Here is a 72,089-nt window from a genome sequence, read left to right as displayed (position 1 = left end):
CTGCTTTGAAAAACTTAGTTCGCGTCAATTTTTATCAATATCTTGTGCTCTTTAGGAAAAACAACGATCAATCGATTTAAATTAACTTCTAAGTTTTATGACCTGGTTATGTCCAGGAACTTAGTTTGAAAACTTAGTTCGCGTTAACTTTTATCAATATCTCGTGCTCTCTAAGAAAAACAACGATCAATCGATTTAAATTAACTTCTAAGTTTTATGACCTGGTTATGTCCAGGAACTTAGTTTGAAAACTTAGTTCGCGTTAACTTTTATCAATATCTCGTGCTCTTTAAGAAAAACAACGATCAATCGATTTAAATTAACTTCTAAGTTTTATGACCTGGTTATGTCCAGGAACTTAGTTTGAAAACTTAGTTTGCGTTAACTTTTATCAATATCTCGTGCTCTATAGGAAAAACTACGATCAATCGATTTAAATTAACTTCTAAGTTTTTAAGGCGACCTGGTTATATCCAGGCATCATATGCCCCCCAAGTAACTGGGAAAGGGTCTTTCGTGGTTACTTTTAGATTACACTTGTAAACATGTACAATCATAACCGAAAAGTTAATTCTCATTGCTTAATACATAAAAAATGGCCTTTAGGCCTTACAAGAGTGTCATTGATAATATCTCTTCAAATGGATGGCGTTCCAAGCTCGTGGGACTGCCCCTCCGTTGAGCCGAGCTAACTTGTAAGTTCCTTCTTTAATGACCTCGATGATTTGATATGGCCCTTCCCAGTTCGGTCCCAATACTCCATCTTTGGGATCCTTACCGGCTAAGAAAACCCTCCTGAGGACCAGGTCGCCAATGCTAAAGGCGCGCTTTTTGACTTTTGAGTTGAAATAACGAGTGATTTTTTGTTGGTAATGTGTGAGCTGAAGTTGCGAATCTTCTCGTCTTTCATCAACCAAGTCAAGGGAAGCACAAAGTAGCTCGTGGTTGCGGTCCTGGTCATATGCCTGGACTCTATGCGAAGGTACCTTAATCTCCACAGGGAGGACTGCCTCACTCCCAAAAGCCAGGGAGAAAGGAGTATGACCCGTAGGAGTCCGATGCGAGGTCCGGTATGCCCACAGAACCTGGGGGAGCTGTTCCAGCAAGACCCCCTTGGCTTCGTCTAGTCTCTTCTTGAGGCTCGCCTTTAGGGTCTTATTGACGACCTCGACCTGGCCATTTACCTGATGATAGGCCACGGACGAGAAGCTTTTCACGATCCCGTACCTTTCGCAAAACTTGGTGAATAGGTCGTTGTCGAACTGAGTCCCATTGTCGGAAACGATTTTCTTGGGCAGCCCGAATCGGCAGATAATGCTCTTAACCACGAAGTCGATGACTTTTTTGGAAGTTATTGTTGCCAAAGGTTCTGCCTCAGCCCACTTCGTGAAGTAGTTGATGGCCACCATAGCATATCGGACCCCGCCCTTTCCAGTAGGGAGGGCGCCAACCAAGTCGATTCCCCAGACCGCAAATGGCCACGGGGAAGAGATCATCTTTAGCTCGACTGGGTGAGCTCGGGCAACTGTGGTGAACCGCTGGCACTTGTCACATTTCTTGACATACGAGATGGAGTCCTTGGACATAGTGGGCCAGTAATACCCTTGCCTTAAAACCTATAGGGCCAAGCTTTGCCCCCCAGTGTGATCCCCGCAAAAGCCCTCTTGCACTTCCTGCAGGATGGCCTTTGCTTCGCCTGGAAGAACACATCGTAGGAGAGGTAGGGAGTGCCCACGCCGGTATAGCACCCCGTCTACCACCATATACCTTGGGGCCTGGTACAGTACCCGCCGCGCATCATTATGCCCTTCAGGTAGCTTCCCCTCGGCGAGATATTCAAGAATGGGGGTCATCCAAGTCGGCCTGGCGTCGATCATCTCGCCCTCCGCCCTGACTTCTTCTATACTTGGTTTCTACAAGAATTCTACCAGCACTAACCCCAAAGCCTCCGTCCCCCCGGAGGTGGCGAGCTTGGCAAGAGCGTCTGCGTTGGCGTTCTGCTCCCGAGGTATCTGCTCGATTGAGCCTCGCCCAAACGCGGACAGCTCGACTTTTACCTTTGCCAGGTAGGCAGCCATCTTAGGTCCTCGTGCTTGATATTCGCCCAGCACCTCGTTTACCACGAGCTGGGAGTCACTGAAGCACTGAACGGAGCTCGCCTTCAGCTTCTGGGCAATTCTTAGCCCGGCCAGCAAAGCTTCGTATTCGGCCTCGTTGTTGGAGGCCTTGAATCTGAATCTCAGCGCCGAGTGGAATCTATGTCCCTCGGGGGATATCAAAATGATTCCAGCCCCGGAGCCGTTCTCATTGGATGAGCCATCTACGAAGATCTTCCATGACACCTAGGCCGAGGAGAACTGGGGTAAGTCTTCTACAGGATCCTCCCGGAATCCTGTGCACTCTGCTACAAAATCGGCTAGGGCCTGACTTTTTATAGCAGTTCGTGGGGTGTACAAAATCTCGAACTGGCTGAGTTCGATAGCCCACTTTAGTAGGCGTCCTGATGCTTCAGGTTTTTGCAAAACCTGCCTTAAAGGTTGATCGGTTATGACGTGTTTTGAGTGGGACTGGAACTACGGTCTGAGCTTTCGGGAGGCCGTGATAAGGCAGAACGCCAATTTTTCCATCAATGGGTATCGGGATTTAGCCCCGAGAAGTCTCTTGCTGATGTAGTAGACCGGTTTCTGAACCCAGTCTTCTTCTCAGACCAATACGGCACTAGCTGCATCCTCTGTGACAGCTAGGTAGAAAAAAATGGGCTCTCTTGCCTTTGGTTTGGATAATACGGGTGGCTCGGCCAGATGTGCCTTCAGGTCGAGGAAAGCACCTTCGCACTCTTCTGTCCATTCGAACTTCTTATTTCCTCGGAGCAGGTTGTAGAATGGCAGGCACTTATCAGTGGATTTTGAAATAAACCGATTGAGGGCTGCCACCCTTCCTGTCAGGCCTTGGACGTCTTTGCGCGACCTGGGTGAGGGAAGCTCAAGTAATGACCTGATCTTGTCAGGGTTTGCCTCGATTCCTCGAGTATTGACGATGAAACCCAGGAACTTTCCAGATGCGACTCCAAAGGTGCACTTCTGAGGGTTAAGCGTCATGTCGTATTCTCTTAGTATCTTAAAGCATTCTTCCAGGTCGGAAATGTGGTTATCGGCAGTCTTTGACTTGACCAGCATGTCGTCAACATACACTTCCATGTTCTTCCCGATCTGGTTGGCGAACATTCTATTTACTAACCTCTGGTACGTAGCACATGCGTTCTTCAGCCCGAAAGGCATGACCTTGTAACAATAGACGTTAGTCGGGGTCATGAAGCTGGTGTGCTCCTGGTCCGCCGGAGTCATGGTGATCTGATTGTAGCCTGAGTACGCGTCCATAAAGGACATGAGCTCGTATCCCGCTGTAGCTTCCACCAATTGGTCAATCCTTGGCAAGGGAAAACAATCTTTGGGGAGGGCTTTATTCAGGTCGGAGAAGTCGATGCAGGTCCGCCAATTCCCGTTGGGCTTCGGGACAAGCACGGGGTTGGCGACCCAAATCGAAAACTTGGCTTCACAGATAAAGCCGCATTTCTTGAGCCGGGCTACTTCTTCCTCTAAGGCCTCACTCCGGGTTGTTCCCAGGCGCCTCTACTTCTGGGACTTCGCAGGAACGCTCTTGTCCAGATGAAGGGTGTGCATGATGACATTTGGACTGATTCCCACCATGTCCTCATGTGACCATGCAAACACATCCAGGTTATCCTGTAGAAACTTAATCAGCTTCGCTTTCCTCTTGTTACAGAGGCTTTTCCCGAGCTTAACCATCCGTGAAGGGTTTTGTGGATAGATGTTTATTTCCTCGAGCTCCTCAATAGCCTGGAGCTCGAACTTATCCTCGCCTATTCGGGGGTCAATATCCTCACTGAAGACGATATTTTCCCCTTCGGCACTCTGAGGTTTTTCAATCTCAGGGCTAGTTGAAGGCTCCTGAGATTCCTCTCGTCCACCTTGGATGGCCATTGCTAGCTGCCCGGGTTTCGATTTTCCCTTCACGGAAATGTTGTAGCATTCCCTGGCAGCGAGCTGATCACCATGGATCGTGCATATCCCCATGGAAGAAGGGAATTTCAGCGCGAGGTGGAGAACGAAGGTGATGGCCTCAAAAGCTATAAGTGTAGGTCGGCTCAAAATGGCATTGTATGCCGCGGGGCAGTCGATGACCACGAAATCGAGGAGTTTGGAGACTGTCCGAGGTCCTTCTCCTAGGGTGATCACCAGCTCGATCGTCCCTATGGCCGCTGATCCTTCTCCCGAAAAACCATACAGCATTATGGAGGTTGCCTTCAGCTCGGCGACAGTTAAACCCATCTTCTCCAGCGTGGACCGGAATAGAAGGTTTACCGAGCTCCCATTATCGATCAGCACCCTCCTAACCCTCTGATTAGCGAGCTGCACTGCTATGACTAGAGGGTCGTTATGAGGGAACTGGACATGGCCCGCATCTTCTGTAAAAATGATTGGTTGCTTCTCCAATCGATGTTGTTTTGGCATACGCTGCTCTGGGATGAACTCTACCCCGTTATGCGCCTTGAGTTCATTTACGTACCTCTTTTGGACACCCCTGCTCGTGAAGGATAAATGCGGTCCTCCCGAGATTGTGGATATCTCTCCTCCTATCACTGGAGGAGGGACGTCTTGATCCACCCGAGACCCAGGCTGGCTGATCGGGGATTCCGGAGCAGGTCGGCATGCAGGAACCCTATTTTGCGCGTACTGAGCCAAGGGGCCGGCTCTGATGAGAGTTTCGATCTCATCCTTCAAATGCCTACAATCATCAGTGTTGTGGCCAACGTCGTTGTGAAAACGGCAAAACTTGGAGGTGTCTTTCTTCCCCTTCTGGTGCTTTAACGGCTCCTGCTTCTTCCAGGGGAGGCGAGCAGAGTTCGCTAGGAAGATGTTCTCCCTAGAGTGGGTGAGCTCTGTATAAGTCGAGTAGACCGGCTTAACTTTGTCTACGGACTTATTCTTCTTTGGGTCGTGCTGGTTGCCCTCGCCGTTCCCTTTTCTCTTGCCTCCACCGAACTGGTTATTCTGTGTAACGTTCTAGGCTGCTATCGCGACCTTCGTTCCTACTCCAGCGGGCTGCTCAGGGACCTGGCTAGTTCCTTCAGCTGAGGCTTGGGCCTCCTCCAAGTTGATCCATTCCTGGGCCCTATTTAGGAACTCCTTCACTGAGCTAACTCCCTTCATTTGTATTTCTTTCCAGAGTCCCCCTCCGACGAGGATTCCAGTCCTCAAGGCCATGAGCTTGGAACTGTCATCTGCGTCTCTGGCTCAAGCAGCGACGTTCGCGAACCTGCTCAGGTAAGCCTTCAAAGGCTCGTCGGGCTGCTGCCTCACGTTAGCCAGAGAGTCGGCCTTGACGCGGGCAGCCTAGGAGGCTCAGAATGCCCTTTTGAAGTCAGCAGAGAAAGTTTTCCAGGAGCTAATTGATTGTTTCTTGCATTGTTTGAACCACTGCCTGGCTGGTCCAGTCAGTGTGCAGGGAAATATCAGACACCTCAGCTCAGGGCCAATGTTGTGGGCCATCATCAGGGTGTTGAACATCCCCAGATGATCCGACGGGTCTCCCTCTCCATTAAATTTGGACAGGTGCGGCATACGAAAACCGGGTGGGTAAGCCGTTGCTGTTATGCTGGGGGCGAAGAGTTCAAGCTCGTCCCCCGAATCATACCATCTTTCTCTTTCTCCGACAGGAGCTTCCTCATTAGCTCCTCCATCTGAGCCAGGCGCTCAAGGGTTTTGTCCTGATTTCCTTGGTTTTTCCGGGGCTGCTCGGCAGCTCCGGATCCATTGTATACGTTTGGTGGGTTATTTCCCCTCCTATCTTGAGATAGGTTATTTGGGGCGTTCCCACCGTTACGCACCTCGAACAGGTCTCCCCCTGAGCGAGCATGGCTGCCACCTCCTACTGGTTCCCCCCTATGAGAGTTTAGGCGATCTCGCAGGTCGCCCCCCTGGGTGGTTTGAGGACTTTGTGCCGAGCATAAACGTTGACGTAGGTCTCCACCAGAAAGGTCGCTTCGGCGACTGCCGGCCCAGTAGCTCCCGTTAGAAAAGCTCGGAGTCCGCCTTTGGGGGTGAGGATCCGGGCTCTCTCTCGGCTCCCTGCTACGTCGGGAAGGTCCTGCAGACGGCGGGTTTCTCCTGCTGTCTCCATAGGCTGGAATATCTTGGATGGGCCGAGGAGGATACGAATATCTTATTGGAGACGGAGGATGCCTGATCGGAGATGCAATCCTGGTTCCGTCAGGGCGGATCAAGTTAGGTGGGGGCCTTCAGCCCTACCAACCTGCGGGTCCTGCGCCTGGCGATCTGGACGAGGCGCAGGACGGCTGGTGGGGACGGGCTGGTGCTGTGAGCCCTCCCCGGATCTCCTTCTGGAATTCCCTTGAGCCCTCCTGGGCGCGCTCGAGGCTGTCTGTGAACTGGGAGTTGAAGTTCGGACCGAGCGGCTATACTGTTGCTCGGCTCTAGGCATTCCTTCGAGTTTGCCTCTCGACGATGCGATGAGGGAACAGACTTGGATGCCAGCGGTCTGTCCGAGCGGCTAGGCCTAGACCGATTTCCCCGGCGGGACTTATGAGTCTCGCCTTGCCTGTAACGCCCCAACTCCAGGGACCGCTACAGTGCACATTTCAAATAGTGCTAAACTCGCTAATCGAGTCGTTTGGCCATAAATGTGTAACTAAGCATGATTAGCGGTTTAGGGGTTAAAAGCTTTGGTTAAGATATAACGTTTCACTAGAACGTTTACTGTGTACATTGGGATCCCAAAAGTATAATTTCAGAGTTTATTACAAGAAAGTGTTTACAACAGGTTGTTCTAGGCGGCAAAACAGGGTTCAGCCCTAGTTCCACTTTCAACTCAAGAATATAATTGGTCGAGCAGCTGCATATGTACACGTCATCACCTAAGCTCTCCAACTCAAGAATGGTCCAGCTTTCTTTTGCCTTTACCTGCACCACAAAGCACCCGTGAGCCGAAGCCCAGCAAGAAAACTCATATGCTCATAAACAGTCATATCATGATACCAAATCATATCTGGCATGCTTAGCATTCATAGCTCTATTCAGCATGCAAATGAATTCAAATAGATGCTGGGGTATCTAGGATAAGAAATCCTGGCCTTCTGATTGGAGGACTATCAAGTCAATCCTAATCAGATGAGTGTCGCAACACTTGAGGTTCTGATAAACCATGCTGAGTGACCGACAAGCGAGTCACTAATTCAAGTGGAAGGGTGTTTGTTGGGTAAGCCTCTAACCTTCAACAGGTTATGGTAAACCATACTGAGTGACTGACAAGTAAGTCACTAATTCAAATGGAAGGCTGGCTGTTGGGTAAGCCTCTAACCTTCAACAGGTTCTGGTAAACCATGCTGAGTGACCAACAAGCAAGTCACTGGGGCCTCAGTGCCCAAAGCCATGCATATGATGATCAAAATGATCATACAGAGCTCATAGCTCTGATCAGATGAGTGAATATCACTTTGAGGTCTTGGTAAACCATACTGAGTGACTGACAACCAAGTCACTAGGGGCCCAGTGCCCATAGCCGTGTAACAACACCGTTACCTAGGCTTTCTTGTAATGACTCTAAATGACTAGCCTTTGGCTAGATAAATGCTTGTTTATATTCATCGAACTTGAGGTCGGTCCTGCATTAATGCTCTTTGAGTCATTCAATGCAGAAGGTCGATTAGGTCTAATCGACATAGCTTGCACTAAACACACTAGGGTTGTCATGACTAGTGAGTTAGCACAATGTGACCAGTGCCCAGTACCACTGCCGAACCTGACTAGTGAGTCACAGCTTCACAGTTGATACTAACACCTTTGCCAAATCTGACTAATTAGTCAGTGCCATGCACAAGTAAGCAATGCTATCAATGTATATCAATTTGTATCATATGTCACACATCCAAAGATGAGGCATTCAACATGCTTACTTAACAATTGCGAGCATAATAATGATCACGCACAAACACAGAGACTCAAGCTCTAACCAATCTCATATTCATCATTCATGGCATGCCCTAATCACATGTGCATCGCATGCATCACACTTAATCATCCAGCATGCCTCAATAATAATCATATGCAAATGGGCAAGATTGCCAAGCATTCATTATGCTATCAATGTTTATATTTAAACATCCAACAAGCATCAATCATAGCCATGCATGTCACATATGGGGTGCAGTTTTCTTACCTTGGGTTCGAGCGAGAATTAATAAAAGATACGACCTTTGAGAACGATCAGTCCTTTGGTCCTTTAACGGTCACCTAGTCATAACCAAAAATATAGGATACCATCAATGAAAATGAAAGCAAAGGTTTCCAAACCAATATCTAGCCTCCGGAACATCAATCCACACTTAACCGGGTAGTAGGATCGACCCCGAGGCCTTAAGCTAGCATCCCCAAGTCAAAAACCTATTTTTGGCCAAATCTGCCCTGATGGGCCACGGCTCACCCTGAGACAGAGGCAAAAACTTGCCCAGAAGCACACTCAGGCCGCGACACGCCATAGCCAGGCCGCGGCACATTACGCAAACCAGCAACAGTCAGATTTTCTTCCCCTGCGTTTCCCTCGAAACCAAACCTTCAAACTAGTCCCAAACCTCAACCTAACACCCAATTCAATCACCAAACATCATCTACAACTCACCCACATCAAAACCCAAGTTAAACATCAATTAAACTTCCATTAATTCCAACTAACCACCAAGAAATCACAAGCTGAAACTTAAAAGAAAACAGAGTATAATCAGACTTTCATGGCTGAGTTTCATTACCTCAAGCTCGGTTTTCAAACCCCTTCAATGGCTGATTCAAGTTCCTAAGCTCAACCCTTGATTTCCTAGCTTATTCCTTCAAATTGGCTTCAAAATTCCAAAGGGGAAAAGAAGGAAAATGGTGTACGGCAAAGAGAGAAAGATGAGGATGATGATGCTCTATTTTGGTTCTGTTTTTCTACAGCCTTAAAGTCCATATAAATCCAATCAAATGACCAAAATACCCCTAGGTCACTTAAGGTTCCTAAAGTCACCCTAAGGGCAAAATTGTCCTTTCCAACCAATACCGTTAATCATAATTAACGCTCTCCAATTCCCGCTAATCTCAATATTCTCAAATGCCAATAAATCATATCCCATTACCCTTTAAGTCCCGGCAATGTTCTAATTACCAAATTACCCCGAGACTCACTCCGAGCCCCGAACTTAATCCCGTTATGACTAGACCGAAAACTTGCATTCCCATGATCGTCTCATGTTGAATGGCTCGAACCAATCAACATATAATGTGGTAAAATTATAATTCACCCATATGCATGAAATTACACAATTACGCCCCCAATGGCCAAATTACCAAAATGCCCTTGCAATTAAAGTATGAACCCATATGCATGCATTCACCATTATATAATAATATAATTCACATAAACATGCATATAATCATTAAATACCTTAATAAATCAATTATGGCCCTCCCGGCCTCCTAATCAAGGTCCTAAACCTTATTAGGAAATTTGGGGCATTACATTGCCTCTTTCCGACGTTAGCGTCGGTTGTAAGAGGGGGTAGTCGGGCCAACACCTCCTTAACCTGCTGACTAGCTTTCGCTAGTTGGCTCCTCAGCTGAACGTTTTCCATTTCTACTGCAGTGTAAAAATCTAGGTTCGGATTAGGTGGCCGGGGCGCCGAACTTCCAGTGTCATCTTGGCCCACCGGCTGATTGCCCGGCTGCTGCTGGACCTCAAGAATTTGGTCATCGGAGATGGCGGCATGATGAGCCTCCTACTCATCATGTTGTTCCGCCTCGTTACCATTTCTTGATCGAGTGGTCACCATAGTTGGATGTTTGCGATAGCACCAATCTAACTAGCTCTCAATGAAAGCACCAAACTGTTGACGCGGCTCCTCGACAACAGGTAATTAAGAAAATAAGAGGAAGGGATTAGTGCTTAACGATGAACCGAAATAGATTAATGATCTTTGTAAATGGACTGGTGACACAATTACGTTTTTTAGGTGGTTCAAAGGTTAAAATCCTTCTACTCCACCAGCCAATATTATTGTTATACGCTTGGTATCCTTTTACAGGGTATTTCCTTACACAATAGAGTCCAACCCTTTGCAACTCCCAGGGTCTCCATATTTATAGGAGAGGGCACCTGGGAGTTGGTAAGAAGGTTATCCCGTGACCTTCTTACCTGTCATGTCACTTCTGTGACATTCATGATTAATTCCTAAAACCTGACACATGAAGTGTGGTCTAATCAATAGGCAAGGGGGATAATGGGCCGCACGGCCCAACCCAGTCGTGGGCGCCTGAATACGCACGTTCATGCTGCGTGTCCGAGAAGTCAGGGATATATCAGACACGTGATGTCTGATATATGCACGTTTACCTTGCGTGGTTGACTTTATAAAAGGTCACAACCTCCAACTTTAGCTCGTACCACGAGCTGGATGATTCCCTCGACCTATGGCCTTCAGAGTTCAGACTCAGTCCTTAAGTAATCTTGGCGAACCTTTGGATACCCCGAGCTAACGAGGTAGGACCTGACGACAACAACTCTGGTCATGGGGGATCCACGTGACTGATATATAATTAGGCCATCTCTCAGCTCGCTAATAGCCCGTTGGAAAATCAGGGCGCACAATCATAAATAATTAGACACTATAATATAAACTAAAAAAGATTAATCGGTATTTTATGATAGAAAAGTTTCAACAAATAAATTTTGGATGTAACCCAAATGTATATGAAATAATATGCTTTAAAAATAAACTTTTTTTTTTTATGAAAAAGTAACCAATTGGTAACTTATCACCATTATAAGTAACCAAAAGTGTATTATTCCACATATTTATAGATAAAACTTTATATGTGATTTTTGTAATTATTTTATGCTTTTTTTTTTGGCCAATCAGATAAGTATATTCAACAATCAAAACTTTACATCTCAGCAGCACCAATTATCATAGGCCTACTACTTTTTTACAATTTCTCAAACCATGCTAAATCATGTTTTGCCACTTTCTTGGGCATAATACTTTTGATTCTACTCTTTACATCATATTTGATTCTTTTTACAATTACATCAATTGTATAAATTTTCATGTTCCAAAGAGCTTCATTTCTACACCACCATATGTGATATATTGTTGCCGCAAGTGTCGTTGAAAAAACTTGGCGCCTGAACCTATTGATTTTTGCTCTAGAAAGCCATTGCAACATACTGGGGACGATAACCGTAGCAGTAGTCCAATGCAGCCACAGTTTAATTTCAGCCAACACATGAAAACTCAAATGACAGTTAAAAAATAAATGCTCTCCGGTCTCCTTGCTCAATCCACAAATCGGACATTCCTCATTTGGACATATATTATATTTGAACAATCTTGATTTGAATCTCAATCTATCTAATACCACAAGCCACAAAATAAATCTATGCTTTAGTATAGACAGTCTATTCCGCACTTTTCCTTGGCAATTAACCGCTGGAAATTCAAGACAAAGGCTAACATATCCATCTTTGATCAAGTATGTACCTGTTGCAACGTTCGGGAAGACATTCAGCCCCATCAATTTGTTCTTCACTCTTACAATCTGCTTCCAATACCAGTTGCTGGTAGGAGGCGCCTCATAGGCCCTCCAATCTTCTTCTCCTATATACACTTCATTCACCCATTTCACCCATAATGTGTCCTGTTTAGACTTAATAGCCCAAACATATTTGCCTATCTCCCAAGCTACCAATATCGGACCGCTTGAATCCACCCCTTTTCAAAGAAAACTTCTACAAACAGAGTTGACTTTTTGTAGAACTTTCAAGGGGAGAATCATTAATTATGACCAATAAGAATGAATAGCAATGAGAACAGAGTTTACCATTGTTGCCCCACCTGCATAAGACAAGTTCCTTGAACTCCACACTTTGATTCTTTGCACCATCTTCTCTATCAAAATGTCACATTCAGCAATAGGTAATTTTTTGGTACATATCGGTATGCCTAAGTAACGAAACGGCAGCTGGCTCCTTCTAAAACCTGAGGCATCCACCACTCTTTGAACTTCACTTTCAGCCATGTTGCAACAATAAATTTCAGATTTGGACTCACTTGGTTGTAGACCCGATTTTTGAGAGAAAAGCTTGAGACCTTGAAGCATACGGTAAATCGATTTAAAATCACCATGACAGAAAAGCAAGACATCATCTGCAAAGCAAAGATGATTCAATTTTAGTTGTTCACGTCGTTCATGGAACTTAAAATCTTCTTTCTCCCCAACCTTCATCATCACTCTTGATAGATATTCCATGCCCAAGACAAAAAGAAGAGGAGACATCGGGTCTCCTTGACGAAGACCCCTCTTTGCTTCAAAGAACCCATGCAAACTCCCATTAAACATAAGGCTGAAACGAGGAGTTCAAACACAAATCATGACTAGATCCACAAACTTTTCCAGAAACTTGAAAGCATTCAGCATCTCTTTAATGAAGTCCCATTCAATTGTATCATATGCTTTCCGTAGATCTAATTTTATCATGCATTTGGGACGCCTACCATTCCTCCCATAATGTCTCACCAAGTCCTGACAAATCATAGTGTTATATGCAATGAATCTACCTTGGACAAACCCACTTTGGTTTTGAGCAATGATATCAGGAAGAATCATTCTCAGTCTATAGCATATGAGTTTGGTTGCAATCTTGTAAATCACATTGCAACAAGCTATGAGTTGAAAGTCCAAGACAGAGTTCGGGCATTTACCTTTTGGGATTAATGTCAAGGTCGTTGAATTGATTTCTTTAAGAAGCTTCCTAGTATGCAACAAGGAAAGAACCGCTTCACCCACATCCTTCCCAATCATCTCTCAGTTGTCTTGGTAAAAGAAGCTGCTAAATCCATCTGGTCCAGGCGACTTATTCCTCGAAATATCAAACACTGCTCTTTTCACATCCTCATGAGAATAGTTAGACAACAATAATCTGGTGTGGTTTGCATTTATAATCGGCCCAAAAGTCACAATTTGTCTACTAACAGCCTTCCTCCCAATGAGAGTACTTCCCAACAAAGTTTTATAAAAGCTTAAAAAAGCCTCTGTCACTTGCTCGGGCTAATGTATCCTGTTACCTTGCTGATCATTAATCGAATAAATTCTATTTAAGGCCCTCCTGGAACGGATGCTAGCATGAAATATGGAAGAATTATCATCTCCATCCTTAAGCCAAAATAACTTGGCTTTTTGCTGAAGGAAGGAGATAAAATTCTAGTGTGCTTCATTGTGTTGGGCCCGGGAAGTTTTTTCTTTAATGATCAATTCCACATTAAGGGGGTCTTTTTGCAATTCTTCTTGGTTGTCCAACAAAATCGGCCTTAGCCGCACCTCATTAACCTGTACATCCCCAAACTCATTTTTATTAAGCTTCCTCAACACTTCCTTAAATGCCTTAAGCTTCTGTACCAGTATGAACATAAGAGCACCTTCAATGCGTATATCCCACACTTGTTGTAGCGGCTGGGAGAAACCTGGAGAATTTTTCCAAAAATGGAAGTACCTAAATGGTTTCTTGCCTTGCTGTCCAATCGGATACACCGAAAGCAAAGCGGGACAGGGATCAAACTCCCCCTTCGCCATAAATTATACCTTAGCAGTTGGGAATTTATCCAACCATTTTTTATTAGCTAAAACCCGATCAATTTTGGAGTAAATTCTTGTTTCAGCATCTTGTTTATTCGACCAAGTAAAGAAACTACATGTGAACTAAACATCCTCCAGCTCGCAAGCCTCTACACACTCCTTGAAATCTTTCGAAACCTGCTGCCTTTTGTTCCCCCCGATCCTTTCTTCTGTTAGGAAAATATATATTGCCTCAATGAATACGGGTAAGAATATTACAGCTCTATGCAATAATATTACAAATAAATATAGTTGATTAAATAAGGTTACAACTCTATAACTAAAAGTACAAATAAACAAAATAGAAGAAGAAGAAGAGAAGAAGAATGGAATAGTGAAAAATACAACTCTAAGCAAAAGATTACAAATAAAGTAAAAGTGTTTGGAACAAAAGAAAATATGATTACAACTCTAAACAAAATTACAAGTAAATAAAACAAGAGGAATGAGAAGAAAAGCAATAGAGGAAATTGTAAGAACAAAACAAAGAAAACTCTCACTTACACAACCTAAGTGAAGAATGTTGGGGATCACCAACTTGAACAAGGTTTAAAACCTTTGTCCAAAAGTTTATTTCCCCTAACTCAAGCACTAAGGGATCTCTCTAAAATATTGGAAATGCTTTATAGAATTATCAAGCCTCGAGGTGTTTCTAGCCAAATGCTCTAATTGATAGAAATGTTGTGTCTTACAAGTGAGCTATAGGCTCCTATTTATAGAGTTTAGAGACACCCTTTGAATTTCAAATTCCACCAATCCCCATGGATGTTACCAATGTTTAATTGGATTAATATGGAATTAAAAAAAAGATTTGGGAGTTATTTGGGTTTTTTTAGTCGTTCAACAAAGATTGAAAAAACTGAAAAATTGGTTAGTTTTTAGCCTGTGGCCGCGGCCACTAGTCTCTGTCCCACAGGCTACGGCCACTGACCAATTTCAGCACAAAAAATGTGTTGTTTTTCCAAAAGGTTCCAAACCCTCCCAAATGATTTTGTAACTCTCAAAACACATTATTGGGGTTAAAATCATATATCTAACAGCCATTTCACATATGGCTTTATGAAATTCATCTCAATATTGTGTAACAAAAAATTTACACAATAAAGGGTAATATTTGGAAGTTACAAATTTGTAACACCAAATATGTTACATTATGTGACACTCTTTGTCACATTTATTTAATCGAAAACATTATATTATAAAATAATATAACATCTTCTACACTCAAAATATCATTAAAGTCACCCAATACCATCCAAGGTGCCTTCAATTCCTTCTCAATCTCTTTCAAATCTTTCCACAAAATTCTCCTACTCTCTTCATCATTAAAAACATAGACAAAGGTTGCCAGGAAGATTTCCATTCCCGCTCTCGATTGCATCTCTAAATGCATTAATTGGCTAGTACATTTCTTAATATTTATAAAAAATATATTAGGGTTCCAACTCATCATTATTCTTCCACCTTTGTGCCATGCGTTATTGGTAGAAAAACACCATCCCGAAAACATATTTACATATACAACACCCAACTTGTGAGCCCGTATTTTGGTTTCAAGGAGACCAACAAGGCCAACTTGCAAAGAGAAAATCAACCTTTTAACCTCCTCCTGTTTTTGGCGCTTATTGATCCCCCTGACATTCCAACATAGTATTCTATCCATTCCCCATGGGAGGCTCCCCCCCTCCCTGTGTACGAACCTCTTCATTATCAATCTTAGAGCATTCCCCTGTATCTATTAATACCCCGAAGTTATTCGACGTATCAATACCTTTCCTTTCCTTCTCTTCCATCCGGGCCACCTCAACTCCATTCTTAACTTGTTGAAAGCCATCATCATCTTGTTCCTAGACTATTTTGCCTTTTAAATCCGTCTCTGCCACTTTCCTTTTCTCCACCCATGCTTGCTTTGTCACCTCTTTCTTCTTACACACTGCTAACTTATGTCCCATACCAAAACAATGATCACAGACAATCGGTAACCACTCGTATTTCACCGATAAACAACATCCCGATTCAGTTCATTAGTGAACGAAACTTCATCAGGAAAGGCTTGGTGTAGTTGCACCTCTATCATCACCCGAGGGAAATTCAGTCTCTCTTTGTTCTTTGTCACCTCATCTATCATTAGAGGAGTCCCTAATTGACCAACAATTTTGAAAAGTGTCTGTTCCCCCCAATACCGAAGGTCCAAACCAGGAATTTGAATCCAGGTAGCTACTGAACGGACATCTTCCCAAGTAAAATCTGTATAGGGATCCCATGCTTTCATTATAATCGGCTTCTTGTCAAAGAACAAATACCCGCCATTAAGAACCTCATCCCTGTGAGTCACATAAGTGAATCTGACAATATGAATTCCTTTAGCTAATAATCCCACCTTATGCAATCATTTTTCCTTCCACATTCTATTAGCAAATCCATCAAAAATACTAAAAGGGAGATTTGCCCCCAGTAATAGCATACTAAGGCAGAATCCAAAAATTCAATTTCCTCTTTAATGTCTTCCATGTCAATTTTAACCCCAGATGAGCATTTCACTTTTGATTCAGACTCTCCAAATCTAGTGCTTAAATTCGGTATAATCTTTCCAGAATGGAGAATCGAGGGTGTAGCATTCTTACCAGATTTAGCCTTTGCCTCACAACGTTTTGTCGCTTCCAGGTACCTTGCGAACTCCGAACGAACCTCCTGCTCCTGTTGAGCTCGTTTCAAAATCATTCGGGGAGTAAGAACCTCCTGCCCCACTTCCGTCGTGATCCCCTCTTCCTCCGTCTCATCGCCAGAAACAGAGAGCGCATCCACTCCTATTATCTCCGCCATCGACTTCGATTTGAGGACCTTATCGGACGATGTCGGTCGTCTCTTCCGCAAGATCTTCGTCACACTTCATCTCGTCCCCTGAACGCCACTCTTCTTCGATCTGTCGCGACCCGCCATAGCAATAGCGAAGCTTAAGGTCGGTGGGAATTCCTTAATTATTATTTTATGTTATATGTATATAATTGTAAAGATCCTTATTATTTGTATAAAATAATATAACAATGATCACATTAAGTGAGATGTGTGAACATATCATAGATTGAATGTACATCTAAGTTACAACTTTGTTATGAGAATTTTATTGCTTGCTTATTTGAGAGATTAGTTAGATAATCCTCTCTTATGACTTTAATTATAATGAAATAAGAAATGTAGTGATGTGGCTGACAAGAAAGAAGATTGAGGATGATATGTGTGGTTGAAAAGACTTAATGACCAACCAAGGAAGAAGGGTTAGAGATATTCTTGCATGAGGGGACCAACACGAGTGGAATGGTCAGAGATACGCAGATATGGTAGTTATTATTGCATGTAAAAGCATGACAATTTAGTAGTCTTTAATAATCAGGAGCAAGCACAAACATCAAAATATGCCTGGGAATTCAAGAAAAGCTGAAGTTTGAGCCCTAATTTTCTTTGACAAAGACATCTCTAACCAACTATTTGACAACCAATAAAGTTCAACTCTTTTGGATCGAGATTGCTATAGCAACTTAACTTTGAAAAAAATATGCCCATTTCATATTATAAAGTATAAACATAACCAAATCTACTTTAGACAATAATTAAATAACTTAATTACCCTTAATCCCAAACCAGCTGTCTATGTAGTTAGTAAAACACTACCATTTAGAGGAAAGGTAGGTCAGCTGCTTTATTCACTACCACTCACAATATTACTAATAAACAAATATTTGTCATTAAAGGAAAATGAATTATTATTCTACAATAATAATGATTGATCAATACTATACTATATGATTAAGGTAGAGACAAAGATAAAGTTTTTAATACTAGTGTGTCCCGATTATCATCATGATTGCTGGTTAATTCGATCGATAAAGTTTTATTTTATACTTGTATATTAGTAACAAAAAGGTACGTAATTTGATTGATAATAGGACATCTTATCATAATTTTCACACGAATAAACATTATAGTAATCGATCGAGTAGTGCTATAGTACCTGACTTTTTTGACTTGTAAGTAACCTAATAGTGATAGTCATTGTAACTTCAATGAAAGCTAGCCAATATGTATTTTAATTATATATATAACTAATTAATAATCTTATGGTTGTGTTCGGCAAAATTTTTGTTTTTGAATTTTTTAAACATTATTTTTATTTTTGTTTTTTTATTTTTAAAAAATAAAAATATGTTTGGTAACTATTTTTTATTTTTGTTTTTAAAAACAAAAAATAATAAATGTGCTTGACAATTTTTATATTTATTTTTTGTTTAATTATAAAATAAGGTGTTGATTTGAAAGAGAGAAGAAAAAAAAAACGAAAAAGTCGAAAACAATTTAAAAAATTTTTGAAAATGAAAAAAAAATTTCTATTTTTAAAATTTAATGAGTTTTAATTAAAAAAATTTAAAACATTATTTTATGTATGATTATCAAATTTTTAATTAATTAAATAAAAAATTATTTTTCTAAATGTTGCCTAACAACACTTATACTTATGTATAATTCAATTTCGTCTTCTACGTATATGACAATAGTATCTTGAAATACGCGTACATGTGTCGGAAAACATACGGACACATGTGAATGTTTCTTTTCTTGGCCATACATATTATATAAATATATATATATATTTATATAATATTCCAAATGAATCGAAGCAAAATTTATGCAATAATCAATTCAAAGCAAATAAACTAAATTGACAACTCATACCATATCTTCTAAATATACGATTTTTTTATTATTTATGTTTTTCTCTCTCCAATTACGTTTTTTTTTTTTTTATCATAGCACATTCCCGATATTGAAGTATTTTCATTCCAATGTTTTTTTTAGGATGATATTCATTGTAATTAAGGGTTTATATATTTTTAGACTTGTGTTTTGATTTATTATCTGTTTAGACTTTGTGTTTTGATAAATTATTTTTTGGAACCTGTATTTTGTAAAATTGTTCAAATAGGCCCCTAAACCTAATTTTGATAAACAAAAAATTGAATATAACAACACAGTTATTAGGCAGAATAACTGTATTTTTGTTTTGAGTTATTAGTTTAATGAATTATTTGTGATTTTAGTTAAAAAATTTTTTAATCAAAATCGGGTTTAGAGGTCTATTTGAACTATTTTATAAAATACAAGGTCCAAACAAGTAATAAGACAAAACACAGGTCTAAAAAGACATAAACCCTATAATTAAAGCCAACCTATGATAAGTTTTTAAGAAATTTCAAATAATTTACAACGCAAAAAATAGAATTTAAACAATTGTTACACACGTATTTATTTTATTTTTATACGTGTGTAAAATAAATTATTTAAATTTTGTATTTAATACTGTAAATTATTCAAAATTTCTCAAAAATTTACAAAAAAACTTGTTTAACTACAATAAACACCGTTATAAAAAAAACTATAATAAAATTGCTTCTACATACCCATAAAAAGAGTGTCATAATCGTAGGATAAAAAGTACCCTATCATAAGAGCACTCCCAATAACTCCTTCAAAATATAGGTATTTTAAAAAAAAAAATTAAAGAATCAAGACATAAAACTTCTTCCAACAAATGATAGAGCACTCTCAATGGGTGTTCTACTCTATATTACAAAATAGATCACCAAAACAATTTTTTTTATAATTTACCTCAAACTTTTACATTATATCATACATCATTTTCTTTTTATTTTTTCTCTACATCATTTAAATATTATATTTTTTAAAAAATATTTTATTCATTTTAAGAAATTGAAGGTGATTTACTACCTAAGTATTGAGCTTATTGAATTAGCATGACAATATTTAAAGAAATCATAAAGAACACGTAAAAGAATCACACCAAGCAATTTTTACAAGATCCACCACTACACACAGTAATGGTTAATCCTTGGGACCTAGTCTAGAAAAAGAAATCCACTAAGATAGAAAATGCAAGTTCTAAAAAGTATCTCTAATTTTACATCAACAACAAGAAAATCTTCTATACTTGTCTCTCTTGCAAAATTTCTTAGATTGATCTATTTGAGTATTTACACTTGAACTTTTGGAGATCTAACATTCTTCCAATACTTCACATGAAGAACACCACTATCTGCCATAAATGAACATCCTTCAAAGAATAGAGTTCGTATACCTGTCAAACAACAAAAAAGAAAAACCCACACAGATTTCTAAAACCTAGCAGAGCTAAGTTTCTCAAGAATACAGATCTGAGTTCCAACAACTCAACCAATCTAGACTCACTAAAAACAAAAATTCGTTAGAAAAAATTAGCACAGCACACAAAACCCAAAAAACCAAAATACCTGTCAATTAACCATAACAGACATTTTAAACCATGCCACGTAAGCAACAGTAAGACATTATGACAACACCAAATTTCTAGATGCAACTGTCAAAATAACAGATAAGTCGAAATATTGTCAAATTACAAAATACAGTTGCAACTGAAAAAGTAACAGATGAATCATAAAATTGCCAAAATACAAAAAATACGACACCTACAGAAATAAAATAATTAAATATAATAGTATCACACTCATATATATACAAAAATCTATAAAAAATAATAAAATATTTATAGCTTTATAAATAGTATTTCACTACATATAAAAAAAATATTATTTATTTACATAAAAAATATATATAAATTTACAATCACCTTTTGTGAGTGGGCTAAATAGATATCTATTTTAGATAATCTTCATTTTTATTTGTATATGTAGAGAGTGATATAAAACTCCTTTAAGTACATTTGTTATTATTTTATGGGAATATACTTATTTGGTACCCTGTGTTTTTGCAAAGTATCATTTTGGTACCTTCTGTTTTCAATAATACTCATATGATATCCTGTATTTTAAAATCATACATATTTGGTACCCTAAACTCAGATTTGATAGATAAAATTTTGTCAATTTAATCAAACTGCTGTCAATTATGTAAGTTACAAATTTAAATTTAATTACATAATTACATATAATTGATGACAATTTGATCATATTGACAAAATTTTATCTATCAAATATGAGTTTATGGTACTAAATATGTACGATTTTAAAATACAGGGTATCATATGAACATTATTGAAAACAGAAGTAATAAAATGATACTTTGCAAAAATACAGGATACCAAATAAGTATATTCTTTTTTTTTTCTCTTTCTAATTACTTATTTTTTATTATTTATGTTTTTTTTCTTTTATTATTTTAATAAAAAGATTTAAAAATATTATATTTAAATAATATAAAAATATCTCTAAAACTTACCCGTGATAATACATGGGCACGAAGGATATGATATGATTGAGAGCCATATATATCTTCTTTCTTTAATGGTGACCACTGATTTTTGATGATTTGGTGTGAAAACTATTTGAGTTATAACTTTTTTTCTCAGTCGATTTCTCTATGTAAATATAAAATATCGATGATGCTAGCAGAAAAAAACAATTTTTTTTTATTTTATCGAGGATCATTTATATGCCAAAAGTATTATTTTTGCAGTAATTTTTGCCAGTATGATGGATTTCATGTCAGAAGCTTCGGGTGCTCTAACCAATGAACTTGTAATAACACATTAATTTTTCATTTAAAAAAAATTATTAATTTTAGAAGATTCTAGGCATCTCCAATGATAGCAATAGTTGTAAAAGTACACCATTATAAAAAAAATATATTAATTTTTTAAAAAATAAATTAAATGGCAGTGTTGTCACTGTCTCTCTACCAATCTTTTTATAAAAAATTATGTTGGGACCCACTTGAACGTGTGTTGAACTTTACCTAATATAGCTTTTTTTTTTTTTTTTATATTATTTAGAATATATAATATTACTTATTAAATTATATTAGGTGGTAATCTAATTTTAAATCATTAGAGAAATTATAAGAATATTAAACGGGGTATTTTTTTTAATTTATATAGATTATATTTATATATATAAAAACATATAAATGTATAAGTGGAGTCAACATCAATTTATAAAATAATATTTTTAAAAAATAAAAAAGAAAAATTAGAAGATGTATTACATGAATATAAAGTTGTATGCTGATGTGTTTGTTTCTTGTTTTTATTTTAACAAAGCGTCTATGGAGACGGATTTCAAAGCCTATAATATAGAACCACCGTCAACTATGTAAAACCAAACTTTAATTACTTTAGTTTTCAGTACTAATGGACCCACAAATCACCTAAAAAAGTTATAAGTAATGCTATTTTGCATTTTAAAGATGTCAAACACCACAGTTTCATCATGTCTTATATAATGTGTCCAATTAATTTAATTTTAACATCTCATATTATTAAATGAGAAAATATTTTTTTAACGAAAGGAAAATTAAATGAATAGTCATTATTATAGTGATTATACATAGTATGGGATACGATAATATAATGGGAGATCTTGATTCCCATTGTCATAAATGATTAATAATATTTTATAAAATTTATTTGCATTACATCTAAGCACTAGTACAGCATAACAATTCTCAAAAGTTATCTTGATTACACACAAAACAAAACGACATAATTTCACTTACCTCTTGGAGTGTATGAAAATAAAGAAGTAATTGGACCTATGCTACCGACATAGCTCTGCATTTGGTACTATAAAAAAGCACCACTTAATAAGCATAACTCATCACAAGTAACACAAAATGTCTTGGTCTCAGTTTCTAGTACTTCTACTCCTCGGAGTGGCACTTTTTGCCACTCAATCAACTCTGGCTGATTACTCTTCTCCTCCCATCTACGAGCCTCACCCTCCTCCGGTGGCTGAGAAGCCTAAGCCACCACCAACCCCAGTTTACGTGAAGCCTCCGCCGGAAGTAAAGCCTAAGCCACCACCTGTTTACGTGAAGCCTCCACCGGAAGTAAAGCCTAAGCCACCACCTGTTTACGTAAAGCCTCCACCGGAAGTAAAGCCTAAGCCACCACCTGTTTACGTGAAGCCTCCACCGGAAGTAAAGCCCCCACCGGAAGTAAAGCCTAAGCCACCACCTGTTTACGTAAAGCCTCCACCGGAAGTAAAGCCCCCACCAGAAGTAAAGCCTAAGCCACCACCTGTTTACGTAAAGCCTCCACCGGAAGTAAAGCCCCCACCAGAAGTAAAGCCTAAGCCACCACCTGTTTACGTAAAGCCTCCACCGGAAGTAAAGCCTAAGCCACCACCTGTTTACGTGAAGCCTCCACCGGAAGTAAAGCCCCCACCGGAAGTAAAGCCTAAGCCACCACCTGTTTACGTAAAGCCTCCACCGGAAGTAAAGCCTAAGCCACCACCTGTTTACGTAAAGCCTCCACCAGAAGTAAAGCCCCCACCGGAAGTAAAGCCTAAGCCACCACCTGTTTACGTAAAGCCTCCACCGGAAGTAAAGCCTAAGCCACCACCTGTTTACGTGAAGCCTCCACCAGAAGTAAAGCCTAAGCCACCACCTGTTTACGTAAAGCCTCCACCAGAAGTAAAGCCCCCACCGGAAGTAAAGCCTAAGCCACCACCTGTTTACGTAAAGCCTCCACCGGAAGTAAAGCCTAAGCCACCACCTGTTTACGTAAAGCCTCCACCGGAAGTAAAGCCCCCACCGGAAGTAAAGCCTAAGCCACCACCTGTTTACGTAAAGCCTCCACCGGAAGTAAAGCCTAAGCCACCACCTGTTTACGTGAAGCCTCCACCGGAAGTAAAGCCCCCACCGGAAGTAAAGCCTAAGCCACCACCTGTATACGTAAAGCCTCCACCGGAAGTAAAGCCCCCACCGGAAGTAAAGCCTAAGCCACCACCTGTTTACGTAAAGCCTCCACCGGAAGTAAAGCCTAAGCCACCACCTGTTTACGTGAAGCCTCCACCGGAAGTAAAGCCCCCACCGGAAGTAAAGCCTAAGCCACCACCTGTTTACGTAAAGCCTCCACCGGAAGTAAAGCCTAAGCCACCACCTGTTTACGTGAAGCCTCCACCGGAAGTAAAGCCCCCACCGGAAGTAAAGCCTAAACCACCACCTGTTTACGTAAAGCCTCCACCGGAAGTAAAGCCCCCACCGGAAGTAAAGCCTAAGCCACCACCTGTTTACGTGAAGCCTCCACCGGAAGTAAAGCCCCCACCGGAAGTAAAGCCTAAGCCACCACCTGTTTACGTAAAGCCTCCACCGGAAGTAAAGCCCCCACCGGAAGTAAAGCCTAAGCCACCACCTGTTTACGTAAAGCCTCCACCGGAAGTAAAGCCCCCACCAGAAGTAAAGCCTAAGCCACCACCTGTTTACGTAAAGCCTCCACCGGAAGTAAAGCCTAGGCCACCACCTGTTTACGTGAAGCCTCCACCGGAAGTAAAGCCTAAGCCACCACCTGTTTACGTAAAGCCTCCACCGGAAGTAAAGCCCCCACCGGAAGTAAAGCCTAAGCCACCACCTGTTTACGTAAAGCCTCCACCGGAAGTAAAGCCTAAGCCACCACCTGTTTACGTGAAGCCTCCACCAGAAGTAAAGCCTAAGCCACCACCTGTTTACGTAAAGCCCCCACCGGAAGTAAAGCCTAAGCCACCACCTGTTTACGTAAAGCCTCCGCCGGAAGTAAAGCCTAAGCCACCACCTGTTTACGTGAAGCCTCCACCGGAAGTAAAGCCTAAGCCACCACCTGTTTACGTGAAGCCTCCACCGGAAGTAAAGCCTAAGCCACCACCTGTTTACGTAAAGCCACCGGTGGAGAAGCCTAAGCCACCACCAACCCCAGTGTACGTGAAGCCACCACCGGTGGAGAAGCCTAAGCCACCACCTACCCCAGTTTACGTAAAGCCTCCACCAGAGGTCAAGCCTAAGCCACCACCAACCCCAGTGTATGTGAAGCCACCCCACGTTGAGAAGCCTAAGCCACCACCGACCCCGGTTTACGTGAAGCCTCCTCACATGGAGAAGCCCAAGCCACCACCGAGTTACGGTCACCACCCCCGACACCCTCCGGTTTACGTGAAGCCTCCTCATATGGAGAAGCCCAAGCCACCACCGAGTTACGGTCACCACCCCCGACACCCTCCGGTTTACGTGAAGCCTCCTCCTATGGAGAAGCCCAAGCCACCACCGAGTTACGGTCACCACCCCGGATACCCTCCGGCGCCCCCGAGTCCTAGCCATTATTGAGAAGTGAGGATGGTTCGTGTGATGAGTTGATCATGGCGTGAAATTGAGATAATAATAATACTAAGGGTTGATTTTCTGGAAAATAAGAGTTTTTATACGACTCATGGCGGTGCATTTCTGGAGTTCAATTACGTATAGTTAGTCGTCTTCAATTTTTATATGCTCTTGAATTAATGTACTTTGATCGTCAATGTATGCTCTTCTCAGTTTAAGCTGATGAGATTATATCTATAAATATATAGTTTTGTATGCACACCAGGCCAATATCTATTTTGACTTAAATTGATCATGAAATCTCTAGCTAGCTTAATACATATATATATTTATAAACCTAGCTGGCAAAGTCAAACTGGATGATAATAATTACAACAACAAAACGACAACCTGAATATATGAGGCAATAATTTTTATAATAATAAGCTAAAATTTGTAAGCACTAGAATTTCTGTAATGGTTTAGTTATAAAAATAAATCTTTTATTTGCCAAATTAGTCTTGTAAATCTTTGTTACAAATATGCTAATTTCACAAATTAGTTTTGAAAATATTAGTTATAATTTTTTTTGATTATATACGTTAATTTTTGTTACAAAAATATATAATTTTTAGTATGAATTAGTGTGTAATTGTAATAATATGGGAGCTTATACACCTTCATAGTTTTTCTACTCTATCTTTCAAAATATATCATCAAAATCTCACATTTTTTGTATTTTGCATAAGAATTTTACATTACATATTATTCATCAGATTCTTTATATTTTTATTTACCTTATTTAAATATTATACCTTTAAAAAAATATTAATTAAAATAAGAAAATAAAAGAGAAATATAAATGATAAAAAATAATTAATTAGAGAGAAAGAAAGAAAAATGAATAAAATAATAAAAAAATGTTTAACGGAGATTTATCATTTCTCTACATATAGAGATAAAAATAAAGAAAATAGAGAACTAGCACTACAAATAAAGGTAACTTTTAGTGACAATTTTTTAGTCACAACATATATTTTGTGTGACTAAATACCACTTTTAGTAACAACAAAAAATTATTTGTGACTAAAAAGTCATACTTAATCACAAGTTGTCACTAATGTAGCTTTAGTCACAACCTATTATTTTTAGTGATAAAATTTGTTGTGACTAAAAATACATTCAGTGACAACAAATTGTGATCTTTGTGACTAATACTTTTAACCACAGACTTTTTAGTGATGACATAAGTATAATGATTTTTCCTTAGTCACGAATTTTTTGTTTTTAGTCACAAAATTTGTTGTGACTAAAACTAAGATTTTTTGTAGTGTAGTTTACATCACCGGTTGGAAATTGCATACTTTATGCCTTATTTCTTCAATCTTTTTTTTAAAGAATACTCTATTTTGAATGAGTTATTACAGGAGTGCTCTTATTAATACTTTTAACAAAGTCTCATGAGAGAGCTTTGCTTGATATCTGAATTGAACAGAATACACACAGCAAAGGAACAAGAAAAATAATGACAAAAAAAGAGTAAATAGAAACAAAATTACACCAATATACTTGGTTCAGTGATTCCAATTAGGAACTCCTACATCCAAGGCAAGGAACTTATCTTCCCTAGTTGAATCCACTATGAAGAAGAGAGATTTACAGCACTAGAATTCACCAGCTACAGGTCTTTACAAGCCATTCACCAGGCCAAAACCCCAAAGCTCACAGTCACTCTTGTTTTCTTTCTCCACAAGAACAGAGTAGACAAAACAGAACCTTTTAGCACACTAAACTCTCTTATTCTTTTTTCACCTCTCTCCTAAACTAATCTATGCCTTTTATAGATATAAGGCTTACAAACAAAGACCTATAGATAACCTAACTAACAGATCTTGACTTAACAGAATAAAACAACTACTTGGTCTGCAGCCCAAGAAAATGGTTTTAACTAACAACCAAGAAATGCAAGTCACACATTAACAAACTCCACCTTGACTGACATTTCTATAGGAATTAGAAGGAATCGACAAAGGGAACCCTGCTCCAGCTGTAGTAACTAAGTAGGACTGACATTTAACAAGTCCAAAGCTTCCTTGAACTTGTTTGTTGGTATTCTCTTGGTTAACATATCAGCTGGATTAATTAAAGTAGATATCTTTTCTACTTTTATCTCTCCTTGTGCCACTACATCTCTTATGAAGTGCAGCCTAACATCAATGTGTTTGGTCCTTTCATGGTAAGCACTATTCTTGGACAAGTGTATGGCACTCTGTTAGTCACAATACACCTTAGTATCTGCTGAATTCAGTTCTAGCTCTTTGGTTATACCTTGCTGCCATATTGCCTCCTTTATTGCTTCTGTAAGAGCCACATATTCGACTTCAGTGGTAGACAAAGCCACAATGTGTTGCAAGTTTGATTTCCAGCTAATGACATTTCCACCAAATGTAAAAACAAAATCAGTTAAAGACCTTCTTTTGTCTAGATCAGCAGCATAATCTGAGTCACAGTAGCCTATAACTTGTTTTTCTCCTCTTTTGTATTCTAATCCTAGTTCTGAACTTCCCTTCAAATATCTCAGCAGCCACTTAACAACTTGCCAGTGAGATCGGGCAGGTTTGCTCATAAATCTGCTAATAAGGCTAACTCCATAAGCAATGTCAGGCCTTGTTCCTATCATTGCATACATAATACTTCCCACAGCACTAGAATAGGGAAGATTATCCATATATGTAGCCTCTTCATTTGATAACTCACCTTTGACAGCTTCTAATCTGACATTTGCAGCAGTAGGAGTGCAAACAGTTTTAGCATCTTTTTTACCAAAGATTTCTATAATCCTTTTGATATAACCTGATTGAGATAGTTTTAACAATCCCTTTCTTCTATCTCTCTTGATTTCTATGCCAAGTATTCTTCTAGTAGGCCCTAGGTCTTTCATGTCAAATTCTGCCTTGAGAACCTCTTTCAACTTTCAAATTTCCTCCTTATCTTGGCATGCTAGAAGCATGTCATCAACATACAGTAGTAAGTAAATCATCACACCTTCTCTTATTTTTCTCAAATAAACACAGTGATCATAGTGACTTATACTATATCCCTTAGTTAGAATAAAATCATCAAACCTCTTGTACCACATTCTTGGTGACTGCTTTAATCCGTACAGAGATCTTTGAAGCAAACAAACTTTCCCTTCTGTCCCTTTCATGACAAAACCTTCCGGCTGAGACATGTATATATTCTCTTCAAGGTTGCCATGTAAGAAAGCAGTCTTCACATCAAGTTGCTCTAATTCAAAATTATGCATTGCTACAATAGCAAGCACGAGCCTTATAGATGATAGTTTCACCACTGGAGAGAAAGCTTCATGATAGTCAACCCCCTCGATTTGAGAGAATCCTTTTGCCACAACTCTAGCCTTAAACCTCTTATTTTCAACACCAGGAATAACAGGCTTGATCTTATAAATCCACTTACATCCAATTATCTTCTTATTTTCTGGCCTGTCAACAAGCTTCCAAGTTTGGTTTTTCCAATGGGACTTCATTTCTTCTTGCATAGCAGCTGTCCATTCCCTTCTATATTTGTTCTTGCTTACTTCAGCAAAAAAGGTTGGCTCTCCAAGCTCTATTGAGTCCCCAATATTCAAAGCATCTCGGATTGTGCAAATTAGGTTGAATATCTATCAGGTTTCCTTATTTCTCTCCTTGTTCTATCTCTGGCCAGCAATTAGTCTCTTAGATCTTCATTGGTATCAGCTTGCTCCACCTCAATTTCTGTTTCAGTAGGCTCTTCCCTTGGATTTTCTTCACTATGCTCCACCTTAATTGTGTCATTGTTACCTGAAAAATCAAAGTTTATATATGTCTGATATTGTAGACCAGCATCAGATTTATTTTCCACCTCAAACTGTGAATTTTCAGTAATATTTTGTCCCTTCAAGTTAGTTTTGTAGCAAGAATTTTCATAAAAAATAACATGCTTACTAATGACACATTTTTTTCATTTATTAACCATAGTTTATAACATTTAACACCACTAGGATACCCAATGAAAACAGCTTTTAGAGCTCTTGGCTCTAATTTTCCTTGATTCTTATGCACATAAGCAATACAACCAGATGTTTTTAAATGAGACAAGTTTGGACTTTTACCAGTTCATACTTCCATAGGAGTTTTAAATCCTATAGCTGAAGAAGGTGACCTATTTATTAAGTAGCAAGTAGTAGAAGTAGCTTCAACCCAAAAACACTTAGGCAAACCCGATTCGGATAGCATACATCTAAATTTATTTAGGATAGTCCTATTCATTCTTTCGGCTAATCCATTATGTTGAGGAGTGTCAGGGCATTTTTTATGTCTTATAATTCCATTCTCAGCACAAAATTTGTTAAACTCACCACTACAAAATTCTAAACCATTATTTGTTCTTAGTTTTTTAAGTTTCTTTCCACATTGATTTTTAGTTGTGATTTTCCATTCCTTAAATTTAATAACTTATGTTTTAAGAAATAAACCCAAACTCTCCTAACAAAATCATCAATTATGGACAGAAAATAATGAGAACCAGATAAGGAATTTGGTACCTGAGGTGATCCCCACCAGTCTGAGTGTACATACTCTAAGACTTCTTTTGTTGTAGAGTCCAAGAACTTTACTTAGCTAAGTTAGATAGTAGTATAATAGTAATAATAGTATTATCTTTATGACTGTGGATTTTTGGTTCAGACCGGGATTTATTTGGACACTCATAGTAATACTTGTAGATTTTATAAGTTTAACCTATAGATTTAGAATATTAATTTTAACCTAAGGTTTGATTAATATGACTGATATTGAGGGTAATATTTATTATATTATAAGGTTTAGATAAGACCCAATAAGATTATAGCACATGTCATGTGTATGTTTAATAATGATTAAGTATTTTGAGGAATAAATTTATTAAGGTTAAAATTTGAATATCCTAGGGTCAGTCAGCAGCTTTGAAAACGTTAGAGGGCTTAGTCAAGGTTGTTTACTCAATTCAAATTAAGCTAAAAATGTGTAATTTCGTGTTTAAATATTCAACGTATGTCGATATATCGCAGCTATAGGGGGCGATATATCGCAGCACGGAAAAAAAAAAAAAAACATCGCACGATTGCCTCGGGCATACTGGCCCAGGCGATATATCGCCTCCTTTAGGGCATTTTGAAACATTTTGAAAATGTTCTCCATTCAAATCTTCAACCTCTTGATAAGTCCAGCATCTTTCTGAACGAGTCTTCAGCCTCTGCTGAACGATAATTCAAATATTTTTCACTTAAAAAGCCATTATTTTTATTCAAGTTAAATGAAGATCTTTTCATTCCTAAACTCTATAAATAGGACCTAGTACCCAGCCATTTATTCATCTATTAAGCTAAGTTCAGAGGCTGCAAGTTGTTAGGTTAGTGTGAGAGTGTAAACACTTGGGTTGGGAATTATAAGCTTGATCATTATAAGCTTACCAAACACTTGGGAAGTAAGGTTTCATAGCATTTCAGTTCAAGGTTTAGATTGGCTATAGAAGCATTCAAGGTATTCCACACTCTAGTTCATTTGATATTATTTTCTTTATGTTCTTGTAGTCTTCTACTCAGTATTCTAACCTTATTCCTTATTCTTGGTTAGGAAATCTAAGAACTTGCACATAAGTTTTTGGTAAGTATATTCTTAATGGTATAAGTTCTTCCATTCTTTTCATCTCATTCTCTTTAGTATACTCACTCTCCCATTTATGGTTTTTAGGAGTGTTCCAAAGTCCCAAAATCTATTCTATTCTCATATCCCGGTAATTTGGTAAGGAAAATAGGATAGGATTTATGTGTTATATGATATCTTATGATTATGTGTTATGTAATATGATATGTTAAGTATGTTTGTAGACTTGGGCATATGACCCGTACAACTAACAAGCCCCAAATAGATTATGGGCATATGACTTGCTTAGCTAGCAAGCCCCACTAATCTAATGAGCATATGACTTGTTTAGTTTATGGGACCCCAAGTAATAATGGCCATTATAGTATGTATGTGACATAAGTGTTATGATATGTTTTATGTTTCTTTATGAAATTTATGTATATGGTTTATGTGTTAGATTTTCCTTGCTAGGCATTAGGCTCACTCCATTTTGTTTATACGTGCAGGAAAATAACTTTAGTGGCGGGAAAGGTTCTTGGTAGTTTTGGGCATGTGTATTGAGGCGAAATGGATTCAAAGAGCCGAGAGTTTCGATTCGAGGATGAAGTCTTTACTTATGTTTTTATGTGTATTTTTCCGCACTTATTTATGTAATCTCTTTTAATTACAATTATGTTATGTTTTGATTTTAAAACAATGGGATCCCATATCCTAACTTTAATTTTATGTAACTTTAACATTTGTTTTTACAAGTTTTAATAAAGTTATGATCTTTTCACTTGTAAGTTTTATTAGGGTCTATGTGTAGTTTTCATTAATGGTCCAAAGTCTAGAATAGTTGGGTCATTACAGTTGGTATCAGAGCAACGGTTCCTTCGCATGAAGTTCTTGTTAGAGAATATATATTATAATTGCTCAATGGAAATATGGAAAAACCAAATACAACTCTATGCAAAAATACAATGGACAATATAATATTGATTAAATAAATATTACAACTCAATTGCTCAAAATACAAGTAAATAGAAAGATGTAGAAGAAGAAGCTTACAAACTCAATACTATAATAATACAAGTAAATAAGAAGAACAAAAGAATGAAAACACAAACAAACTCTCACACTCAACCAAAGTGTAGAGTAGTGGGGATCACCAACTTGAACAAGGTTCAAGACCTTTGTCCAAATGCTTATTTCCCCATATTCTCTAAGCACTAAGGGATCTCTCTAGGAAATAACTCTCTGGAATTATCAAGCCTCAAGGTGTATTTTTCAGCCAAGTGCTTTGTGGATGAAAAATGGTGTGTCATACAAGTGAGCATTAGGCTCCTATTTATAGAGTTTGAGATACCCCTTTGAATTTCAAATTCCACCAACCCCCATGGCTGTTACTAATGTTTAATTGGATGTTTATGGAATTAAAATGGAGATTTGGGATGTTAGAACCGTTCAATTTGGAAAAAACTGAAAATTCACATAGGCTGTCAGCCTCACTGGCCGCGGCCACAACTTTTCAGTGGTCGCGGCCACAGGCCATTTTCAGCACAAAAAAGTCATTTTTCCAAAACGTTCCAAAACGTCCCAAATCCTTTCCCACATGATTTTGTAACCTCCAAACACCTATTGGGAGTTAAAAACATGTCTCCAACAGTCATATATCATCATGACTTTGTGAAATCCAATCTCAAATGTGTAATATATAATATACACATTATTGGGTAATATTTGGGAGTTACAAATTTGTAACTGATTTTGTAACTCCAAAATATGTCACATTTGGGCACACATATGTGTCTAATTTTTGTGACTCTCAATAATATGTTACAAGGTGTGACAAATCACATTTGTATGACAAATCACATTTTGTCACATTATTTAATCTAATATTATATTATATGAAATAATATAACATTCCCCCCACTAGATTAAATAATCACTTTTTGTAACACTTATTTAATCAATCAAACATTATATTCAAATATAATAGTTCACCTCGATACACACACTCAAAAGCTCCGAATCTGACCGCCAAGTAAGTATTTAAGTTATAGTTACTTTACTTATGTGTATAGCTAACGATTTTTAGTATTTATGTTTTCAGTTTAAGTATGAACGGAGCATTAACTTATGAGGATATCCGAGCCATTAAGGCTTTAAAGAGAATAAGAGAACCAAGAAACACCATAGGAACACGAGAAAGAATCACTTGGAGATTGCTTTTGTTCCACCGAGAGATAGGTCACCTTCAAGAGTCTGAGCAAATCATGATGAGAGCAACGAAGCAGTATGTTTTAATAATTAGACTATTTAGAGATTTCCATCCCGTAATTGAAGCCTTAGAGGAAATATGGGAAACAATGGATGAAGAGGATGAACTACCAGCAACAATGCGATATTACTTTCTTCTAATTAGGTTCACTTCAAAATCTGAATTTCAGTTTACCAATGAGCAAAAACATAGGATTTTCACAAACCTTCCTAGAGGACATTTTGATGCACATGACAATGAGGATTATGAAGAACTGGATGATGATATGTTAGATGAAGGGTCGGATGTAGAAGATCCTGATTTTTAGAATAGTAGTTTTTCATTGTTTGTTTTATTTATTTCTTTGTTTTATGGTTGTAATAAGTGAATTTTTTTTTCCCAAATGAATATCATGTTATTTCATTATCATGTATGAGTTTGATTTTTTTTATTTTTGCAATCATAATAAATAATAAGTAAAATAAATAATGACTAAGTTCGGTGAGGGTGGATACAAATCAATGAACCAAGTTTCTATATTGAGAGTTAGGGGGCCATAGTAGTGGGAACGATTTTACTGATCCCAGCCCTCCCTCAATATGGTTAACTTTGGAACAAAGATGAGTTTCGAGCCTGAGAATTAAGTCATATAGGATAATTAGAAACAAACTTAGAAAATAAAGATGACTTGTTTTTCTAAGTATAGAAACCCACTCTAAATAATAAATAAAGACTTATATAATTTTTCATAAGAATTTATAATAAATAGGTCTGAGATATGCTTGTTTTAGAATAAGTTTTTGCCTTAGAGCCTATTAGGTAAAGTTCTAACATGCTTCTTTCAACTGTTAGAACTCTGCTACGATGTCGCTCCGAAGATCTGCACGCACCAACGAAAACGCCTCCAACGCTGTTCCAGCGAACAATGACGCCCCTCTAGTTCGAAGAAGGGGAGTGCGTGCTACTGCTAGCCGCAACGCGCCAGTACCGCCAGCTAACAACACTGCGGAGATCGCCAGACTGCGACAACAAGTTGAGGAACTTTTACAGCAACAACGCCAACAGGCTCAGACTCAGACACAGCCTCAGCCTCCACCGTAGCCGCAGCCACAAAAAATGGCCTCAGCACCCCAACAAGTTGGTCCATATGGGGGATGGCCAATGGTGAATTATGCGCCGTATCCAGTACAGCACATGGAACCAGTGTATGAGAGGTTCCGCAAACATCACGCTCCAAACTTCGAAGGGACTACAGACCCCTTTGAGGCAGAAGAGTGGCTAAGGAATGTGGAGCCAATTCTGACGCACATGAATCTCAGTAATGCGGACCGCATATCCTGTGTCTCATCATTACTCAAGAAGGATTCCAGGATATGGTGGGACTTGGTCCAGCAATCGCATGAAGTTGCCACCATGACATGGACTCGATTTGTGGAGCTGTTCCACAAAAAGTACTACAATTCGGCTGTACTCGCTTCAAGAGTTGAGGAGTTTGCCAACTTGAAGCAAGGAAATTTATCGGTGGCAGAGTATGCTCGCCAGTTCGATTGCTTAGCTAAGTTCGCATCTGAGATGGTTCCAACCGATTTTCTGAGGGTGAACAAATTTGTTAGAGGACTTCGACCAAAGATCGAGATGGGGGTTAAGTTAGCAAACCCGGGAAATACTACGTATGCCGACGTTCTTGAAACGGCAATAGAAGTAGAAAGGTTGCAGGCCAATGTAAGTAAAGAGGAAGCCAGTAAGCCTGAACCTAGACAGCAGAATCATCCTCAGATCAGTCAGAACAACAAACATAATGGCAACAATCAGTCCGGCAACAACGGTAACAGTCAGAAAAAACTGCATCTGGATAACAAGAAATTCGACAGCGATAAGAGGGCACAGACGAATAATGGGGGAAATAGGCCGGGTTACGTGGAATACCCGCCATGTGCTAAGTGTCAGAAGAAACATCCTGGAGAATGCCGCGCAAACACCAAGGAATGTTTTAACTGTGGTCAGGAAGGACACCGGAAAAGAGATTGTCCCCAGCGAAAGCCAGAAGGGAAGAATGACGACAAGATGGTTCCTGCTAGGGTTTTTTCCTTAACCCAAGGAGAGGCTGATGCCAGCAATAAGGTGGTCACAGGTCAGGTTTCTATCCTCAATAACTTATGCTCTGTATTATTTGATTCGGCAGCCACTCATTCGTATATCTCGTTAGGAATGATAGAAAAACTAGACAAACCTTGTGAAAGATTTAGAAATAGGTTTGTAACCGAGTTGCCTTCGGGCAAAGTAGTTCTATCATCATGGATAGTACGAGGCATATCGATAAAGATTGAGGACATAGAACTAGAAGGAGACCTGATAGAACTAGTAATCAGGACTTCGACGTAATACTAGGCATGGACTGGCTAACACGGCATGGCGCAACCATCGACTGTAAACGCAAGAAGGTGATGTTCGAGACTCCTGACGGCCAGAAACTATGCTTCATGGGACAAGCTTTAGGATTATGCACCCCGTTAGTATCATCTCTCAAAGCTCAGAGAATGATGGAGAAAGGATGTCAAGCGTTCTTAGCCAGCATCACAAATGTGGAAAATGAGACACCACTTAAGGTTGGAGACGTCCGCATTATACGAGAATTTCCAGAGATATTTCCCGATGACTTGCCAGGATTTCCGCCACCTCGGGAAATAGGCTTCACGATATAATTAGTACCAAGCACCGAGCCTATCTCTAAGGCACCATACCAAATGGCACCTGCGGAACTCAAGGAGTTAAAGACGCAGCTACAAGAACTCCTAGACTTGGGTTTTATTAGGCCAAGCCATTCGCCATGGGGAGCTCCGGTACTATTCGTGAAGAAGAAGGACGGAAGTATGCGGATGTGTATAGACTATCGCGAGCTGAACAAGGTAACGATTAAGAACAAATACCCGCTACCTCGGATCGATGACTTGTTTGATCAACTCCGAGGCGCGACTGTATTTTCAAAGATCGATTTTCTGTCTGGGTATCATCAGCTCAAGGTAAAGGGAGAAGATATTCCTAAGACAGCCTTTAGGACTCGTTATGGACATTACGAGTTCTTGGTTATGTCTTTTGGTCTTACTAACGCACCATCCGCGTTTATAGACTTAATGAATAGGGTCTTCAAGGATTACTTAGATAAATTCGTTGTTGTGTTCATCGACGATATCTTAGTATACTCTAAGGATGAAGTAAAGCACGAGGGACATTTGAGGTTGATTTTGACACAATTGAAGGAGCATCAACTCTATGCAAAGTTCAAGAAATGCAAATTTTGGCTTTTGCAAGTGGCGTTCCTCGGGCACATTATATCAAAAGACGGAATTGCAGTAGACCCATCAAAGGTAGAGGTCGTAAAGGATTGGCCCAGACCAAAGAATGCATCTGAAGTAAGAAGCTTTCTAGGGTTAGCAGGTTATTATAGGAAGTTTGTAGAGGGCTATTCAAAGATAGCCACTTCGCTCACCAACCTGACCCGAAAACAACAAAGCTTCCAGTTGCTTAAGGATAAGCTTTGCTCAGCACCAGTACTCAGTGTACCGACACCCAACGATAAGTTCGTAGTCTACTACGATGCATCAAAGCAAGGATTGGGTAGCGTGCTGATACAAAATGACAAGGTGATAGCCTACGCCTCACGACAATTGAAGGAGTACGAGCAACGCTATCCAACTCACGATATGGAATTGGCAGCGGTGGTCTTTGCATTAAAAATCTGGCGCCATTATCTTTGTGGAGAACGGTGCGAGATTTATACGGACCACAAGAGTTTAAAGTACTTCTTTACTCAGAAGGAGCTCAACATGAGGCAGCGCAGGTGGTTGGAGTTAGTAAAGGATTACGACTGCAAAATCTTATACCACCCGGGGAAGGAAAACGTAGTTGCCGATGCACTTAGTAGGAAAAGTTATGGAAATTTAGCCGCTTTAGTCGGAATAGAAAAGCCGCTACAGCAGGAGCTGATCAGTGCCGAAATAGAAGTAGTTGTAGGCAAGCTTGCTAACTTGTCTATCCAATTGAATCTGTTAGAGGATATACGAATTGGTCAGGGACATGATGACACACTAGCAGAACATATGGATGCAGTCAGAGAAGGAAAGGCTACAGATTTCTCAATATCTAGCCAAGGTTTATTGAGATATAAGGATCGGGTATGCGTGCCAAATGATCAAAGTATTAAGAAGACGATTCTGGAAGAAACACACAGTACCCCATACTCAGTTCACCTAGGATCATCCAAGAAGACTCATGATGTTAAGGCAGTATATTGGTGGCCAGGGATGAAGAAGGACATAGCAGAGTTTGTATCTAAGTGTCTTATATGCCAGCAAGTGAAAGCAGAGCATCAGCGGCCTGCAAGTTTATTGCAACCGCTTAGCGTACCAGAATGGAAGTGGGACGATATAGCTATGGACTTCGTGACAAGTTTGCCAAGGAAGAATAAGCAGCATGATTCCGCTTGGATAGTAATAGATAGACTAACCAAGTCGGCTCATTTCCTGCCTGTTAAGACTTCATACACGGCAGACCAATATGCAGACATCTATATCCAAGAGATAGTTCGGTTGCATGGAATTCCCAAGACAATAGTGTCAGATAGAGGATCGGTGTTTACATCAAGATTTTGGGGAAGTTTACAGCAAGCTATGGGTACTAAGTTAAGTCTTAGTACAGCTTTTCATCCTCAGACAGACGAGCAGTCCGAGCGTACGATTCAGATTTTAGAGGATATGCTACGCGCGTGTGTACTTGATTTCGGAGGATCATGGAATAAGTACTTGCCGTTGATAGAGTTCTCCTACAACAACAGCTACCAGTCAACGATCGGCATGGCACCTTATGAGTTGCTATAGGGAAGAAGGTTTCGACCACCGTTGCACTGGGACGAGGTAGGAGAAAGGCAACTTCTAGGTCCCGAAGTTGTTAGACAAGCTCAAGAAGCAATAGCGCTTATTAGACAACGTATGTTTGCTGCTCAAAGCCGTCAGAAAAGCTATGCGGATGCCAAGCGACGCGATGTGGAATTCCAAGTTGGAGATCAAGTCTTCCTGAAGATATCTCCTATGAAAGGTGTAAATCGGTTTAGGAAGAAAGGCAAGCTTAGTCCCCGATTCATAGGTCCTTTTGAGATATTGGACAAAGTGAGAGCAGTTGCGTATAGACTAGCCCTACCGCCAGCACTAGCAGATAGTCACAACGTGTTCCACATCTCGATGCTACACAAATATGTGCCGGACTCATCTCACGTCCTCAGGTACGATACGATAGCACTCTAGAAAGACTTAAGTTACGAGGAACGACCGATTAGCATCCTGGATAGGGGGTGAAGCAGTTACAGTCCAAGAGCTTTCCTATAGTCAAAGTCCTATGGAGTAATAGTTCTGAACAAGAGGCAACGTGGGAGTTGGAGGAGGACATGCAAGGCCGGTATCCGGAGTTATTTGGTAAGTAAATTTCGAGGACGAAATTCTTTTTAGTAGGGGAGAATTGTAGAGTCCAAGAACTTTACTTAGCTAAGTTAGATAGTAGTATAATAGTAATATTAGTATCATCTTTATGACTGTGGATTTTTTGTTCAGACCGGGATTTATTTGGACACTCATAGTAATACTTGTAGATTTTCTAAGTTTAACCTATAGTTTAAGAATATTAATTTTAACCTAAGGTTTGATTAATATGACTGATATTGAGGGTAATATTTATTATATTATAAGGTTTAGATAAGACCCAATAAGATTATAGCACATGTCATGTGTATGTTTGATAATGATTAAGTATTTTGAGGAATAAATTTATTAAGGTTAAAATTTGAATATCCTAGGGCCAGTCATCAGCTTTGAAAACGTTAGAGGGCTTAGTCAAGGATGTTTACTCAATTCAAATTAAGCTAAAAATGTGTAATTTCGTGTTTAAATATTCAGCATATGTCGATATATCACAGCTATAGGGGGCGATATATCGTAGCACGGAAAAAAAAAAACGTCGCACGATTGCCTCGGGCATCCTGGCCCAGGCGATATATCGCCTAAAGGGGGCGATATATCGCCTCCTTCAGGGCATTTTGAAACATTTTGAAAATGTTCTCCATTCAAATCTTCAACCTCTTGATAAGTCCAGCATCTTTCTGAACGAGTCTTCAGCCTCTGCTGAACGATAATTCAAATATTTTTCACTTAAAAAGCCATTATTTTTATTCAAGTTAAATGAAGATCTTTTCATTCCTAAACTCTATAAATAGGACCTAGTACCCAACCATTTATTCATCTATTAAGCTAAGTTCAGAGGCTACAAGTTGTTAGGTTAGTGTGAGAGTGTAAACACTTGGGTTGTGAATTATAAGCTTGATCATTATAAGCTTACCAAACACTTGGGAAGTAAGGTTTTATAGCATTTCGGTTCAAGGTTTAGATCGGCTATAGAAGCATTTAAGGTATTCCACACTCTAGTTCATTTGGTATTATTTTTTTTATGTTCTTGTAGTCTTCTACTAAGTATTCTAACCTTATTCCTTATTCTTGGTTAGGAAATCTAAGAACTTGCACATAAGTTTTTGGTAAGTATATTCTTAATGGTATAAGTTCTTCCATTCTTTTCATCTCATTCTCTTTAGTATACTCACTCTCCCATTTATGGTTTTTAGGAGTGTTCCAAAGTCCCAAAATCTGTTCTCATATCCCGGTAATTTGGTAAGGAAAATAGGATAGGATTTATGTGTTATATGATATCTTATGATTATGTGTTATGTAATATGCTATGTTAAGTATGTTTGTAGACTTGGGCATATGACCCGTACAACTAACAAGCCCCAAATAGATTATGGGCATATGACTTGCTTAGCTAGCAAGCCCCACTAATCTAATGGGCATATGACTTGTTTAGTTTATGGGACCCCATGTAATAATGGCCATTATAGTATGTATGTGACATAAGTGTTATGATATGTTTTATGTTTCTTTATGAAATTCATGTATATGGTTTATGTGTTAGATTTTCCTTGCTAGGCATTAGGCTCACTCCTTTTTGTTTATTTGTGCAGGAAATTAGCTTTAGTGGCGGGAAAGGTTCTTGGTAGTTTTGGGTATGTGTATTGAGGTGGAATGGATTCAAAGAGTCAAGAGTTTCGATTCGAGGATGAAGTCTTTACTTATGTTTTTATGTGTATTTTTCCGCACTTATTTATGCAATCTCTTTTAATTACAATTATGTTATGTTTTGATTTTAAAACAATGGGATCCCATATCCTAACTTAAATTTTATGTAAGTTTAACATTTGTTTTTACAAGTTTTAATAAAGTTATGAACTTTTCACTTGTAAGTTCTATTAAGGATTAGGGTCTATGTGTAGTTTTCATTAATGGTCCAAAGTCTAGAATAGTTGGGTCATTACTGTAGTGTGTACAGATCTTGCAAAACTCAGTTTGTGAGACTTCCCTAGAGCACAAGTTTCACAAAAATCCATTGAACCAATCTGTTTTGATTCCAAGATCCCTTGTTTGCTTAGTTCTTGTAGTCCCTTTAAGCTCATGTGTCTGAGCCTCTTGTGCCACAAGTAAGTTTGAGTTGGTGCTGAATTTACAACTGCAACTTCACCATTTACAGCTTCACCTTGTAATATATATATATATATATAGCCCTTGTTGATAGCATCCTTTTAGAACCACCATAACACTCTTCATGACCTTGAGTAACCCATTTTCTCCTTTGTATGTACAACTAGATTTATCTAACATTCCTAGAGAGATTAAATTTCTTCTTAGTTTTGGAACCAGCCTAACTTCCTTTAATATTCTGTAAGAACCATCCCAAAGTTTCAGTCGAACACTTCCAATTCCAATGAATTCACATGAGTTGTCATTCCCCATGATTACGTTTCCACAACTCACAGGTTGGAAATTGAAGAGTAGCTCTCTTCTATATGTCATATGGAACGTGCAACCAGAGTCCATGACCCATTCATGTTGTATCTTTGCTAAAGAGATTGATAAAACTTCTGCACTATCATATCCTTCAGACAAATTTGCACTGTCATGACCTTCAACAGATTTTGAATTATCAGCTTTGTTTCCATTCGATTTATTTGTACCATTGTCGTTTGAATTCTTCCTTTTTGGACAGAATTTCTTTATGCGTCCCTCCTTTCTACACAGCCAGCATATCCTCTTAGTTTGTCCACCATTCCTAGATTGAGATCTTGAATGGCTTTTCCCTCTAGAAGTATTCCTCTTGAGTGATCTGCCCCTTGCATTTAAGCCTTCTGCAGTACCCTTCTTTTCAAACTTTAGATCCAAATCTTTTGATCTAAGTCCACCTAAAACATCATCCAAAGACAAAGTATCTCTACCATACATGATGGTAGTCTTTAGATCTTGATAATTTCCAGGCAAAGAATTTAAAACAATAACAGCTTGATTTTCTTCTGATATTTTTTCATCAACATTAGCAAGACTCACTGTTATTTTTTTAAATTCATCCAAATTATCTTCTAAGGATTTAGTTGAATCCATCTTAAAACCAAACAATTGTTCCTTAAGATAAATTTTATTTGAAAGTGACTTAGTCATATACAAAGATTCAAGTTTTAACCAGATTTTTGCAGCTGTATCTTCATCATCAATTTGTCTTAAGACATTATCAGCAAGGTTCAGAATTAACAAATTAAAAGCAAATTCCATTACCTCAGTTTTATGGGCAGCTGATAGTGTGTCGGGTAGAGACTTCTCTCCCAAAAGAGCTTGTGCACACTTTTGATGAACCAGCACAGCCCTCATCTTTTTTCTCCACATGTTGAAATCCCCTTTTCCATCAAACTTCTCTATCTCTATGCATGGCCCCATTGCTGAGTTCTTGATCTTGATGATTTCTTGATTGAGATCTTGATATCAAAGCTGTAACGCCCTGGTTACCCCAGAACAGTTACGATGAACCAGAAATTTGACCCGCTACCCGAGTCCTTTGGTTAAAAACGTGCATCTAAGTGTTATTAACAGGCTAAGGTAGAAAACCAATCAAAAGGAAATGACATATTTTATTTAAAACATAAAACTGTTCATAGGCCCATAAAAAAACATTTACAATTTATTTACAACTCAAAATGGTCATTACTGTTTCAAATTTACAAACCCGCCATCCTAAGCGGCAAAAATAGGGTAAACCCCCTAATTCCTCTGAGAACTCCTTGGTCGTGGTAGTCAAGCAGCCGCATATGTACACATCACCACCCAAGCTCTCCACTCAAGGTTGGGTGAGCTTTTCTTTCCCTTTACCTGCACCACATAGCACCCATGAGCCAAGGCCCAGTAAGAAAACACAATATAGCATGATATAATATCAACAATGATCATAATAACCATTCAGGACTTTCAGTCCAAGACAGGTAAGTGACAGTTGCAAAAGTCGCTAAGATGGGTACAGGTTCCTTTAGCCATGTGACGATAGGGTCACCGGGGCTTAACAGATAAGTGAACCTTTCACTAGCTTAAACAGGATAGGTGCATGATGACTAGTCACCAACATAACCTTCCTCATGACTTTAGAGTCATAACTATGGAACACTGTTCCCTAGCCATGTGACAAGCAGTCACCTAGGCCTTTGGCCCTGACTCTGAGTAACTAGTCTTAGACTAGCCAAGCGCTTATAAGATTCATCGACCTTAGGGTCGGTCCAACGTTAATGCCTTAGAGTCATTCAACGCTGATATCGATTAGATCTAATCTTCATTCGGCCCTGCGTTCAGGACGCTTATGCCGTTTCTGACTCTTAGGTCAGTGCCCCTGACTAGTCATTGCCATATACAAGTAAACAATATTCGCTAGCATTTAATATGCAATCAATGTCCACATTTACCAACCAACATACCTCAACAACAATCATGCATGTCATATACACAGGGTGCAGTTTTCTTTCCTCAGGTTCGAGCGAGAAATAATATAAGAACGACCCTTGAGAACGATCAACATTTAGATTCCTTAGCGGTCACCTAGTCATAACCAATTATAACCCATTAATAAAGTAAATCAATGAATGGTTCACAATCTAAACCACATTCCCAGGATCAATCCCTCACTCTCGGGACTCTCAATCTACTCAAAAGGGGTAAAGGAACCAACCCCTGAGCCTTAAAAACCATCCCGAGCCCTAAAAATAACATCCCCTGAAATTGACCTAGCGCCTAGGCGCTGCCAACTAGCGCTGGGGCGCTGCCCCAGAAACAGAGAAGGCTGTTCTCTGCCCTGCATAGCGCTGGGGTGCCAGCTTCAGACCAGCAACACCTCTGATTTTCCCTCCTTGCGATTCCCCTTGAAACCAACCTTCCAAACCAATCCCAAACCTTACCAAAACATCCAATTCAACCCCTAAACTTCATCTACATCACACCATCATCAAAACCCAATCAATCTTACACAAAAACTCCCATTAATTCCTACTATCCACATCAAAATCTATAGGCTGAAAACTAAAAGAAAAACAGAGTATAACTTAAAATTCATGGATGATTTCTTACCTCAAGCTGGTTTTGAATCCTCCTCAATGGATGAACTAAGTCTATAACCTCCAAGCTTTGATTTCCTAGCTTGATTCTTCAATTTGGGACCAAAAATTCCAAAGGAAGATAGAGGGAAGATGATGTACGTGAAGAAGAAACATTGCTCTGTTTTGTTCTGAATGTTTCTACAGCCAACTAAGTCATACATATCACAAACCAAATGACCTTAATGCCCCTAGGTCAAATAAAAGCTTCCAAAGTTTCCCAAGGGTAAAACTGTCATCTTTCACCTATTTCGTTAATCATAAATAACACCCTCCAATTCTCGCTATTCTCAATATTCCCAAATACCAATAATTCATATCCTGATACTCTTTTATTCCTAGCAACGCTCTAATCATTAAAACATCCCGAGACTCACCCCGGGTCTCGAAATTAATCCTGTTATGACTAAACCGCTACTTAATATTCAAAGATCATCTCATGCTGAATAGCTCGAACAGATCCACATTATAATGTGGCCTCAACAATATATCACAAACATACATAAAAATTTACAATTACGCCCTGTCATGAAATGTGGACCCACATGCATGTATTTAACATCATATTATAATATAATTCACATAAACATGCACATATTCATTTAATAGCATAATTAAACAGTTATGGCCCTCCCGGCCTACTAATCCAGCCATTAAACCGCATTAGGGATTTCGGGGCATTACAAAAGCAGCCACAGAACCATGCCACTTGAGAGAGCTTTGCTTGATATCTGAATTGAACACAATACACACAACAAAGGAACAAGAAAAATAATGACAGAAAGAGAGTAAACAGAAACAAAATTACACCAATATACTTGGTTCAGAGATTCCAATTAGGAACTCCTACATCCAAGGCAGGGAACTTATCTTCCCTAGTCGAATCCACTATGAAGAAGAGAGATTTACAGCACTAGAATTCACCAGATATTGGTCTTTACAAGCCATTCACCAGGCCAAAACCCCAAAGCTCACCGTCACTCTTGTTTTCTTTCTCCACAAGAACATAGTAGACAAAACAGAACCTTTTAGCACACTAAACTCTCTTATTCTCTTTTCACCTCTCTCCTAAACTAATCTATGCCTTTTATAGATATAAGGCTTACAAACAAAGACCTATAGATAACCTAACTAACTGATCTTGACTTAACAGAATAAAACAACTACTTGGTCTGCAGCCCAAGAAAACGGTTTTAGCTAACAGCCAAGAAATGCAAGTCACACATTAACATCTCCTAATATGAAGTTATTACAATCACCTCGATTCACCAAATGAGTGTTATTATTTGACATCTTAAGATGTCCCACACCACATGAGATGGTACTCCATGATTGGTTAGTGATACCCAATTATATTTATTAAATTAAAATAAGTGAGACTCGATATTAAATTGCACCAATAACAATATGTCTCACCTCCTTGTGCTGCTCTTGGCAATTCTCTAACCAAATTGACAAGAGACTTACAATGACATCAATATATTGGAAAAATTCTTTGCAGGATCTTTATTTATTTTCATGCAATTTACATATTATCAAACAAACTTGCAAATTTCTAGAACATGCTCCTATAAAATTGATACAAATACAGAGTAAAGTAAAAACTTACATTACACAGCGGAACTGGAACAACTCCATCCTTCAATCTCTCTAACCCTTAATTCCTTTCTGTAGCAGAGTATTATCAAGAGATTGAACAAGATCAACAACACAGTCTTCCTCACCAAGCCTTTGATCAACCTAGAACTAGTGTGGGCTAGTTCTCAACACATGAGATAGAGATCTTGAAGAGAAGAAGAAGAGAGAGTGGCCAAGAAAGGTTAGACTGTCTAGTTTTTCACTTACCAATCAACTGAAACTCACTTGCTAATGAAAACCCTAGATATCATATTCCTTATATAGGCAACTTAATGGGATTTATTTAAATTTAAATTAATTAAAAATAATAAACAAAAATAAAAGCCTTGGGCTGCCATAAATGGACTTGTGACCAATCTCTTTGTTTTGAATTTAAATCCCAACTGGGCCTAAATTCAAAACCTTTTACTTTTTTTTAATTAATTAATTAAATCCTTATTCAAATTAACTAATTATAATTTGAAACTTGATTTAATATTATTTACTTATATTGATACCAATTTATCAATATTAATAAATTTACCCAAAGATTCTATTTTATTCTCTAAATCTCATATCTCTGTAAATTTTCCAAAATTGACCTAGTCAACTTTAAAAATCCTAATTGATAATTAAATCAATTAATTGAGACATTCTAGATGATTTACTCAAAGGTGACGTGGGGACCATGGATCCATGAAATCAAGCTTGAACAAGTTACCATGAATTTATTTGCGAATAATTTCATTACCTTATTAATTCCTTGTGACTTCACTATAGACTCAAAATTGAATTCTTGAATTCATAGAACGCATTTTCAAAACCATAAATACGTTATCCATTGTTATAACCATTACAATCAGTCAATCCTCTATCGATGACTTACTAACGACCTGGGTGCAAATTACCGTTTTACCCCTCATCAGTATTTTATCCTTAACTGCCACTAAGTTCCTTATAAATGATATTTCCGTGAACTTAATCACAGAAATGAGATCTCAATCATTTAACCTTTTGAACAAAGCAATTAAGGAAATCATCTTTTCACTTCTCATACAGAAGTTATAGATTTCGTATCTATGAATAATACTCTCACTCAATTACACTAATAAATCTCCAAGATGTAAGTATGGGCTAGACCGTAGGGTAAGCTGGTAACGAACAATTCAAAAGATTTAAATAATATAATTAGCTGAATATTATCACTCAGAATTAAGATCGTCTTAATATATGGTCAACGTTGTGACATTGATTAGATTTGATAACAACGATACTTATTTATCAATCAATAATCAATATCGGTCCTAGTCCGATGTAACTAAATACATCTGATCTTATCTATTTGGTTGAAGCCTTGGACAAGACATCACACTCTGAATGTGTAAGTAGATCATATCGTAGATTGCCTAATCAGTGAAAATCCAATGCACTGATCTAATCTTATGACTCGTTCTTTTGAACATATAATTACAACTATAATCCACTGTGACCTAGTTACTATAATTGTAACTATCCATATGTTCGGGATTTTATAAATGTTTGTATTATTTCAATAATCATGTAATAAAACAAGCAAGCAACATAGTTGTCAAACTAAATGATTTCTACCACTTTTATTGATAATATGAAATCGTCCTGCATGTCGACATGGTTTTATAAAGGCATAAAACCCAACACAATATAGTGCACAAAGTCCACTATTCCACAAAGTGACCGTTTGGGAGGGATTTTCAACAAGCTAGAATCACTTTCTTAAAAGGTTAATGGCCAAAAAAGTATTTGGTAATATAAAAAAGTAGGCTTATTAAATAATTTGTGCTCCAGCGGCATCTATAAGCCAAAGTTGATTGAACCAGCTATCCCTTTTTATGTTTTAATGATTTTTTCACTGACCAAATTACCCTCACCAAAATTATTAAATTCCAATTTTACCAAAAGGTCTCTATTACTGAATTTTTTTTATGTAATGACCATGAAAGTTCTTTTTATTTTTTTAGGATTCCATGTGTGGTCTCTCTTATAATCAATGCATTTGTAAAAAGTTATATTTTAATGTTGTTACTTTAATAAAAAAACGTTGTGGGGTAATAAATATTTATTTGAACTTTAACGATTTTAAACATAATTCAATTTTGTTACGAGAAATTTGTGAAAATGATAGCTTTTTTAAAAGTGATTTTGTCTTTTGGCCTACTTTTGATAATTTGTTGCAAAATAACATCTGTCTAAAATTCGACTAGTTGCCTAAATTTTTCGGCCAATTGTCTAAAATTTTCGACCAACTGTTTGAATTTTTTGACCACCTGTCTAAATTTTCAACTAGCTGTCTAAATTATGAGAGGTCATTTTGCAAAAAATTATTAAAACTAGAGTAGAGTACAAAATGACTTTAAAAAATAGGTTATTTTGCCAAAGTATCATTTACCATTTGTTTGTTAGAGAAGAAAAATAGAATGAAGGAAAATTTTAGAGATAAAAGTGGAGAAAAGAAAACAAAATTTAGTTTGGTAAGAGGGAAGACAGAGTGGAAAAGAAAAGTGGAAAGAAAAAAAAAGTGGGACCATGTCAAATATTTTCTCTCCAATTTGGAGAGAAAGTGGAGGAGAAAAAATATGACTAAATATTTGATAAGTACATGACTATAATTTCTTTATAAGTTGAATGAATATAAAAACATTTTTAAGGATAAAAATGTCTTTTTCTCAATTTTAATTAACATAATAAATGAAAAAAATATAATGATTTTTTTTTTTTCATTTTCTTTCCTCTCTTTATACCAAACATAAAGAGTAGAAATATATTTATTTTCTTTCTTTTACTTTTTCTTTCTTTTCTAATTTTTCTTTCCTTCTTAATTTATATGGGAAATTTTATGTTATATGCATAAAAACTTAGTGAAATTTTTTAATATGCCAACATAAGTTACTATCCCAAATATATAACAATTTCAATTTTTTAGACAAAAATATCCTTAACATTCAAACACCCATTTTCTCTCTCAATCCAAACTTTCTCTCTCTAACATCTCTTATTCTCTCACTCTCTCACTCTCTCTAACATTCTAATTTTGTAGATCTCGAAAAAATACCAAAATTAAAAAAAAAATCATCTGAAACCAACATTTGAGTGGAAAAATATGAATTTCCAAAGTTTTCGTCAAATTTTAGTGCAGAGCATCGAAATTACATCGAAAAAACATCGTTATGGACAAAAATCAAGTTTTCATGATTGCATCAAAACAAGATCGATGCATCATCGATTTTGCATCGAAATACCATCAATTTGGCATCAAAATACCATCGATTTTGTATCGAAAAGTCATCGTTTTGGCCAAAAACAAGTTTTATGATTGTATCACAAGAGCATCAAAACACCATCGATTTTGCATCGAAATTGCATTGAAACACCATCAAAAAAGCATCTAAATTGCATCAAAACAATGCATTTTCGATGCTCTTGCAATGCAATCATGAACTTATTTTTGGCAAAAACAATGCTTTTTCGATGGAATTTCGGTGCCAAATCGATGGTGTTTTGATGCAAAATCGATGGTGCATCGATGCTGTTACGATGCAATCATGAAAACTTGATTTTTGGCCAAAATGATACTTTTTCGATGCTCTTTCGATTCAATCATAAAAACTTTTTTTTTTTTGCCAAAACGATGTTTTTTCGATGCAAAATCAATGGTACATTGATGATGTTTCGATGCAAAATCGATTGTATTTCGATGTTGTTGCGATGCAATCATGAAAACTTGATTTTTGGCCAAATCGATGCTCTGTACTGAAATTTGACGAAAACTTTGGAAGTTTATATTTTTTTCACTCAAATGTCTGTTTTAGATTGTTTTTTTAAAAAATTTTAGTATTTTTTCAAGATCTACAAGATTAGAATGAAAGAGAGAGTGAGAAAGTGAGAGAATGAGATATGTTAGAGAGAGAGAGTTTGGATTGATAAAGAAAATAAGTGTTTGAATGCTAGAGATATTTTTATCTAAAAAATTGAAAGTATTATATATTTGGGATAATAACTTATGTTGGTATATTAAAAAATTTCACTAAATTATCACGCATAAAACATAAATTTCCTATTTATTCCCATTTATATCCCCTGTAGCAAACATAGGCTTGGAGTCTTCTTGTTACTTCTAACAATATTTACGCTGAACACCACACTTTAAAATCTCATATATTTTTTTATTTGGGTTAAAACCACAAAATCTATAATATGTGAAATCAAAGCTTGTTTAGAAACCTACACACTTGAGCGAGCTATAGCCCATTCAGACCACTTTTAGGCACAGTTTGAAGCACTTTGGAGGCCCATAAAATTTGTTGGATACAACAATCCAAACTTCTTCTAGTGATTTGGTTATATTGTTAGCAAACTTAAACATTTATTAAATGAAAATCCATATATAAACGCTTGGATTTGTCAGATTAAGTGGGGACAGAAAAAGGGATCAGATATATGCATGCATGGAAAGTTTTTGCATGAAAAAATATATATAAATGTGATCAATTTGTCTTTTAATAATTAGGAGAACGCACCCATCAAAATATGCCTCACAATTCAAGAAACGCGGAAGATTGAGCCATAATTTTCTTCGATAAAGACACCTAAAGTCCAACCTTTTTTTTGTATAGATATAAAATTAAATCAACTTAATTTTGAAAAATAAAATGTGCCCATTTCATCTTATATAATATAAACAGAACCAAATCTATACTATGGGCTATGGCCAAACCATGACTACGTGGAAAGTAGTCCTATACTTTGATGATAATTAGCTAGTAATTAATAATTAGCTTAATTACCCCAAATTAATCCCAAACCAGCGGTAGGTGTGTATCAATCTATGTACTTAGTAAAAGAATGTCATTTTGTGAAGAACGGTAGGTCAGCTACTTTAATTATCATATGTGAAAGAGAGAGAGAGAAACATTAATTTCACTACCCACTCACACAATTGTTATACAAATGTTTTTTAATTAAACGAAAATGAATTATTGTACTTCAATACCGATGTACAAATGTCGATAATTTTTTTTTAATATTGGTGTTGATAAAATTTGGTTTTGGCATGTAGGTAGTTATAAATTTTAATTTTTTATTATGATAGTGTATATTGTAGTAATTTAGAATATTTTGTAAAATTTCAAAAAAATTTAAATAATTTACGGTCCTTAAAAACAAAATTGTATAAGTACACTCAAAATAAGCAGGCATAGAAAATTTGACTGTTTAAACTTATTTTTTGTATAATAAATTATTTGAAAATTTTTGAAATTTTGTAACAAAGAAAAACAAATAATTTAACAAAAGGGACTAGGTTATTAGATTGGTAATATGAAATCTCATATTTTTCTCACGAATAAAAATGATAAAGATTGTTCGAGTACTATAGTGGCTGATTTTTTTGACCTGTGAATAGCACCAATAGTGATAGTCAATCAATTTGTATTTTAATTTACATTATTTTAAATATTTATATTTATATATTGGGTTAATACTTTTTAGGATTTTGTATTTTTTTTAATTATTTGTTTGGATTTTGTGTTTTAAAAAATTCATTTTTGGTTTATATTTTGTAAAACAGTTCAAATAGACCCTTATAAACTTAATTTTGATAAAGAAAAAATTAAATATAACAACACAATTTTTAAGCATAATGATTTTATTTTTGTTCTAAATTGTTAGTTTAGGAAATTATTTGTGATTCCAATTGAAAAAATTTGACCAAAATCGGGTTTAAGATTCTATTTGAACCATTTTACAAAACATATAATCTAAAAATTAATTTATCAAAATACAAAATTTAAATAATTGGCCAAAAAAAATATACACTCTTATATATTTTTTAAATAATTCAATTCGTCTTCTAGGTATATTACAATCCTATCTTGAAATACGTGCACATGTAATGGAAAATCATGACATTTCTAATGTTTCTTAACCATATACGTATATTATATATATATATATATTTATATAAAGATATTCTAAATGGATCTGAGCATAATTTATTCAATCAATTCAAAGCAAATCGACTATATTGACCATTCGTATGATATCTTTAATAAACGGGGAACAGCATTCCCAACAAATTTTTTAATTAATATCGATTCTTACTTATTTTAATTCCATAAATAATATTAAAAATTATTAATTATTCCTATAAGGTATAAGTGTTATTATTTGATATCTTAAAATATCAACACTATATAACATGTCATTCTATAATTAGTTAGCGATACTCGATAATATTTATTAAATTAATATATGTGAGACCCAATATTATATTAGACCAATAGCAATATGTCACATTCTTGTAGTGTTGAACAACAGGTGCCCCTAGTATTTTTCTATAAAGTATCACTTTATGTGGTGTGTTTGACATCTTAAGGTGTCAAATAACAACATTATTTTATATACAGTTATGAAAAAATCAAACCTCTTTTTACTTAGAATGGGGCTCGGTTTAGCATATTGCCCCTCTTGTTCAAAGATCTTGAAACTTTATCAATATCCATTTCTCAATATATGTATCTATCAATAGAAAGATATATAATATATCTCTATCTAGATCTATCACCATAACTAAGCTAAGGCGCTCCAACTTCACAAGTATATGGCATATCGTTATTAGTGCATGTATTTAAATACTGGGTCCTACAAATTTTAATTTAATAAGTATTATAAAGTATCGTTAACCGACTATAGTGTGTCACCTCATATAAGATATTTTAAAGTACTAAATAGCAAGATCGAAGGTGCATTCGATAAGTGGTATTAGACATCATTAGTACTCGATAAAATATTCAAGGTCGGAGGTAAGGCCACTGAGGTCACCAGCCAAATGGACTTAATACATACATTAAGGCTACTTAAGATTGGCACATGTGGGTTTAACAATAAGTGAGATCTCATATTTTAATAAAACAAATCACAGGACATGAATAATTAATTAATAATTTTTTTCTTTTTTTCATGGCCAAGAGCCATCATATTTTTGTCTCAAGCGATTTCTCTAGCACCACCGTCAACTAAAACCAAACTTTGCAATAAATTTCCACCCTAATATGGGGCCCAAAATCTCACCTAAAAATGTTATCTCTTTCACAACCAAACAAAACAACACATTTGACTTGTCGATCGATAAGAACTAGTAAAGGAAAATAAGACTTGGTTCGATCTATATACTGCCGACACAGCCCTGGATTTAGTACTATAAAAAGCACCACTTAGTAGACCAAAATATCACTCACAACACAACACAACTAAACACTATGTCTTCAACTCAGTTCCTAGTGTTGCTCCTCGGAGTGGCACTTTTCGCCACTCAATCAACTCTCGCCGATTACTCTAAGCCTCCGGTGGTCGAGAAGCCTAAGCCACCACCAACCCCAGTCTACGTTAAGCCACCTCCGGTGGAGAAGCCTAAGCCACCACCAACCCCTGTTTACGTTAAGCCACCTCCGGTGGACAAGCCTAAGCCACCACCGACCCCGGTTTACGTGAAGCCTAAGCCACCACCGACCCCGGTCTACGTTAAGCCTAAGCCACCACCGACCCCGGTGTATGTTAAGCCCAAGCCACCACCGACCCCCGTCTACGTGAAACCTAAGCCACCACCGACCCCAGTTTACGTGAAACCTAAGCCACCACCGACCCCGGTCTACGTTAAGCCCAAGCCACCACCGACCCCGGTGTATGTGAAGCCTAAGCCACCACCGAGTTATGGGAAGCCCCCGAGCCCTGGCCATTACTGAGGAGTGAGTTAATCGTGGCATGATGAGATATTGAGAGAATAATACTTGTATAAGGTTTTATTTTCTGGAAAATAAGAGTTGTTATGGGACTCGTGGCTGTGCATTTCTGGAGTTCAATTATGTATTAATCGTCTTCACTTTCTAAATGCCTTTAAATGAATGTATTTGAATCATCAATATACGTTTGCTCTTCTCTTCGGTTTTAGCTGATGAGATTATCCATATATATATACATATATTTACGTATACCATGGCCAGGTCAATATCTCTTAGCTTTGTTTGATCATTAAATTTTTCGCTAGCAAAGTCAAATTGTATAATAATAATAATAATAATAAAATTACCAAGGGACAAGTACCACCACAAGTAGGTGGCATACTGCTATTAATGCAATTTAATATTGAGTCATGTTTATTTAAATTTAATAAGTATTATAATGTATCGCTAACCAATTATGATGTGTCACCTCATGAGGTGTTAGACATATCAAATAGGAATCAAGATACCATGTTAAAATTATTGTCTCATACTGTGTCAAACCAATATAATTGTGTCACTTCATATTTAATATTTCATTTATAAAAAAAACTGCTACTACTCTTTCACAATGAGTTAAGTTTTAATATGAGGTATCACAATTAAATTAGTTTCATAAAGTATGAGATACACTAATTTGACAGAAAATCTTGAATCGTGAAGTAGCACCACTCTAATAATAATAATAATAATAATAATAATAACTTTAATATATATATGTATGGCCCTACAATTTCATATAATGAGCTAAATATTTTGGAAGAACTAGAAGTGTGTGGATTCGTTGATCACACAAAAAAAAAAAAAAAAAAAAAAGTGGCTAGCTCGTCATAAACATTTTGCTGTATTTATATGATTAATGTTTATAATAAAAATCACAATATTAATATGTTAAATCAAATTTTAAGCGCATGTATCTATATAAAATTATATCCAAAATAAATGTAAACACTACAAAAAAAATTTAATATTAGGGCGGTGTAATAAGAGGCGGACTGAGTCCGTCTGTAGTGTACATGTTATTAGCAGTAGACTAGGGGTCCGCCGCCAATAAATGTAAACAATTTAAATTGTATTGATCTTTTTTCTTCATGGGGAAGATCCATCATATTTGTAGTGTAATTTGATATCGAATCTTATGTATTTTAATTTAAATTTGAATATGTGGAAGTAGATATTAGATTATACTAATGGCTATTTGCAGTTTTATTTGATGTTGAACACCTTAAAATATCATATAGCAACAATTCACAAATAAACAATAATAGGGTTAGGGGGAATATGTTGCAACACTTTACATATTCTATTTTAAATTTGAATATGTTGAAAGGCGTATAAAATCTCAAAATTAACAAGATAATATTAGGATGCAATATTATTATTGAGTTGAAATCTTTATTGTTACACTTAATTATCAATTGTAAGAATAAATATTCAGTAGAGATGCTTATTCTTACAACTACTTTAGATCCTAGAGATCGATGGATTTAAATTGTCCAAGATTGATGATATTTGCAAACTCGTAGAGAAGTTCTATCTTAAAAATTTCGCAGGACATGAAGTACTTTAATATTGAGCTTGACAATCCAAATCACCCTAAACTTTAGAAATTAATTAGTATTCATGAATTGTGTTGTGAAAACAAGGAAATCAACTATATACATCCTCTTATAACATGTTACTTAGATTTGTTCTTACTCTTCCAGTATCAACATCAACAACGATTATTAAAATCAATTTAACTTATTTTCTATTTTAAAATCTATTATTTATTATTCATTTTTATTCAATAATTGAAAAACATGAGAGAATTTTGGTCATATTGAAAAATAATTTGAATGTATTTTGCAAAATACAGGGTCCAATTACGTAATCGGAAAACACAGGGGTCAAACTGGCATATTTTCCTTTAATCTTTGTTACAAACGTGTTAATCAAATTCACAAATTAACTTTGTAAATATTAGTTATAAAAATGTACTTTTATAATTATGAAATCAATTCTGTAATTAAATTTAAAAACATGTATTTTTTATTTGCGAATTAGTCTGTTGTTTACAAAAATAACATTCTGTAACTGATTTTTTTATAAATGGTGTTTACAAAAAAAAAACTGCTGAAACAAAAAATATGAAATTTTTTATGCTTTTACCACTATATTTTGCCACGCTGTATTTTTTTTTTAAATTAAGTATTTTTAAAAATCAATTACTCAATTTTGTAATGGAAAGAATATATATCATATTTTTCAAAAATTTAATGTAATTTTGTTAATTTTCAAAAACAAAAAATATATATTGTATCATATCTGGACTATATTAAATTATAAGTCTCTTTGTAACTTTGGGCCAAAGCCCAACTCATTGTAAGAAAAAGGCCGTTTTTTTAATGGTGAGAAACTTGCATGACTGCATCAAAATTGGATATATATATATATATATACATATATATATAAATATATATATAACTGGGTTATGAGAAAAATTACACACAACATCGTAAATTTTAAAATAATTTAAAAAATACATAATTTTACAAAAATACAAAGAACATTTTGTAATAGTTTTTTATTTAGTTTGTAAACATTGTTTATAACATCTAACAATTTATTACAATTTTGTAAGCTTTCGTTACAAACTTGTAAATTCTCTTTATTTCATTTGGGCTTGTGATGAATGTGAGCTTTGGGCTCTAATTTTAGGCTTGCTTAATCTTTTGAGAAATTTACATAAATACCTTAAAAATATAAACTAATTCCAAAAATATCTTAAACACAACATATTTACACATATACCATGCTATGTCACCACGGTATACCGAAATTTGAAAAGAAAAAAAAAAGGAAAATCCAGCTTCATGATTTTTTTTTTGTTTTTCTGGGTTGTAAAAAGTTACATTTTGATTGCTTACAATACCGAAGATACCAATTGGTTACTTTTTTTTTATAAGAAGTTATAATTTTTTATATCATATTATTTTAGATATATTTTGGTTACCTTCAAAACTTATTTGTAGACATCTTAATATACCAATTAGTTATTTTTTAAGTTATATTATGATATCTTATTATTTAAGATACATTTTGGTAAACTTTAAGCTTATTTCAAAAACTAATGAATTGCCATATAGTATAATAAGTTACCATATAGATTATTAATAAAAATTAATTTAGTATACTACACAGTATCTTTTAAATGAAAACTTTAAATAAACTTTTTAGTCATCCATGTAATTTACCATGAATAGCTTATTAGAAAATGACACTATTTAATATACTCCATGCAGCGTTACTTTTAAAAGCTACATTTTTGTTGTTTTTAAAATCATTTAAGATATCAATTGGTTATCTTTTGATATATGACTAAATTTTTGAGCATGACACAAATTTAAAGCAACCAACTCACTTAGTGAGTTACCAATAAGAGACTTTTTGTGTTCTATTTAAAAGTTACCAAACAGTATCCTAAAGAATCTATTTTAAAAAAGTTACTTGAAATGTTTCTAAAATTGCATTAAAGTTGTTTAAAATATCATATGGTATCTTTTAAATGTAAAATAAGAATACACTTTTTGGTAACTTTTCAAGCACATAAAAAAAGGACTCATCCCACAACCATCTTCTCCAGCAATGACAAGAAACTCATGCTTGCCAAATATCAAAATAATCCCCTTGATAAGTAAGTCGCGATGATACCACCCTTGAGCACAAACAGCCAGCGATGTCACCGGAAAAAGCTTTTAAAGCAAAAAAGATACCAATTAACCAAATTCCAAAAATAATCTCACAAGCAAAAACAAAAAAAACTTACAAGTTACTTTAAAATCAATGTACATTTTAGGAACTCTTTGATTTAACTTTTACTTAAATAAATTAAAAAAGTGACTACAAAGTTAGTCTTCATACATAAGAGAAACCAAACAACCAAATTCCAAAAATAATCTTGGAGTTAATTAACTAAAAGATTTTTTTTTGTAGAATGGTAACTAATTAGTATTTGATTGGTACTGATAATACATATATATATATATATGAAGATGGATGTTATGCAAAAAATATGTACATATGACGTGGCATCACACTGTGGACACATGGCATCCAACAGTCGGTACAGGCTGGTCGGATTACACTTGACAAATGAATAACAGTCACTACTCGGTACGCTTGCCAGGAGAGTAGCTGGTCGCTATGACAAAACGACATATCTGCACGAACGAAGACAGTTACACTAGCTCTGCGCCTAACAGCCCTAAAAGCTCGGTCAAAGCTCCTAAAGAATATGACAACAACCACTTGCGAGAATGTAGGGATATTTCCCCATCAGTTATGCTCAAGCGCAACACTTGGGCGAGAAGGGCAGTATAAATACAAACTCTCCACTACAGTAGAGGGGGTTCACGAAAATAGCCTACGTACCAGTACTAGAAACATACTGAGTAGCCTAGCTTGATACTTAACAACAATTCTGCAATTTTGTATTGTCTTTTACACCTAGAAGTCTACCTATATTCACTGGCTACCTTGTGTAAACTCTTAAGATCAATACAAATCTAAGAGGAAGTAAGTCATTACTATTTATTGGGGCCGAACCTCAATAAATCTGATGTTGTTTGTCATTTATTCTCATAGTTATTAGGTTTTTTGTTTATTTATGGTTTATTAATTATCTAATTGAAAGCTCCTTAATTAATTAATTAATTTAACTCCACGTTGACCAAAAATTCAGTCAACAATGGAGATTGGATAGGTTTTTCAATTTGATTGAGTTATTAGATTAGTTTTTTTCTATCTTCTCTAATTTTTAACAAAATACTTGATCATTACACACACATATATATATATATATGAACAACTTATATAGAATTTTTTTTTTGATGGAAAACAGTTTATATAGAGTTAATTTGGTTATTAAAAGTAAATGTTTGTACGAAATTTAAACCCTAGTTTTTAACTGAGCCAGGTGTGGGGTAAGATATATATAAGTGTCATACATAGTGTTTTCATTTCTTGAGTGTTATGAGTACTAACAACATATTAAAATTATATATATTTATGTGTCATAATTAAAAGTAAATATGTCTCTATCAAATGTTGCATTTCTTCTCTCTCTCTCTCTCTCTCTCTCTCTATATATATATATAGATGTTACACTTTACGTACAAATTAAAATTATAAACATCATTAAGTCTTATTAAGCCATAATTAATAGTTTTTTATTCCTTATGTCAGCTTCTATGTATACAACAATATAATAAACGATTTTTTTTTTGTTTTGTTTAACTTTTCTGATGTCAGCTTCTATGTATTTTTGGTGCATTTTAATTATTTAGAGCATCCTACAAACTTTGATGAAATTATGAATAATTTATAATACCAAAAAATAAAGTTAAAATAGTTTGTTGTACGTCTAACTACTTTTTTTTTACGCGCGAAAAATAACTTATTTAAACATTGTTTTCGGTATTGTAAATTATTCAGAATTTTCTAAAAATTTACAATATGCTCTAAATAATTATAAGATTCACGGCCATAAAAAAAATTTACACCAAAATTACTTCCCGAGCAAAAAATTAGAAAGACAGTGCACTGATATTTCTTTTTTTTAGAATTCACATGAGAAATACTCATATATATATATATAATATTAAAACAATAAAAAAGTCAAGTTTAATTATATACATTTAACTGGCATGGTTATCCAAAGGTGACCAAATTCAGTTAATGCATCTGCTAATGAAATCATTTACTAATTAATTAAAAGTAATTAATCATAGTTAATCCTTCATTCCACCTGGCATTTAATGAAGCTTGCTCTAATAGGAAGACAATCCAACTAAATTAGATCACTTTGTTTTATTTTTCATTTTTAAAATGACAAATCCAATTTGAACTTAAATGGACTCTGACCACCACCATGCATTGATTATGACCCTATAATAAGTTTTTTTTTTTTTTTTTTTTTTTTGATACAGAACAAAAATATCACGTGACAAAATTTAATGCTTGGTTCTTATGACTATTCTTTAATTAATAAGTAAGTAACCATTCAACCACCAACTTCATAATATTATTATTATTTTTTGCAAGAAAAACAATATTATAATAAATATGATAAAAACCAACATTAGTTAATTTCACCCACGAAAAAGATTGAAAAAAAACTAACCACATATATAATATGTCATATATATATATATATAAATTCTTAGAACGTTCTCGTAGTACTTCTCTAAATTACATGCACGTGTTGACATTTTCGTAATTATTAAATTTTTTTCGAAAGAATTGAAAGAACAAAACCAACGGCCATGCATCTATAATAATAACTTTACATTCATTTGGTTTTATTCGGAAAAAAAAAATTAATAGATTTTATAAGTTAGAAATTTTTATCAAACTTTATTTATTTAAAAATTGACAATTACTATTGCATGTTTTGTATCCCTCGAGGAAAATTCTCTAGCAACAAATTATTTTATGTGAAAATAAAAAATCTTATTATATTCATATTTAATTATATATTGTGTGATCAAACACGAAACATGATATTTATATATAATATTCATTAATGTATATAAAGTGTGAGTGGAACAATCATATAGTTCCATTTATTATGATATTAAAAAAATAATAATAATATGACCGTCTTCGAATTTTCTATTGAAAATAATGTCTCTCAATTATGATATTATTAAGCAAAAGTTTCGTTTAAAAAAATGGATTAATCATAATAATTTATAAGTGATGTATGGTGATATATTTGCTTAGGTTTCCCGTGTTTGGTGGCCACTAACAAAATAAAAAATATATATAAATATATACACAAAATCTAATATTAAATAAAGGGTTTATATTGGACCATGTATTTTGACAAGTTATTTTTAAGATTCCGTATTTTGTAAAATTGTTCAAATAGACTCCTAAACTTTATTTTGATGAATAAAAAATTGAGTATAACAATACAGTTCTTAGGCAGAATGACTGTATTTTTGTTTTGAGTTGTTAGTTTGATGAATTATTTGTGATTTTAATTCAATTTTTTTTTATCAAAATCGGGTTTAGAAAACACATAGTCTAAAAATTAATTTGTCAAAATACAGAGTTCAAACAGATAATAAGACAAAACACATAGTCTAAAAAAGAATAAACCCTTCATTAAATATATATAGTAGTCGATGATTTATTTGGTCACTAAGTATTTAAAAATAAAATTAAGGATAATGACGATTATATTAACATAATGGCTCACGTAACGTAAGGTAAATTAATTTTTTATGATATTATTGAATTAATTTAATTACAAGGGACTAGATTAGACTGGTCATAAGTAGTAGATATTGAGTCAATAAATTACAAAGACCAAAACAAGAAATGGTTCACTTGGTTTGAACTTGGACTAGTCTAGTACTATCGTGTTCAAAACAACTAAAGATTTATTTATTTTTATTATTATCTTTATTCCATTTTATATCACAAGGGTATTTTTGTCATTTACTACAAAGCAAGTTTAGATTTCTCTTTCCCATTATAGCTATTCTAGTACCTTCCAAATATGGACACAACTTTTTTAACTATTTATTTTAACAAGGGGTTTGTTTAAATATTATGATCATAGTAGAAGAAAAAAAAAATTCTATAGAGAAAGAAAAATAGGTTTATATATTTAGCATGATAATGAAATGATTCCATTTTGGTAATGAATATAAGAACTAGTTTGAATTATTAGGAAGCCAAACCAAGAACAATCCACAAGAAAAGTTTGAATTTTACCTTTAATATTATCCATTATGGTCAGATTTGTGTGACATTTTTTTATGTATCTAGACAAATATATATATAAATAAATAAAAGTGTTATAATACTATATTTTAACGTGGAATATTCTTAATTATTCCCTTTTCACTATGCATGAGTCAAAAGTAATATAAAAAACAATAATCTCGTTAATTAATTAATTAATTAAAATAGTAGAACTATAGATTGATAGACAGATAGATACACTTTACAAGAAAAACCAAAATGGATTATACAGATTTTTCACACTTTGGTTTTGATCATCTCTAAAATTTTCTAGCTAAAAAGAACAAAATAAACCAGACTTCAATAAACACGAAGCAGTACTAATCTTTGAAAAAATCAAAGTAACTGAATAAACATATAAAAATATAATTATATGATCATATAATTTTTTTGTTTGTTTGGATTGAGATTATGAACTTAGATTGAAGTAGTTAAAAGTTGTTCTAAGTACTCTGCTCCCAAATCTTCAAACACCACCACATTCTCTATTCTCAAATCCCTCTCTTTGGTCTTCTTGTTCACAATTTTCCTCCTCATCGAGTGTTTTCTTTTCAAAGCCACCACCGGCGAGCAGCCCTCATCATCGGCCACCACACCGCCGCCACCGCCACCGCCACAATTCAACTCCCTCAGAGACTCCCTAACCCTTTCGACAGGAAAATTGAGTATCGCCGAGGGACCGCGCATCGAAAAAGCGGCTTGATCATAGGCCAAAGCGGCAGCCTCGGCGCTATCAAAGGTGCCGAGCCAAACTCTTATGCCGTGCCTCGTCGAATCCCTAATCTCGGCGGCGAACTTGCCCCACGGCCTGCGCCGAACGCCTCGATACGACTTCTCCTTCCTCGAATTCACCTCTTCTTCTTTGGTGGGACTCCTCACAACTCTGTTGGAACAAGTTTCTTGGCTGGTGTTTGAGAGCAGCCCATAGAGGAGCATTTCCTCCGAATCATTCTCATTGAAAGGGAGAGAATTCTCTGCCGATTCCCACCCGAAAGACTCCGGCGAGCCGAAGGAAGACTCCGGCGATAAATCGGATGATTGAGAGGTGAAGAAAGAGGACTCCATTTGCAGGGTGGTTTTGTTGAGCACTCTGTTTTTTTACTCTGTTTTTTCAGGTTGCTCTGTTTTTTTAGTCCCCTGTTTTTGAGTAAGCAACACTAGGGTGCTCTGCCTCCAAATATATATAGTATGAGAAAAAGGAGTAGGGAGGGTTAAAATGGGAATGTAAAAAAAATTTACGAGGGTAAAACGGTAAAAGCCGCCGGGATGTGGTGGCTGTATTTAAATACGAAAATATTCATGGTTTTGTGGGGTCCACTGCAATTTGACAAAAATAAGGATTAATCAAATTTCCACACATGGGTCAATTCAATTGAGAGCCTTGGATTGAGGATGGCGGCCAGGTCAGACAGCCAAATGGTGGTGACGTCATCAATTCGGATTGTATTCGTTGTCCTATGTGGCATCATGAGGCTCTGGTTGTGTCCACGTGGCACTCACGTGGGCCAACGTCGATTCTCTAAGTGATGATGATGACCGTCCGTGACATATAAATTGAGCTTTGTTAGTTGAATAACCGTTGGGGATAATATCATATTTTCAATTTTATTTTATTTAAAATATTTATTTATTTAGCTCATAAAATGGAATTTATTTTGTGAATAGAAGAAATTGAATAAGTTAGTAAAAATATGTTTATTTTGTGGATAATAATAGTTGGGTTGTGGATGATATTTATGCAAATTAATTTCCAATAATTCTTGGTTTGTAATTATGTTGTTGGATTTGCATTAACTTATTTATGTTACTAATTTTTTTTTTATATATAAATATGAGTGATGATGTGTGCACATAGAACATACACCAATATTGTACACAATGATTTAATAAGTTTTTTAATATAGTAACATTTTTTATTTAAAATTTATAAATATGAGTGATGATGTGAGCACATAGAACATACACCAAAATTTTACACAATGATTTGATAAGTTTTTTAATATAGTAACTCAAATCTTAAAACTAATCCTTATTACTTATATATAATTGAAGAATAGATTCTATCCCATAAAAAAACCAATTTCATACCAATACATTAATGATAATTTATGATAATAAATTTAATGATTAATTAGTCTATTTCATGATAATTTTTACAAGATGGTAATTATTTGACAATTATATATTTTTTTTGTTGGTATTTGATATAATATCTTTTTTTTATAATGACTTTGTGCAATAAATTAGTAGTAACCTCAATGACATAAATGGTAGGGTTTGCTACTAGAATAAAAATCAAAGTTGTGCAGTGGTATATATGTTAAATTTGTTTTATATATATATGTCGGCCTCTATATAATATATATAAATATATATAAATTGTATAGACTCGTAGGGTTTTTCCTTGTTTAGTTTTTGAGTGGACTATGTATTAGCACATGGGTTTAATAATAAGTGTTGTTATGTTCTAGAGAGAAATAAATGATCGATGTGTGCTATGTTGGTGCATGGGAAACTTCCTTTCACCTAATCGATCAATCGAAAACTATGTTAGTCATGCATTATATGGTTTTTAATAATTGCAATATTGACCAACTTAGATACTTTGTTTTATATAAATATATATTGGAAAAATTTTGGGTCGGGATTGTTTTTAATCACTATCAGTATGTATTTTCAATATTTTCGATATATGCATAAGTTATAATTCTATTATTTTTACATGACGATGTATAATGAAATTACAAGAGACCTCTCGCAATTTTTCAAAAAATCCCGAATAATTTAAGATGTCGAAGTTATAATTTAAATAGCCTATTGTTCGTTCGTACAAATATTGAACCAAGCACGAATGCAACAAACTGTTTGAATCTTGATTTTCGTATTCTAAATTATTCAAAATTTCCTGAAAAATTTGTGGAAGATCCCCTGTAATTACATTTTACACCGTGTTAAAAATTATTTATGTATATATATATACTACTGAAGAATAAGTTATTACTTCTATTTTTGGTACACACAATTTGAAGATTATAATTAGAGTAATTTATGAAAATAATTTTTTTTAATATCATTTTGTAAACTAATGTTATTCTTTCAATAATAGAAAATTATTCTAATAAAAATGATTGATATATTTTCTTTTAAGAAATTAGTGCAAATAAACATTTTTTAATGTTACTTTGTAAATTGGCATCTTTAAATGATTTTTTATGGTCTCCACACAAAGTTTTGAGAAAATCACTTTATAAAAAAAAATAGACTATTTTCCAAAGTGACTATAAGGAAAAAAGTATCAATTTGCAAAACACTACTCCTACTTTCTAATGTCACTTTCAACCAATGTCATTTTTTTATTCCTTTACAAAATAACTTTCATGACACTCTAGACACTTTGTGAGAAAGATTATTTTGCAAAATATTATTATATATAAAATTTATATATCATTTTACCGACACCCTTCGATATTATTAAACTCATTAATACTTGCCCATTTCACATTTTATGTTTAATTATAAATTGGATTATTGTTTTAGGTCAATTGGTACTAGTAGATTAATTGGTATTGACTTAGAATTTAAGAGAAAAATCTCATAAAAAAACAATACGTATATGTAACAAACATATGTATCGTAGACGAGAAAGATTCAAATATTAGAAATGTTCTTAGGTATTTCCTAGTTTTGAACACAAAATCTCCACCTTAAGAGAATTTTAAGTATCAAACTAGTAGTACGAAATGAGAAACTTACACACTACGATATTTAATTATCTAAGAACCAAAAATTGATAAATAATTAACACATGACTGAACACTAAATAGTCACTAGAGATATGAAAGTATCTCTAGCGACGAAATTTCTATGTCGTCGTAACAGGAAAAGAAAAGACTTTGTTTTATTGATTTAGAATTACAGTAATACAATACGAATATAAGCTCTGTTTATATATATATATATATATACAGAGGATAAGAACGGCTGTAACAACCAGCTAACTAAAACCAAAACTAACTAACAACTTTTGCCTAATGTAAGACTCCCCCTCAAGGTGAGTGGTACAGATTAGTAATACTCATCTTGGAAAGTAAGCCATGAAAATTAGAAGGAAACAAAGGCTTTGTAAAAATGTCAGCTATATTATTGTTGGAAGAGACATGGACTAATTTTAGCTGACCAGTTTGGACTTTTTCTCGAACAATGTGACAATCGATGTCCACATGCTTGGTGCGCTCATGGAATACAGGATTCTCGGAAATGTGTATGGTAGCGTTGTTATCACAGTATAAGAGAGTTGGTTGCGGATGAGGAATGCCAAGGTCTTGGAGAAGAGCAAGCAACCATAGGATTTCACATGTGGTATTAGCCATTGCCCTATATTTTGCTTCGGCAGAGGAACGAGATACAATACTCTGTTTCTTAGATTTCCATGAAACCAGGGACCGGCCCAAAAATATGAAAAAGCCAGTAATGGATCGTCTCGTATCCGGACAAGTGCCCCAATCAGCGTCAGAAAAGACTTTGAGCTGTAAATCTGAAGAAGACATGTTAGTTTCAGCATAAGCAGTGAGTTGAGTTTGTGATTTGGAAGGAAAAAACAAGCCTTGGCTTGGAGTGCCTTTGAGATATTGTAAAACTCTTTGGGCAGCTTGCATATGAGGTTGACGAGGCTCACTAAGGTATTGACTTAACCTATTGACATCATAAGAAATGTCAGGTTGAGTTATGGTTAAGAAAATTAACTTACCAATGAGACTTCTATAAGAGGTAGGATCAGTTAGAACATCTCTGATAGTGGCACTAAGCTTTACATTTGGTTCCATCGGTGTTGAGGAAGCTTTAGCACCAAGATATCCTGTATCACTTAAAATTTGGAGAGTAAAAGGACGTTGTGAAACAGAAATACCATTTGTAGAGCGACCAACCTCTAGACCAAGAAAAAAATGTAAAGGACTGAGATCCTTAAGTTGAAAGCTAGAGTTTAACTTAGCTTTAAAAGTAGCTGCATCTAGGTCATTGTTACTAGCAATGACAATGTCGTCAACATATATTAAAACAGCTAAAAAACTAGTAGAAGTTGTTCTTATGAATAGAGAATGGTCAGATGGAGATTGTTTGAAGCCATCATTGATAAGAGTAGTACTTAGTTTAGCATACCATTGGCGTGAAGCTTGCTTCAAACCATACAAGCTTTTATTTAATTTACAAACAACATTGGAGAGAAACTCCCCCTTAGGTGTGAATCCTTGAGGAAGTTTCTGTAACGACCTCCTTTCTTAACATACATATATAGTGTAAAAACAAATTTTAACCTAAATACGACAATACTGAAATTCTGAATTTACAAAAACTTTATTAAACAACACATAAATAATGTTTATAACCTCAAACCACACAATACTCACAACTAAATAAAAACTTTATCTTACATACAAATCTTAATACTTTTATAAATCATTTTCGTGGCGTTACTACACCTTAACGTAGAAATGAAAATGTATCCAACTGATAAATTGAAAAGCTTTATGTAAATTACAAAGTTCATGAAATACTTTTAAAGCTTTAAGTAAGTGATAAAGTTCACAAAATACTTTTAATGAAATATAATAAAACCAAGTTTCTTGTTTATTTATAAAATAGCATAGCAGAACTCCACTCCCTTCAGGTCAGCCCCATATGTACAGTCATGTTGGCTCCACGTATACTCATCAACGATTTATATTTGGGGCCTCTTACCTACAATACAAAACATTAACTGATGAGCTAAGGCTCAGTAAGCAGAATAACTACCTCATATGCATTAAAATAAACGTGCAACATGCTATGTATTCTCTTTCTTTCTTTCACTTTCCTTTCTTTTGGGCCCTAGAGGATGCTGCTGCCGGCATTACATAGGGAATCACATTCCCACCTGAACATAAACATGATAATAGGGAATTTCCCTCATAAACATTCATCATATAGGGACGTACATCTCCCTCCTTACATTTTTGGGACTTAGGTCTCCCAAGCAGCACCTCTACTTTAACGTTTTCAATAACTTGTCTGTGAACATTAAGCGTGCTTATGCATAATATAACATTCTTGAAAATAACTTATGCATAAGAACAATATGACAGATTAACATATAAAGCATATAAATGCACATAAGACACATAAAATACTTGCATTGTAGATGAGGATTCTACTTACCTTGCGTCTTGATAAAACAACCGAAATTGTTAGCTTCCTGGTAAAAACACAAACTATTAACTTACATAAAATCTACATGATGTAATTTTAGTTTATAATTGTTGTTATTCTATTTTTCTTTTCTTCTTATTTTATTGTTTATTTTATGTCCAGGCATATGGTCATACTATAATTGTCCATGGCAAGATCCCGGTCTAAAAGTCGTGGTCATGGTCATGGTCATACGGAAATGTCCAGGTCATAGTATTAGTCCATAATAATAGGGAATAAGGTCATATAATAAAAGTCCAAATAGTCCAAAGTGTGACCATAGCCTATATAAGTTTAGTATTATAAAGATACATAAAAAAAAATAGTTTATATTTCAATTTTGGCATTTGTCAAATATGACGACATGGTAAAATAATCCATATATAAATTTTAGCATTTTAATGGCATAGTAAAGTAATCTATATAAATTTTGGCATGGTAACATAATCCATATATAAATTTGGCATTATAGTAAAATAATCTATATATAAATTTTTGGTATTATAACGGCATAGTAAAATAATCTATATATAACTTTTGGCATTATAACGTCATAGTAAAATAATCTATAACGGCATAGTAAAATAATCTATATATAAATTTTGGCATTATAACGGCATAGTAAATTAATCTATATATAAATTTTTGCATTATAACGGCATAGTAAAATAATCTATATATAACTTTTGGCATTATAACGGCATAGTAAAATAATCTATACATATATAATAACTAAATAACTGAAAAGAAAGGCTCGGGAAGAGCTTACCTAAAAGGTTTTCGTAGGCTAGCGTTACGGACAGAACTTCGCCTAGATCTCCGAGGTTTAGAACTTTAGAAGGATGTTAAGAATATTTTTGGGTAGAGTAAGAGAAAGGAAATGAGGTTTTTGTGATTTCAAGATGAGTTTTGGAAGGGCTATTTATAGGAAAAACTTGGGATACTATTCTAATAAAATATTAAAAATAATAAGCATAGTGGAATAATAACATATTCAAAATATCAAGCATAGTAATTTGCTTAAGTCATCAATGTGTCACTACTGCATCAACATGTGGAACCCATGGGGTGGACCCTGCTGTGGGACCCATGTGGACCCTACTGTGGGACCCTTGCGGACCCCACTGTGGGACCCACTATGAATAGTACCCGGTGAATAGTAAAAAAATGAAAATTTCCCAATCTTCTTATATTACTCAGTCTAGCATTTTTGACTCACAAACTTTTCTGAAAAAGTTTCTCTAACACCCATAAATTAATTATTCCCACCTGTTGGTTACTTCAACAACTTAGAATTGTTAAAATCCCATAATAGAAAACAACTACACCCCCAACGGTCATGAACACTATTCACCAACGGTCATAAACGGCTAGTTTTTGCCCTATAAATACTTGTTCCTTCAACCATTTATTTGCACAACTTCTTCATCTCTTAACCTTCTAGATAAAATTCATCATCAAAACATGAATTTCTCTTTATTTTTCATAACTTTAGTGATTGTTTGCTTGTATTTAGCATCATTCTATGGGTATTATACTAATGAAATGCCCATGAATGTTATAGTTGCATATTCATTAGTTATTCTTCCACTTTACTTAATAGCTCTAACATTCGGTTAGCATTGTAATGCACTCAAAAATGAATAAAAATATCTTCTCTTATCTTTCATAATTGTTATAATTTGTAAAAATAAAATGGGAGTTACAGTTTCATATAAACTTCTTCATGTAAATCACCATGCAAAAAAGCATTATTAATATCCATTTGGTGTAATTTCCAGTTTTTAATGGCAGCTAGAGCAAGTAAAAGTTTTAAGGTGTTAAACTTCGCTACAGGAGCAAAAGTTTCAAGATAATCGATTCCATATTGTTGGGTATAACCCTTTGCTACTAGACGTGCCTTGTACCTGTCTATATCACCATTGGATTTGTATTTTATTTTATATACCCATTTATTGCCAATAGCATGTTGGCCTTGGGGAAGAGGGACAATGGTCCATGTGTTATTAGCTATGAGAGCATCAATCTCAGCAGTCATTGCTGATTGCCATTTGGGATCTTTTGATGCTTCAGTAAAAGAAGTAGGCTCAATAATTGAATGTGCAGCCAGAATAGCATTACGAAAATGTGGCTTAAATTTATCATAAGAGAGGAAATTAGATAAAGGATGGGCTGTAGAAGACTCACAAATATAGTCCTTTAAGTAGGCTGGTCGATGAATAGAATGACCAGATTTAGTTGAATGATTAGTAGAAACATGGGTTGGTGAACACTCTACAGGAGTCTGCTGTTGCTGAAAATTACGGTTCAGATTTGGAACCGTTTGTATTTTTGTATGATTAATAGTATCAGCTTCAGCACATGTAGGAGAGATGTTAGAAAGTGAAGGTGTAGAGATATTGTCATAAGAGAAAAACTGAGCAAAAGAGTCAGTAGAAGTGTTAGTTTTGAGAGGAAAAATATTCTCATGAAAAATAACATCTCTAGAGTGAAAAATCTGATGAGTTTCAATATCTAATAAGGTATAAGCTTTCATCCCATTAGGGTAGCCAATAAAAACACAAGCACTAGCACGAGAAGAAAATTTGTGCCTTTTACTAGTTAAAGTAGATGCATAAGCAAGACAGCCATAATTTCTTAAGTGTTCATAAGAGGGAGCTTTATGATACAACATTTCAAAAGAAGTTTTAAACTTAAATAAAGATGAAGGAGTTTGTACGCCCTGGTTTTCCCACGGGCTGTTTAGCAGGGCGAGCCTCGGACTAAAACTGATTTAGTCCGAGGCTCCCACAGGCCGGAGGCTCTATTTCCAGGACGGGCCCTTGTCAGCTCGAGGGGGTCCTGTTTCCAGCTCGATTTGTTGCCCCAGGAGCTGAGAATGACATCCGAAGGCCACGGACGGAGAAGCTCGGGTTATGAACTGCTCCGGTCACGAGCTTCTCAGGAAGCTCCGACCCTATGGGAAGTCAACACGCAAGATAAACGTGCATATTCCTGCCATCACGTGTCCGATATCCCCCTGACTTCTCGGACACGCAGCAGGAACGTGCGTATTCAGACACCCACGGACGGGTTGGGCCGTGCGGCCCATTATCTCCTTCCATGCTGATTAGACCACACTTGTGTGTCAGGTTTAGGAATTAATCATGAATGTCACAGATTTGATATGACAAATGGTAAGGTCACGGGATGACCTCCCTACCAACTTCCAGGTGCCCTCTCCTATAAATAAGGAGACCCTGGGAGTTGATAGGGGTTGGAAAAAATAGTCTTTGAAGAACTATATACTTTGTAAACCAAATACCCAGAGAATATCAATAATATTGACTAGTGGAGTAGAGGGATTTTAACCTTCGAACCACTTAAAAACGTGTCTTGAGTCACCTAGTTCTTTCCCAAAGATTTCATATCTTTGACGGTTCTACTTTTAGTACTAATCTATTTCTCTTCTTCTCTTAATTACCTGTTGCTGAAGAACCGCGTCAACAGAGTTCAATTAATAAGGTAAACAGCTGTATGTATCATGTAAGTCCAATAAGGTAAAGAAATATGAGACTGAAAAGCAAGAGCTCTAGCAACATTTAATATGTGCTGGTGTTTTCTTTCAACAACACAGGAATGATACAGTTGAATCCCTTTAGTGGCATAAAAAGAAGTCAAGCTCAATTCCTTGGCATTATCACATCGAATGACCTTTATAGTAGCTGAAAACTGAGTATAAATGAATGAGAAAAACTGAGGGATAACTTGCTGAACATCAGATTTACACTTTAACATGTATACCCATGTGAATCTAGTGTTGTCATCAACAATAGTAAGAAAAAATCTAAAACCTTCTATGCTAACAATGTGAAAAGGACCCCAAATATCCATATGAAGAAGATTAAAAGCAGCAGGTGCCATGTTTTGGGTAGATATAAAGGGTAATTTTCTTTGTTTAGCTAAATGAAAAATATTGCAAGGAGAAGGTAAACCAGAAGGCAAAAAATTCAAATCTTTATTGAGTGAATTTGTAACAAACAAAGATGGATGTCCAAGGCGAGTATGTCATTTATGAACATCTTTACATGAGTTTTTAGAGTGAACAGATGAACAAGAAAACAAAAAAGGATGATGCTGGGGCAGAAGGTATAAGTGACCAATTCTGTCAGCAATCCCAATCGTTTTGTTCAGGTGCAGTTCCTGTATAGAGCAATGAGATTGAGAAAAAGAAATTGAGTAATCATGAGAAGTTAATAAAGCAGGAACTGAGAGTAAGTTGTATTTGAATGTTGGTACATATAAGACATTGTGTAATGTCAGATGCTCATTTATTTGGACCAAACCAGACTTATGTACACTAATTTTGAAACCATTTGGGAGGGTTATTGAGTTAGCAATAGTAGTGGAATGAAAAAAAGAGAAACAATTGAAATCATAACATATGTGATGTGTGGCTCCACTGTCAACAATCCATAATGAATGAGAGAAAGTGTTAGAGTTACCAGTGAAATTAGACACCAGAGGTTGAGTTGTTGGCAAGGGAGGGTTGTTGTGCTGTAATTGCTGGCTCAAGAGAGATATTAGTCCTTGAATGGAGGCATTAGAAGGGGGGACATTGGCATTCGTGTGAGAGGTAGAAGTTTGGTGAATAGAAGGTCTGTGGGATGATGGGGTATTTTGAGAGTGATGAAGTTGTTGAGAAGGGGCTGGTTTCCTTTGAGAACCATAACCAGGTGGAAAGACATGAAGAAAATAACATTTCTCTTTAAGATGACCTGGTTTTTGGCAATGGGTGCAGGTGGGGCGAAGTTTCTTAGCATGGGGTGGAAGATGGTTTGAGGGAGGGGGATGAGGATTCTGGTCTGTTGGGGAATACTGAACAGGTATTTGATTTGAGGTAATGGTAGCAATAATATTTGGATTTGTAGAAGGACCAAGATTCCGTTGTCTTTCCTCTAGGATAATCATAGAAAAAACTTTGGACAAGGAAGGTAATGGGTCAATCAACAAAACTTGAGCCCTAACAGCATGATATGATTCATTAAGACCAGTAAGAAATTGTAAAACATGTTCTTGATTGTGAGAATCAAGATTATCGGCAGCAGCAGCACATGTGCAAGGAGTTCTTGGACAGATTTCGTTTATTTCATCCCATATAGCCTTCAGTTTGGTGAAATAGGAGCTGACTGAATCATCACCTTGATGGAGACGAATGAGAGTTTGTCGAAGCTCAAAGAGGCGTGGCCCATTTCCTTGATTAAATCGGTTGTTTAGTTCGACCCACATGGCAGCAGCAGAGTTCAAGAACATTATACTACTCTTGATATCTGGTGAGACCGAATGAATGATCCA

At 36.0% G+C, this 72,089-nt stretch overlaps 4 protein-coding genes across 4 annotated transcripts; 2 read left to right on the top strand and 2 right to left on the bottom strand.

Moving 5' to 3' along the window:
• Positions 1–22,412: 22,412 nt before the first annotated feature.
• LOC133815741 (proline-rich extensin-like protein EPR1) lies at positions 22,413–24,875 on the top strand. Its single transcript, XM_062248547.1, has one exon. It carries the CDS (start codon positions 22,413–22,415, stop codon positions 24,873–24,875), a length of 2,463 nt encoding a protein of 820 aa, XP_062104531.1.
• Positions 24,876–27,120: 2,245 nt separating this feature from the next.
• On the bottom strand, positions 27,121–27,789 carry LOC133815740 (secreted RxLR effector protein 161-like). Its single transcript, XM_062248545.1, has one exon. It carries the CDS (start codon positions 27,787–27,789, stop codon positions 27,121–27,123), a length of 669 nt encoding a protein of 222 aa, XP_062104529.1.
• A 24,428-nt stretch (positions 27,790–52,217) lies between these two features.
• LOC133815739 (proline-rich extensin-like protein EPR1) lies at positions 52,218–52,700 on the top strand. Its single transcript, XM_062248544.1, has one exon. The coding sequence runs from the start codon at positions 52,218–52,220 to the stop codon at positions 52,698–52,700; it is 483 nt and encodes a 160-aa protein (XP_062104528.1).
• A 7,980-nt stretch (positions 52,701–60,680) lies between these two features.
• LOC133819946 (ethylene-responsive transcription factor 1B) lies at positions 60,681–61,694 on the bottom strand. Its single transcript, XM_062253333.1, has one exon. It carries the CDS (start codon positions 61,596–61,598, stop codon positions 60,951–60,953), a length of 648 nt encoding a protein of 215 aa, XP_062109317.1. The 5' UTR covers positions 61,599–61,694; the 3' UTR covers positions 60,681–60,950.
• Positions 61,695–72,089: the final 10,395 nt, after the last annotated feature.

Source organism: Humulus lupulus, chromosome 2 (genome assembly GCF_963169125.1).
Source record: "Humulus lupulus chromosome 2, drHumLupu1.1, whole genome shotgun sequence".
Lineage (NCBI taxonomy): Eukaryota > Viridiplantae > Streptophyta > Magnoliopsida > Rosales > Cannabaceae > Humulus > Humulus lupulus.
Note: the sequence above shows the minus strand (reverse complement) of the source record. Positions and strands in the feature narration are given on the sequence as shown.

Bases quoted from the DNA above. Each gene is read 5' to 3' on its own strand.
- LOC133819946 (XM_062253333.1), bottom strand. From the start codon at position 61,598: ATGGAGTCCTCTTTCTTCACCTCTCAATCATCCGATTTATCGCCGGAG.
- LOC133815740 (XM_062248545.1), bottom strand. From the start codon at position 27,789: ATGAAAGACCTAGGGCCTACTAGAAGAATACTTGGCATAGAAATCAAG.
- LOC133815741 (XM_062248547.1), top strand. From the start codon at position 22,413: ATGTCTTGGTCTCAGTTTCTAGTACTTCTACTCCTCGGAGTGGCACTT.
- LOC133815739 (XM_062248544.1), top strand. From the start codon at position 52,218: ATGTCTTCAACTCAGTTCCTAGTGTTGCTCCTCGGAGTGGCACTTTTC.